Genomic DNA, 72,089 nt, shown 5'->3' on the forward strand with positions numbered 1-72,089 from the left:
ATAAGATTATGCAACTCCCGAATACTGGAGGAACACCTTGTGTGCTATCAAACATCACAACGTAACTGGGTGATTATAAAGATGCTCTACAGATGTCTCCGTAGGTGTTTGTTGGGTTGGCATAGATTGAGATTAGGATTTGTTACTCCGTGTATCGGAGAGGTATCTCTAGGCCCTCTCGGTAATGCACATCACTATAAGCCTTGCAAGCAATGTGACTAATGAGTTAGTCACTGGACGATGCATTACGGAACGAGTAAAGAGACTTGCCGGTAACGAGATTGAACTAGGTACGATTATACCAATGATCGAATCTCGGGCAAGTAACATACCGATGACAAAGGGAACAACGTATGTTGTTATGCGGTTCGACCGATAAAGACCTTCGTAGAATATGAAGGAGCCAATATGATCATCCAGGTTCCGCTATTGGTTATTGACCGGAGATGTGTCTTGGTCATGTCTACATAGTTCTCAAACCCGTAGAGGGTCCGCACGCTTAACGTTCGATGACGATTTGTATTATGAGTTATGTGATTTGATGACCGAAGTTTGTTCTGAGTCTCGAATAAGATCACAGACATGACGAGGATGTCTCGAAATGGTCGAGAGGTAAAGATTCATATATAGGACGATGGTATTTGGACACCGGAAGTGTTCCGGGTGATACCGGGTCACCGGAAGGGGTTCCGGGTAACCCCGGGCAAAGATATGGGCTTAATGGGCAAAGTAAGGGAACACACCAGCCCACAAGGGGCTGGGGCGCCCCCATAGGGCCAGCCACGTGGGGAGAAAGGGAAAGGAGAGGAGGAAAAGGAAAGTATGAAGTAGGACTCCTACTTCCTTCCCCTCCCCCTCCTTCCTTTCCCCCTTGTCCAAATATGGTAGAGGGGGGGGGGAATTGGACTAGGGGCCCAAGTAGGATTCCTCCTACTTGGGCGCGCCCTAGGCTACCTCCCTCCCTCTCCCTCCTTTATATACATGGGGTGGGCACCCCTAGAACACATCAATTGTTCCTAGCCGTGTGCGGCGCCCCCTCCACAGTTAACACCTCGGTCATATCGTCATAGTGCTTAGGCGAAGCGCTGCACGGGTAACTTCATCATCACCGTCGCCACGTCGTCGTGCTGACAGAACTCTCCCTCGTCCTCAACTGGATCAAGAGCTCGAGGGACGTCATCGTGCTGAATGTGTGCTGAACACGGAGGTGCCGTACGTTCGGTACTTGGATCGGTTGGATCGTGAAGACGTTCGACTACATCAACCACGTTACTAAATGCTTCCGCTTTCAGTCTATGAGGGTACGTGGACATACTCTCCCTACTCGTTGCTATGCTTCTCCTAGATAGATCTTGCGTGATCATAGGAAAATTTTGAAATACTACGTTCCCCAACACTTTGTTGTCTCCCAGCTGACGGCAAAGAAACCATATAGGCCAGCCAAGTGCCCCCCAGGTTGCACAGGTAGCTGCCACGTGGCAGCTTTGCCGTTGGCTGGCTGATGGAAAGCTCTGTGTCGTCTGCCAGCAGACGGCAAAGTGCTTGTATAGCCCCTGTTTTTTCTTAAATTCATTCAATTTGACAGAATTTCACACACACACACACACATATATACATACACACACACATTTCAAATAAATGTCAATAAGCATACCAACAATAAGTTTCCAACAACATAAGAAACATACAAGTTTCCTACAACATATCCAACATACAATGATTTCCAACTAGAAGTTTCCAACAACATATCCATACATACATATCCAAAAGAAGTTTCCAACAACATATCCATATATACATACATATGCAAAAGAAGTTTCCAACAAGTTTCTATTAACAAAAAGGAAGCAGAAGGAGAAGAGTACACTCCATCAATGCAAGCTTCCTCATCTAAAGCAAATCTGCAAATTGGGAAAGATGAAAGTTAGAAGAAGAAGAAGAGGAAGACTAGCTAGAAGAAAAAGAAGAAAAGGAAGAAGAAAAAGAACAAGAATTTATCTTCTCTTTCTTTTTCTCCTCTCCTCTTCTTTATCTTCTTCTTCTTCTAAATAATCTAGGTAAAAATGCTAAGTGTGTAGGTCATTTTAGAGCTAAGCTACGTAAATAGGTCATTTTGGAGCTAACCTAGGTAAAATGGATCATATTGGAGCTAACCTAGGTAAACTTGGTCATTTGGGAGCTAACCTAGGTAAAATGGATCATATTGGAGTTAACCGAGGTAAAATTGGTCATTTTGGAGATAACCTAGCTAATTATGCCATTTTTGAGTTAACTAAGCATATTATACCATTTTTGACATAAGTAAGCTAAGTATAGGTCTTTCTTGAGCTAACCCAGGTAACTAAGCATATTAGAGCTAATTTAGCATTTTAGAGCTAACTTAGGTCATTTTGGAGCTAACTTAGGTGAAATTGATCATTTTGGAGCTAATTAGGCTTATTATGTCATTTTCGAGGAAAATAAGCTAACTATATGACATATATGAGGTTACCAAGATTGTTATGCCATTTCAAACCTAAGTATAATGATGCCATTTTTACATAAGTAAGCTAAGTGTATGTCATTATTGAGAAAACCTAGGTAACTAAGCATATTAGAGATAACTTAGCATATTAGAGCTAACTTAGGTCATTTCGAAGGAGACAAAGCTAAGTATAGATCATTTTGGAGATCTGACATACCTGACATACTGCACTCCTCCTTCTTCTCCTTCTCCTTCATCATCCTGATGCGCTTAGAGCGGCGAGGCAGTGGGATGTACTCTTCTACCACAATTGGCATGGTCATGTCGCCTGGCTGTGGGATCGCCGGTGCCACCACCATCGCGAAGTCATTGTTAGGAACCACCACCATCGCGAGTCCATCTTCATGCAGCACCATCGCTAGGTCATCCTCAGCCACCACCATCTCTTGCCCATCGTCAGCCACCACCATCACTTGGCCATCGTCAGCCACCACCATCGCGAGGTCATGGTCAGCCACCACCATCGCGAGGTCATCGTTAGATAGAAAAGGCTGCACCTCCTCATCCCCACTCTGCTCCTCTTCTTCCCCACTCCATTCCGGATCATCCTCGCTGCTGCTTTCACTGTAGGCAGACTCGCTACTGCTTTTGCTGTAGCCAGAGTCACCGCTGCTGCTTGCATTGCCTGACCAAATGCAACAAAGTTTTTTTAACAATTAGTGTGAGGCAAAACCAAATGGAGAGGAAGAAGAGGCAGAGCGTACTGGCATCGTCATCGTCCTGGTAGCGCATGCGGCACATAGTCGTGTTGAACACCTTCACGGTGAGCGTGGCATTGCCGTCGTACCTGAGGACAAGGAAGTACCCGTGCCGCAGGTCATAGGCACGAAACGAACTGCTCCCAGCCATGACACAAGTACATGTGGTCATACCTGAACACCACCTCCATGTCCCACAGCCTACGAAGCCCACTGCCGGTCTGTCATAGCTTCACATTCTTTGGCCGATGGCCGTCCAACATCTTCATAAAAGTGTCAGGAAGCCTCTGCAGCGTGGGTCAAGCAGTGATGTAGCAAATAGCAGAGTTGTGATAAAGAGATGGGTGAAGGGGAGATCTCTCCTTTTATATACCTGCCTCTTGGAGGAATTTTCGAGTATGATCGTGAAGAACTCGAAACCTTCCAAGTCGTACTCCGGTGTGGCAGAGCGCAGCTTGCGGCGGCGACCTCCCCCCATCTCTGATAAGCTAGATAGAACCATATCTATCAACTGTATCATATTAATTTGTTAAATGGACATAGTTGGAGCAGAGCCAAGTTTTTAGACATGAAAGAAAACTGAGAAAAAAAGCATTGCACTTGTGCTCAACAACATCAATAACACTTAATTCATTTGGTAGGTTAGTTGGCAATGGCAATTGGCACCCTTCAAACCTAGGGATTTCTTTAGACATGAAAGAAAACTTAAAATGTTGAAAAACAGAGCATAGTAATCTAAAAATAGGGAAAAATACACTTCTTGTTCCTCCTCTTTATCTTCTTCTTCTTCTTCTTCTTCTTCTTATTTTTTTCATCTTTCTTCTTAACCAAAACTAAACCTAAAGTTCCTTGTGGTGTGATCACATTGGAATACTTGTGGCAACAATCATAGTTGCACCATATTTTAGGTGGCTCTAGGTTGACATACTAGAGCTGAGCAAAATATTTATCCTTGGTATGTGGATTTAGGTGGCTCTAGGTTGACATACAGGTGACCTATCCTCAAATTTGACACACACCAAGCAAACAAACATACCTCAAATCCGAAAGTAAGGGGAGTGTCCTAAAATCAATTTACTTTGTATGCAAATCAGAACAAGTACCATGTCACATTACCATATGATCTTATTAAGGGAGTCCTGGACTAAGGGGTCCTCGGCGTCCGGCCTGTTAGCCATGGGCCAGACTGATGGGCTGTGAAGAACACGAAGACCGAAGACTGCACCCGTGTCCGGATGGGACTCTCCTTGGCGTGGAACGCAAGCTTGGCGACCAAATATGTAGATTCCTTTCTTTGTAACCGACCCTGTGTAACCCTAGATCCTCCCGGTGTCTATATAAACCGGAGGGCTTAGTCCGGAGAAGGGACTTTCATTACCATAGTCATACAGGCTAGGCTTTAGGGCTTAGTCATTACGATCTCGTGGTAGATCAACTCTTGTAATACTCATATTCATCAAGATCAATCAAGTAGGAAGTAGGGTATTACCTCCATAGAGAGGGCCCGAACCTGGGTAAACATTGTGTCCCCAGTCTCCTGTTACCATCGACCTTAGACGCACAGTTCGGGACCCCTTACCCGAGATCCGCCGGTTTTGACACCGACATTGGTGCTTTTATTGAGAGTTCCACTATGCCGTCCCCAAAAGGTTTGATGGCCTCGACAAACGTCAACGACAATGCTGTCGAAGGAGAAACCTTCCTCCCCGGACAGATCTTCGTGTTCGGCGTCTTCGCACTGCGGGCCAACTCGCTTGGCCATCTGGAGCAGATCGATAGCTACGCCCCTGGACATCAGGTCAGATTCGGAAGCTTGAACTACATCGCGGACATCCGTGGAGACTTGATCTTCGATGGATTTGAGACCGTGGCGACCGCTCCCTGTCGCCCCGATGAACATGACTTACATCTGACATTAGACCGCATCTAGGAGATGGCTTCCGTAACTGCTCTGGCTTTAGATCCGGACCAGACCGCACCCTCCGAGGACGGGAGGCTCAACCCCGCCACGGAGGTCGCAGATTCCGCGACGTTGGAGCCGCGCGTAGTCTTAACATCACCCGATATCTGTGTCACCGGAATTCCGGACTCGTCTCCGGCTATAAGCTCCGAACCATGTGAGTCCGCGGACACCGAACTTGATCGATTACCGATCTTCGAATTCAGCACCGCAGACGTCTTCCAGCATTCGCCCTTGGGCGATGTGCTAAATTCATTAAGAAATCTGTCCTTGGCGGGGGACTCACAGCCGAATTATGTCCGGTTTGAACTGGAGGCTGATGATGGGGGAGAATTTCGCTTCCCACCCGTCACCCACTTCATAGCCACTGTCGAAGACTTAACCGACACACTTGACTATGACTCCGAAGACATCGACGGTATGGACGACAATGCCGGAGACGAGGAGGCCCAAAACCCGCCGTTCACTAGACGATGGACAGCCACTTCCTCATATGACGTATACATGGTAGATACGCCGAAAAATAATAGTGGCGATGACAAGGAAAACCCAGCGAAGGAGGACCCTCCTAAGACACAACCAAAGTGCCAGCGTCAGCGGCGCCGCTCTAAATCGCGCCACAGTAGAGACAGCAACACCGGCACAGGAAACGACAACACTCCGGATGGTGCCGAAGACACAGGAACCCGATGAACAAACTGCCGAACGAGACAATCGGGAAGATGGGCAAGTCAGCCCTGACGAACAGGCCATAGAAGAAGACTCGGAGGACGGTAGTTACCATCCGCTCTCCGAGGAGGAGGTGAGCCTTGGCAACGAAGACTTCATCATGCCTGAGGAACCTCTCGAGCAGCAACGCTTTAAGCTTCAGCTAATAGCCACTACGAGGAGCTTGAAAAAGAAGCAGCAACAGCTTCAAGCTGATCAATACCTGCTCAATGACAGATGGACCGATGTCCTGACAGCCAAGGAATACGGCCTTAAACGCCTAGCCAAAAGTTACCCGAAGCGCAAATTGCTACCTCAGCTCGATGATGAGGCGCCAGAGCCCGCACCAGCGTCACGCAATGCGGTTGATCGGCCACCGCGCGGTCGGGATAAAACGGCAACCCGAGCCGAAAACCAGACTGTCCCACCTCGCCGTAAAGGCAGGGATAAGACAGCTCAGGGCTATACATATGACCTTTGTCAAGACCTGGACAGTAGAGTAGGACATACAAGATCGATCCACGGATCGCGAGGACGTGCCTTGACACGCGAGGACGGCTGCCTATTCGGACGTGACAAACCTAGTCACGCCCGGGCCGAAAACCGCAGACGGACTCCATCAGAGCTACGTCGCGATGCGTCCCGTTATAGAGGCGCCGCACACCCTCTTTGCTTCACTGACGAAGTAATGGATCATGAATTCCCAGAAGGATCCAAACCCGTAAACATCGAATCATACGTTGGAACAACCGATCCCGCGGTATGGATCGAGGATTTAATTCTCCACATCCACATGGCCCGCGGGGATGACCTTCACGCCATCAAATACCTCCCACTAAAACTCAAAGGGCCAGCTCGACACTGGCTAAACAGTCTGCCTGAAAATTCCATTGGCAGCTGGGAGGACTTGGAAGAAGCTTTCCTTGACAACTTCCAAGGTACTTATGTCCGGCCACCAGACGCCAATGACTTAAGTCACATAATCCAGCAACCTGGGGAGTCCGCCAGGAAATTCTGGACTAGGTTCCTAACTAAAAAGAACCAGATCGTCGACTGTCCGGATGCCGAAGCCCTAGCGGCCTTTAAACATAGCATTCGTGACGAATGGCTCGCCCGCCACCTCGGTCAGGAAAAGCCAAAATCCATGGCAGCTCTTACGGCACTCATGACCCGCTTCTGTGCGGGGGAGGATAGTTGGCTGGCCCGTAGCAAAAATACAGCAAGTGACACGGGCACCCCCGAGGCAAAAATAGCAACGGCAAGTTCCGACGCAGCAGACACAAACGCCGAAGTAATGGTGACAACACCGATGACACGACAGTCAATGCCGGATTCAGTGGTTCCAAGTCCGGTCAGCGGAAGAAGCCATATAAAAGAAACAATCAGGGACCATCAAGCTTGGATCGCATACTCGATCGTCCATGCCAAATCCATGGCACCTCTGATAAACCAGCCAATCATACCAACAGAGATTGTTGGGTTTTTAAAGAGGCCGGCAAGTTAAATGCCGAGAACAAAGAAAAGGGATCGCAAAGCGAGGACGATGACGAGGAGCCCCGGCAACCGAACATAGGGGGACAAAATAAGTCCCCCCCAGGTCAAATCGGTGAACACAATATATGTTACACACATCCCCAAGAGGGAGCGCAAGCGCACACTCAGGGACGTCTATGCGATAGAGCCAGTCGCCCCAAAATTTAATCCATGGTCGTCGTGCCCGATCACTTTTGATCGACAGGACCATCTGACAAGTGTCCATGATGGCGGTTCAGCCATATTGGTCCTCGACCCAATAATTGACGGATTCCACCTAACGCGAGTCCTTATGGACGGCGGCAGCAGCCTGAACCTGCTCTATCAGGATACAGTGAGCAAAATGGGCATTAACCCATCACAGATCAAGCCCACAAGACCAACTTTAAAGGATTCATACCAGGTGTAGAGGCTCGCTGTATGAGCTCAATTACGCTAGAGGTTGTGTTCGGATCCCCGGACAACTTCAGAAGCGAGGAGTTAATCTTCGACATCGTCCCTTTTCGCAGCGGCTATCACGCACTGCTCGGATGAACCGCATTTGCTCGATTCAATGTGGTGCCTCATTATGCCTACCTCAAGCTCAAGATGCCCGGGCCATGCGGCATCATAACAGTTAATGGAAACACGGAACGCTCCCTCCGTACAGAAGAGCACACTGCTGCCTTAGCAGCAGAAGTACAGAGCGGCCTTCTTAAGCAGAACCTTAATTCGGCGGCCAAGCTCCCCGACACAGTCAAGACAGTCCGGACAATCCTGCAGCATGACAACTCGGCTCGTCAGGAGCTTGATTAGCAATTCGGCCTCTGTCCCAGTCCCGATCAGGTGGCGGCACTAGTACCGCGCGTACATAACTACGCACTCAAAATACCATGGGCATAGGCGGAGGCATAACTAGCCGGTGACCCACAATACGGCTCGACCGCTCCCGGAAACATATACCTTAATCGTTTCCTTTTTTCAGGTTTCTTTTCCGCAGACCTTCCCTGATGGCTAGATCACCGGTCCTCTCGAGGGACAAATACGCCAATATGGCAAGAAGCACAAGCGTATTTGGGAATTTCAAGGTGGTTTCGTTAACAATCACTCTACCTGTTTTTAGGACCCACATGCATCTCTCCCTTGGTCGTGGCATGTCAAATTGCCCGTTGCTTATCGCACTATTTGTAACAATGCGCTTTGACGTATTAATAAAATTGCAATGAAAACAGTTTGCGGCCCAAATTATGCGGCCCTAGCTCATTACCTTTGCTCCTTTTCTGTTTTCCTTTATTTTCTGGTAATAACCTTATCAAGTACCACCCATACACTTTGGTACGTTCCCATTTGCCAGGGGCTTCATAGCGCCCCACACTACGGCAACAAAGTCCGAACACTTTTTTACAGTACGGTTCGGCACCCCGAATTTAGCATATATGCATTGGCTCCGAATCATGTCTTTGGTCAATAGTTGGGTTGCCCGGCTCTTGTGCTTGCTACCTTACGTTCCGCTATATCAGCTAAGGTGGTAAAGGGAGAACTACTGCGATTGTGCCCCGGGTCACCTGATGGAGCACCTCAGTAGAGAAAGCCGAAAACTGACTGTCATGATGCGGCGAGAGCTGGTCAGCTCTTCAGAGGTTTCAAATCACTAGAGGTTTTTTCCGCATTACACGATGAATCGGTTTTTATCCGATCAGGTGTTTACAGAATCCCCTAATTCGGACTTCCGAATACCAGGGGCTGTGCCTAAAACTTTATTATCGAACTCCTATGGCCAAGTGAGGGTGATAAAGCATTATAGTCCGATTGCCTTGTTCATTGCGCTAAACACTTCCTTCGAGGACCAAATAATTGGATCAAGAGTGTTTAGATTCCATCCCGAACACCCCCGTATTTCCTACGTGGGGGCTGAAGCCGACGACTGGCCAACTCTCAGATTTAATACAAACGGCCACACAGGAGGTAGAAATCTAACACAAAGCATTATATTACATAAACTGTCTTTGTTTTCATAATACAGGGCGAGACAAAATATGAATGCATTCATTCAAAGATCACGTCTTTCGCACACTGCTCCGCAACAATGCGGGACCCCTCCAGGACGTCTCCAAAATATCGCTCGGGTGTGCGGTGCTCCTTGCCCTTGGGCGGCCCTTCGGTCGCTAGCTTGGCGGCATCCATCTTCGCCCACCACACCTTGACATAGGAGAAGGCCAGGCGCGCGCCCTCGATGCAGACGGACCGCTTGACAGTGTCCAACCGAGGACATGCATCCACCAGCCACATCACGAGGCCGAAGTAACTGCTGGGTATAGCTTCGGCTGGCCACAGCCGGATTATCAAATCCTTCATGGCCAGTTCTGCCACCCTGTGCAGCTCGACCAACTGTTTTAGCTGGTCGCTGAAGGGCACCGGATGCTCTGGCGCAAGATATTGCGACCAGAACAACTTCTCTGTAGAACTCCCTTCTTTGGCTTGGAAGAACTCCGCGGCGTCGGACACACTATATGGCACATCAGCAAAAGCCCCTGGAGAACTCCAAATCCGGGTTAGTAAAAGATACTTCCTCTTCACATACTTGCTTTGCAAACTAAATGCCTTACCCGCCGCGATCGTCCTGGCCTCCTGGATCTCTCGGAGGGCACCCTGGGCTTCACTCCGGGCCATCTCCGCACTCTGACGAGCCTTGGCGAGTTCGGTCTCTTGAGCCGACGCATCACGCTCCAAGGTCTCACACTTCCTCACCGCGTCCTGGACCTCCTGTTGGACCTCGTTGACCCGGGCCTTGAGCTTCTTACAGGCGGCCTGCTCCTTGACAGCCTTCCCCTCGGCTTCGGCCAGGGCCTTTTTCAGGGCCTCGACCTCGGTCGTCGCTTCTATAAATATCATGACACTTCAGTCAATGCATATCATTTTACTTTTTTCGAATATATAACAAGTTATTACATACCTTGTTTTTCTTGGAGCTGCCTCCTCACATGGCCGAGCTCCTCCTCGGCCTGCTCCAGTCTCTGCTTCAATCCGGAGACTTCAGCAGTATGCGAGGCTGCGGCCAACAGCGACGCCTGCGTGTTCATTTTAGACAAATTTAGTTAGTTTCCTGCAATAAGGGGTTGATCCTCTGTCTGGCATTTTCTTTCCGAACACCGGACAGTGTCTCAGGGTCTACTATCTATATTGGGATTTTCTCTTTTCGTGTCGCTTACCTCAAAACCTGTCAGCAGGCTGCTGCAGGCTTTGGTTAGTCCGCTTTTGGTGGAATGAACCCTTTCAATTACCGTGCCAATAAGAACAAGGTGCTCATCCACAATGGAAGCGCCTTGCAGCGCTTCCAGCAGATTATCCGGTGCGCCTGGTTGGATAGGGGTCACCGGCAGAATAGGTGTACCCCTTCTTTCGAAAGAGGTTGCGCGCCGGATTCCGGAGCCGTATCAGTCTCTGGAATCGAATTCGGTGGAGGGCCGAACTGAGTACGGCCCTCATCGCTAGTCTCCATGGGGATCGGCTCCCCCTGGTGTCCGGCGGCAGAGGCTTCGCCTCCCGGCGCCTCCCGAGCCTCTCCCCGGCCTGGGAAAGTCCTTCGAGACATCACCTCTGCGTCGTCCTTGGCCTTGGGGGAGTGAGCGGGCGGTGGTGACTTGCTGGCCATTGCCTTTGAATCCAACGAACCTCGTGACGTGGATCGCGGGGAGCTGTCGTGGGCCGGACCGCAATAGCATAACTAATCATGTCAATACAACGAAGAGGAGAGGCTAGATTTATGGGCATGTATGAGTCCTAGCTCTTACGATGCAGCCCGAGGCTTAGTGCGGGGGCGTTGCTCCGGACTACTGTCGACGTCCCACGCGGAGTTATCCGTGAGGGAGCCCTTCCCCTTCTTGGATGTCTCCGCCTCCAGCTTCGTGGAGGCCGCCCTCTTCTTCTTTCCCTCATCAGGGGGAGGGTTTTTCTCCTCCTCCTCCTCTTCCTCCTCGTCATCCTCGGCGGTGGAGGAAAGGGTCACTTCGTCTTCGGACGTCATGTCCGAAGCACCCTTGCGACGGGGGCCACCTTTGGCCCCCTTGGCCTTCTTCTTGGCCTTCTTTTCCGGCGGCCTATAGGGCGCCGGAACCAGCATCTTCGCCAGGAGTGGGATGACTGGCTCTTCGGGCAGCCGAGCCGGACTATGGATCCGCTTTCCTCTCTCCGTCCATGCCTAAAAAAATAAAGCAAGAGTTGGGCATCATGCTTGAACAAACAAGTGGAAGGAACGCTTTAAAAGAACTTACCTCATCGGCGGGATGGGTGTGATCGTGCCCACGGTCCGAATCTAGGGCCGGCGGCTTCTCGTTGCCCTTGAAGAGCATCTTCCAGCCATCTTCGTGAGTAGTTCCGAAGAGCCCTCGCAGGGTTTGGTGCTTCTCCAGATCGAATTCCCATAAAGGGAAGCTTCGACGTTGGCAGGGGAGAATCCGGCGAACCAGCATCACCTGGATCACGTCGACGAGCTTGATGTTTTTATCCACCATGCTCTAAATGCGCGTTTGCAGCACTGTCAGCTCGTCTGACGCAGACCAGTTGGGTCCCTTCTCCGTCCAGGAGGTGAGCCGCATTGGAGCTCCGGCCTTAAACTCGGGAGCCAACGCCCAAGTGGCGCCGCGTGGCTCTGTGATGTAGAACCACTGCTTCTGCCACTCCTTGACAGTCTCCACGAAAGTGCCTGTGGGCCAAGTGACGTTGGGCATCTTGCTCACCATGGTGCCTCCGCACTCCGCGTGTTGACCATCCACCACCTTCGGCTTCACGTTGAAAACCTTGAGCCATAGGCCGTAGTGGGGATGGATGCGGAGGAAGGCCTCGCACACGACAATGAATGCCGAGATGTTGAGGAAGGAGTTCGGGGCTAGATCATGGAAATCTAGCCTGTAATAGTACATCAGTCCGCGGACAAAAGGGTGAAGTGGAAACCCCAATCCGCGGACAAAAGGGTGAAGTGGAAACCCCAATCTGCGGACGAAGTGAGGGAGGAAAACTACCCTCTTAGTAGACTTCGGGGTGGGGATGACTTGCCCCTTGGTGGGCAGACGGTGGGCGATTCCTTTCGCCAGGTACCCCGCCGCCCGGAGCTGGGTGATGTCCTTCTCCTTGACGGAGGAGACCATCCATTTGCCTTGGCCTCCGGATCCGGACATGATTGAGTGCTTCCTTGAGATGGAGAAGATGGGAACTTGGGCGCTGGAGCTCGAGAATGGAAGGATAGAGAGGAAGAGAAGGCATGGGTGAAGGAGGGGAATCCTTATCTCCTTATAAAGGCCATGAATATTGAACGCCTCCCCACTCGCCTTAAAACTCGCCCATTCTCAAGGGTTGTGTAAACAACACGGTTGGGTTACCCACGCCCGTATTGATGAGAATCCCTCAATAAGGGGACACGATCTATGCTTTGACAAGACGTGCCAATAGCAACTGCGTCTCGAAACGTGGAGCGGCAGAGGAAAAACGGTTCGAAATTATGTCCGGGCAGACATAATGTCATGTTACAAAAAGTTGTCAGCGGATTGGACTCGTGGAATATTATATTCTCTCTGCGGTTGTGAGTGGTGTGTGTGTTACAGGTCCAGACACAGTTCAATACGTCCTAAGACTATCTCGGAGTTCGGAAGGAGGAACCCGCCTTGCAATGCCGAAGACAGATCTACGCACCGGATACCTTGTCATTGAAGCCAGGTTCAGGGGCTACTGAGGGAGTCCTGGACTAAGGGGTCCTCGAGCATCCGACCTGTTAGCCATGGGCCGGACTGATGGGCTGTGAAGAACACGAAGACCAAAGATTGCACCCGTGTCCGGATGGGACTCTCCTTGGCGTGGAACGCAAGCTTGGCGACCAAATATGTAGATTCCTTTCTTTGTAACCGACCCTGTGTAACCCTAGATCCTCCCGGTGTCTATATAAACCGGAGGACGTAGTCCGGAGAAGGGACTTTTATTACCATAGTCATACAGGCTAGGGTTTTAGGGCTTAGTCATTACGATCTCGTGGTAGATTAACTCTTGTAATACTCATATTCATCAAGATCAATCAAGCAGGAAGTAGGGTATTACCTCCATAGAGAGGGCCCGAACCTGGGTAAACATCGTGTCCCCAGTCTCCTGTTACCATCAACCTTAGACGCACAGTTCTGGACCCCCTACCCGACATCCGCCGGTTTTGACACTGACACCTATTACAGAAAGGGTATGGAAATGCAAGCTGGGGGTAAGACATTATATCCATACTGCAATCTTATACTTGCTCAACTATGATCACATGAGATGCAACTAACATAGGAGAATAGGTCCTATTTTAACTTGAGGTCTAACATAGGAGAATAGCTCATGGAAAGCATGGCAAAATAGAAAATTCCTATCTTCAAAGAAATCATCAGGACCAAGAACACTGCAGCATGCACCTATCATGGTTTGAGAAACAATTGATGCCCAGCAGATGACATTTTTAAGAGGTAAAACCAGTTGCCGGTCCATAAATGCCCACATGATAGATTCCATAAACTGACACGGTTAACCTTGTTTGACCTCCTTGGAGGAAGAAGATCGTTGTCCTGGAGGACAGACAACATCAATACTACATAATGTAGGTCAAAGAACATTGTTGGCCCAGAAAACAAAGGCCCTAGTGATCTATACATCATATGCTAGTATTAGTAGCTCTTCATTAACCTAATCAAGTAATCTCTTTTTGTTTACCAGCACGAAAAGAAGGAAGACAAAAGAACAGTTCATTGTCAGATAGAAATGCATCACGTCACTTTGCTAATAGCAAAGTTTTTGAAATGCCGGGGGCTATCATTTGCTGGTTACAAGTGCAAAGTGGTGGCCCTGCTTCCATGCTGGCCCTGCCTGAACCTGCCTATTGGCTGTTGCCACAATCATGCTGACTGGATCCGGGTGGACACGAAAATTTACTTCCGGAGTGGTACTGGCACAATCACTAGGCCTACTAATCACTTCAACTAAACCTAAAGTAAACCTAAACTAAACCAAACCTAAATTAAACTTAAAAAATAGAAACAAAAACAAAAATATATAGAAGAGGTCTCATCGGAGCCGGGGGAACCGGAGTGGCGGGACGGCCACGGGGGTGGAGGAGAGGGGCGCTGGGGCGGCCGGGTGGAGGAGGGGGCGCCGGAGCGGCGGGGTTGCCACGGTGTTGGAGGAGAGGGGCGCCGGGGCCGCCCGGGTGGAGGAGGGGGCACCGCTGCGACGGGGTGGCGTGGGGCGGCGGCGGCTCGGGCATGGGGGCGGGGCGGGGTGGCGCGACACGGGGATGGGGATGGCGCGGGGCGGAGGAGGGGTCGCCGGGGCGGGGGGCACGGCGACGAGGGTGGCGCGGGGCGGCGGCGGCACGGGGGCGGGGTGGCGCGGGGCGGTGGCGGCGGCTCGGGCGCGGGCGGAGAGAGAGAGGGGACAGAGTGATGGGGCACGGGCGGGCGTCGTTGGCATTTTAGTTAGGGCACGGTTCTTTGTCGTCTGCTAGCAGACAACAAAGAGCCTAGCTAACGGCCGTTAGTTTGGCCACTTTCTTTGCTGACGGCTAGCGCACGGCAAAGAAGCTTTGTCGTCCGCTAGCGCATGGCAAAGAAAGTGGCCATTAGGTGGCTCTCTCTAGTGGGCCACCCTCCCTCTTTGTCGTCTGCTAGCTGACGGCAACGCTTCTATGTCGGTCGCTAGCAGATGGCAAAGAGATGGCTAACGGCAAACGATATCTTTGCCGTCCGCTTCTTCTTTGTCGTCAGTTTTCTTTAACCTTATGGCAAAGACCTTCTTTGCCATCAGCTCGCTGATGGCAAAGAGCCAGCTGATGGCAAAGATCATGATTCCAGTAGTATATATGTAGATCATTTTCATGGTCTAGCAAATATTGTTCCGGAGGATCAATAGGAGGCACAGCAATAGAAGCAAGACCAATTATTTCATCCTTACTAGGTAATTATTTTTCATGAAGCTTTCTACTAAACTTGGAAAAATTAAACTCATGAGACTCATCACCAAAACTAACACCGACAGTCATCTTGTGTGGAACCAAGAACAAGAAAATCAGTAGGGTATTTTATTTTCCTGGACAAGACTTCAACATCTCTAACAATCCCAATTGGTGATATAGTATCTCTATTAGCAAGTTTAATAGTAACATCTATTTCTTCTATCTCTCCGGGCACTATATCATTCATAATTTCTTGATATAAGGAATAAGGAATAGCACTCACGCTAGCACCTATGTCACATAAACCATGATAACAGTGATCTCCTATTTTAACTGAGATAACGGGCATGCCAACAACAAGTTTATGTTTATCTGTTTTATCAGGTTTGGCAATTCTAGTAGCTTCTTCACAGAAGTAAATAACATGCCCATCTACATTTTCTTCGAGGAGATCTTTAACCATAGCAACACTAGGTTCTACTTTAATTTTTTCATTAGGTTTAGGTGTTCTAATATAACTTTTGTTGACCACAGTTGAAACTTTAGCATGTTCCTTTATCCTAACAAGGAAAGGTGGTTTCTCAATATAAGCAGTAGGAACAACTGGATCAACATTATAAAGTATAGTTTCCACTTTAGCTAGTACCAGTTCTTTAATTTCTTCTTTAATAGGTGGGTGATATTTAAACCACTTCTCTTTAGGGATATCAACATGAGTAGCAAATGATTCACAAAAGTAGGCTACTATCTCAAAGTCAAGGCCATATTTAGTGCTAAACTTTTGAAAAGCATCGGTATTCATAAAAGATTTAACACAATCATACTTAAGCATAATACGTGACTCTTTACCTTCGGCAAGTTCCCAATATTCAGAGATGCATTTAATACTTTCCAAAATATCCCACCGGAATTCAATAGTCTTCTTAATAAAAGAACCAGCACAAGAAGTATCAAGCATGGATCGATCATTATGAGAAAGACGAGCATAAAAATTCTGGATAATCATTTCTCTTGAGAGCTCATGGTTGGGGCATGAATATAACATTGACTTAAGCCCCCCCAAGCTAGAGCGATACTTTCTCCTTCACGAGGCCAAAAATTATATATGTAATTCCGATCACGATGAACTAGATGCATGGGATACATATTTTTGTGGAACTCCAATTTCAATCGATTCCAATTCCAAGATCCAATATCATCGCATAGCCTATACCATGTTAATGCTTTTACCTTCAAAGATAAAGGGAAAACCTTCTTCTTAACTTCATCTCCAGGTAAACCTGCAAGCTTAAACAATCCACAAATATGTTCCACATATATCAAGTGCATATCAGGATGTTCGGTTCCATCTCCTGCATAAGGATTAGCTAGCAATTGTTCTATCATACCCGAAGGAATTTCATATTCAATATTTTGAGTAAGTGCAGTAGGTTGAGGGGTAGCTAATTGTGGTTCCGGTCGAGTTGATGATACCCCGAACAAACCCGTCAAAAAGGATTGTTTTCCATAGTAACAAGTGACAGTAAATTTCAGCACACTATATAAATGTTTCTGATGACTCACAAGTATAGGGGATCTATCGTAGTCCTTTCGGTAAGTAAGAGTGTCGAACCCAATGAGAAGCAAAAGGAAATGACAAGTGGTTTTCAGCAAGGTATTCTCTGCAAGCACTGAAATTATCAGTAACAGATAGTTTTGTGATAAGATAAATCGTAACGGGTAAAAAGTAATAGAAGTAAACAAGGTGCAGCAAGGTGGCCCAATCTTTTTTGTAGCAAAGGACAAGCCTGGACGAACTCTTATATAAAGAAAAGCACTCCCAAGGACACATGGGAATTGTTCTCAAGTTAGTTTTCATCATGCTCATGTGATTCGCGTTCGTTACTTTGATAATTTGATATGTGGGTGAACCGGTGCTTGGGTGCTGCCCTTCCTTGGACAAGCCTCCCATTTATGATTAACCACTCTCGCAAGCATCCGCAACTATGAAATAAGAATTAAGGTAAACCTAACCATAGCATGAAACATATGGATCCAAATTAGCCCCTTACGAAGCAACGCATAAACTAGGGTTTAAGCTTCTGTCACTCTAGCAACCCATCATCTACTTATTACTTCCCAATGCCTCCCCCTAGGCCCAAATAATGATGAAGTGTTATGTAGTTGACGTTCACATAACACCACTAGAGGAAAGACAACATACATCTCATCAAAATATCGAACGAATACCAAATTCACATGATTACTTATAACAAGATTTCTCCCATGTGCTCAGGAACAAACGTAACTACTCACAAAGCACATTCATAATCATAATCATAGGAGTATTAATTATCATTAAGGATCTGAACATATGATCTTCCACCGGATAAACCAACTAGCATCAACTACAAGGAGTAATCAACACTACTAGCAACCCACACGTACCATGAGGTTTTGGGACCAAGATCGAATACAAGAGATGAATGAGGGTCTAAGAGGAGATGGTGCTGGTGAAGATGTTGATGGAGATTGAGCCCCTCTCGATGAGAGGATCGATGGTGATGACGATAGCAATGATTTCCCCCTCCTGGAGGGATGTTTCCCCGGCAGAACAGCTCCACCAGAGCCCTAGATTGGTTCTGCCCAGGTTCAGCCTCGAGACGGCGGCGCTTCGTCCCGAAAGCTTCCTCCTAATTTTTTCTAGGGTAAAAGACACCATATAGCAGAAGATGGGCACCGGAGGCCTGCCAGGGGGCCCACAAGGTCGGGGGGGCGCCTAGGGGGTAGGGCGCACCCTCCATCCTTGTGGCTGGCTGGTGGCCCCCCTCTCGTACTTTCTTCGCCCAATATTTTTTATATATTCCAAAAACATGCTCCGTGAAGTTTCATGACTTTTGGAGTTGTGCAAAATAGGTCTCTAATATTTGCTCCTTTTCCAGCAAAAGAGTTCCAACTGCCGTCATTCTCCCTCTTCATGTAAACCTTGTAAAATAAGAGAGAATAGGCATAAGTATTGTGATATAATGTGTAATAACAACCCATAATGCAATAAATATCAACATAAAAGCATGATGCAAAATGGATGTATCAGTTTCCTTACCAAATTCCACTTACCAAAGGCGCTTCACTCCCGGGCAGCGGCACCAGAAAATAGCCTTGATGACCCACAAGTATAGGGGATCAATTGTAGCTCTTTTCGATAAATAAGAGTGTCGAACCCAACGAGGAGCAGAAGGAAATGACAAGTGGTTTTCAGCAAGGTAATGTCTGCAAGTGCTGAAATTGTAAGTCACAGAGTAGTTTGATAGCAAGATAATTTGTAACAAGCAAGTAACGATAGTAGTAGAAAAAGTGCAGCAAGGTAGCCCAATCCTTTTGAGGCAAAGGACAGACCAAAACGGTCTCTTATAATAGGCAAAGCGTTCTTGAGGGTACACGGGAATTTCATCTAGTCACTTTCATCATGGTTATTCGATTCGTGTTCGCTACTTTGATAATTTGATATGTGGGTGGACCAGTGCTTAGGTGTTGTTATTACTTGAACAAACCTCCTACTTATGTTTAACCCTCTCGCATGCATATGCAACTATGAGAAAAGTATTAAGAATAAATTCTAACCATAGCATTGAACTTTTGGATCCAATCGGTCCCTTACGGAATAGCGCATAAACTAGGGTTTAAGTTTCTGTCCCTCTCGCAACCCATCATCTAATTACTACTCCACAATTCATTCCCTTAGGCCCAAATATGGTGAAGTGTCATGTAGTCGACGTTCACATGGCACCACTAAGGGAATCACAACATACATACTATCAAAATATCGAACACATATCAAGTTCACATGATTACTTGCAACATGATTTCTCCCGTGACCTCAAGAACAAAAGTAACCACTCACAAATGATAATCATGCTCAAGATCAGAGGGGTATTAAATAGCATATTGGATCTGAACATATAATCTTCCACCAAATAAACCATATAGTAATCAACTACAAGATGTAATCAACACTACTAGTCACCCACAAGCACCAATCTATGGTTCCGGTAACAAGATTGAACATAAGAGATGAACTAGGGTTTGAGATGAGATGGTGCTGTTGAAGATGTTGATGGAGATTGCCCTCCCCAAGATGAGAGAGTTGTTGGTGATGATGATGACGATGATTTCCCCCTCCGGGATCGCTTCGCCGGAGGGCAAAAGTGCTCCTGCCCAAGTCCCGCCTCGAGACGGCGGTGCTCCGTCCCGAAAGTACTCTCCTTATTTTTTTCTAGGTCAAAATGATCTATATACCAGAAGATGGGCACCGGAGGTGGGCCTGGGTGAGCACAACCCACCAGGGCGCGCCTGGGGGCCCAGGCGTCTTGTGCTCACCAGGGTGCCCCCCTCTGGTACTTATTTGCTCCAATATTCTTCATATACTCCATAAAAATTCTCCATAAAGTTTTAGCTTGTTTGGAGTTGTGCAGAATAGGTAGCCTGACGTAGCTTTTGCAGGTCCATATTTCCAGCTGCCGGAATTCTCCCTCTTTGTGTGTACCTTGCATATTATGAGAGAAAAGGCATTAGAATTACTCCAAAAGGCATTATTATGCATAAAAACATCATAAATAATAGTAGGAAAACATAATGCAAAATGGACGTATCACCATGCTGTTTAAAGACTTTCAAAATAATATAAGTGATGCATGAGAGTTCATTAATTTCTATAAAATAAAACCACCACCGTGCTCTAAAAAGATATAAGTGAAGCACTAGAGCAAAATTGCCTAGCTCAAAGATATAAGTGAAGCACATATAGTATTCTAATAAATCACGATTCATGCGTGTCCCTCTCAAAAGGTGTGTACAGCAAGGATGATTGTGGCAAACTAAAAAGCGAAGACTCAAATCATACAAGACGCTCCAAGCAAAACCCATATCATGTGGTGAATAAAAATATAGCCTCAAGTAAAGTTACCCATAGACGAAGACGAAAGCGGGGATGCCTTTTAGGGCATCCCCAAGCTTAGGCTCTTGGTTGTCCTTGAATATTACTTTGGGGTGCCTTGGTCATCCCCAAGCTTAGGCTATTGCCACTCCTTATTCCATAGTCCATCAAATCCTTACCCAAAACTTGAAAACTTCACAACACAAAACTCAACAGAAAATCTCATAAGCTCCATTAGTATAAGAAAATAAATCACCACTTTTATTACTGTTGTGAACTCATTCTTTATTTATATTGGTGTAATATATACTGTATCCTAACTTTTCCGTGGTTCATACCCCCTGATACTACCCATAAAATCATCAAAATAAGCAAACAACACATAGAAAACAGAATCTGTCAAAAATAGAACAGTCTGTATAATCTGGATATTTAGAATATACTTCTGTAACTTCAAAAATTCTGAAAAATTAGGACAACCTAAGAAATTTGTTTCTTTATCTTCTGCAAAAAGAATCAACTCAAAATCACGCTTATCTGAGTTTTAAAAATTCTTGGATTGGGCGCAAAAGTTTCTATTTTTCAGCAAGATCAAATCAACTATCACCGTAAGCCATCCAAAAGGTCTTACTTGGCAGAAACACTAACTAAAACACAAAACCACATCTAACCAGAGGCTAGATGAATTAATTATTGCAAAACAGAACCTAAAAAGAAAAAAGAAAAAATAAATTGGGTTGCCTCCCAACAAGCGCTATTGTTGAACGCCCTTAGCTAGGCATAAAACACGAATAGATCTAGGTATTGTCATCTTTGGTATGCAATCCGTAAGTAGCTCTTATAATAATTTCATAAGGCAATTCAATTTTCTTTCTTGGAAAGTGTTCCATGCCCTTCCTTAACGGAAATTGAAATCTAATCTTTCCTTCTTTCATATCAATAATTGCACCAATCGTTCTAAGGAAAGGTCTACCAAGAATAATCGGACATGTAGGATTGCAATCTATATCAAGAACAATGAAATCTACGGGCACATAATTCCTTTTGGCAACCATAAGTACATCATTAATCCTTCCCATAGGTTTCTTAATAGTGGAATCCGCAAGATGCAAATTTAAAGAACAATCATCAAATTCACGGAAACCTAACACATAACATAAAGTTTTTGGAATCGTGGAAACGCTAGCACCCAAATCACACAAAGCATGGCATCTTTAATATTAATCTTTAATAGTAGGTTCCCACTCATCATAAAGTTTTCTAGGGATAGAAACTTCCAATTCAAGATTTTGTTCAAAAGATTGCATCATAGCATCAACGATATGTTTTGTAAAAGCTTTGTTTTGATTATAAGCATGAGGATAATTCAACATGGATTGCAACAAGGAAATACAATCTATTAAAGAACAATTATCATAATTAAATTTCTTGAAATCCAAAAGTGTGGGTTCATTGCTACCTCAAGTTTTGACCTCTCTAATCCCAATTTTATCAACTTTTGCATCAAGATCTAAAAACTCCTAATCATTGTGACACCTTTTAACTAAAGTTGACTCATCTCCAGTCCCATATTTATCAAGATTTATATTGGAAAACAAAGATTCAATAGGAGTCACATCAATCACTTTAAGATGTTCATCATTATTTTCACGGAAACTAGAAGAACACATTTTTACAAACCAATCTCTCTTAGCACGCATCTTAGCGGTTCTTTCTTTGCACTCATCAATGGAAATTCTCATAGCTTTGAGAGACTCATTGATATCATGCTTGGGTGAAATAGATCTAAGTTTGAAAGAATCAACATCAATAGAAATTCTATCCACGTTCCTAGCCAAATCATCAATCTTAAGCAAATTTTCTTCAATCAAAGCATTGAAATTCTTTTGCGAACTAATAAATTCTTTAACACTATTCTCAAAATCAGAGGGCATCTTATTATAATTTCCATAAGAATTGTTGTAGGAATTACCATAATTATTAGAGGAACTACTAGGAAACGGCCTAGGATTAAAATTGCCTCTATACGTGTTATCTATAATACCTAAATAGTTCATCCCCACTAACCTATTTCTCTTGACATACAGACTATCCACCTCAGCAGGTCTGCCACATCATTGTTTTATTACCGGCTTACAATGGGCCCAACCACCACCTCTGCCGGCCACGTCAGGTTCCATTTACCGCTTAAGCAGCGAATTGAACGGTCCTCCTTTCGCATATCTATCCAACCCACAAATCCTGTCCTGGCTACATCTCCTACATCACGATGGTTTGGATCCATCTATGCGCCACCGCCGGTTCGGCTAGCGTCCGCGGCTCACCGGGATTCTCTCAGGCTATATTTACCTTGCCGGAGATATTATTACTTCCCGGTGTTGACATTTGCGCTCGCCGTTTTTCGGGAGAGGTGATGCCAATCCCCACCACCTCCAGACCTAGAATCTAAAATCACAAATCCAATTCGCAGCATCGAAATCTGTTGCCATCCCACATCTCCAGTTGAATCCCCTCGTGGTCCCGCGGGGCCGAACTCCGATCGATCGAGGTGGGAACCAAGGCCCTACGGATCGGGCGCGGCGATGGAGTGTGGGGTGGCTACGGCGGCGACTACGGTGGCGCCTCCGAGGGCTGCGACTGGGGCACCACCACCGTTCCCGGTGAAGACGTTTAACATGGTGGACGACCCGGCGACGAACGCGGTGGTGTCCTAGGGCCCCGCCAACAACAACGACTGAGTTCGCCAGGGACCTCCCCCAAGTACTTGAAGCACAACAACTTTTCCTCCTTTGTCAGGCATACATGCGTACTATCCCTCTCCCTTGCTCTCTTTTTATTTGGGGATAACCTCCCTCTGTGCTATCTACCATGCTGGAATTTAAGGGGCGTTTGGTGTGCAGGAGTTGGGATGAATGATGATGGCATGGCTGTAGTGTACCCGTCACCCGTGTATGCTTGAGATGATCTGATCCCGAACGCCACCCACCACCGGTAGATTTGGGTACCTTGCTGATTTAGAACTTCAACTAGAACGACATAACTGCCCTCTTTTAATTTATATATACTCCATGTACAATAAAAGTGTAGGCAGTCAGTCAGGGAGACCCGAAAGTGTATGATTGGGTCACCATGATGGAGTTCTTTCTATGGAATACTGCTTTCTTGACTTAAAAAACAAAGACATGAGTTTGTCAGGTTTATCACCGCTGCTTTCTTGACTTGAAGAACATGGAGACTACTGTTGTCCTATTGTTGTGTGATTGTGACAGAAAGTCAGGAGAGGACGGGCTGAGGTGGCAGACCGCGATAGTAGGTGAAGGTTGGCATGGATCCGAAGGAGGCGCTGCACTAGCCCCATGCGACTCCAGTCGTGCAACAGTCATCAGAAAGACGATGCCCAGGTGCCCTGGTTCTCGGAGGGTCGCTCTCTGTGGCAACGCCAAGCAGGGCCTCCATTCAGAGCCACAACTTGGAGGAGCGCTGGATTCAACTCCCCCCACAGGTGTCCCCTGGTTTATTTAGAGACCAGATTATAATGCGGCAATAGTGTCCTTTTTATGTTGGTGATGGGTTTGCGGGCAACAACGGACAGCTTCAGACTATGCTGTTCAAGGTTCTCCTATCAATACGATCATTTCAGTAAACTTAGAGTACAACAATGACATCTGAATAATCATCCGTAATCTGGTGCCTGCAAGGAGAGACCGCCGAGGACACCTTGACGCCCAAGTCAAGGAGGCAGATGGTGAATTCCCATAGCCTAGATTTAATTTGGCATGCCTCGCAATATGGGATTTCTAACATGTCACTTTACATTTTGGGGTTGGACATTTTCATGCAGGGATTTACTTCCTATGCCTTTTATCGACTGGGTCCATCCAAAACTGCTATCTTATCCGTGCTGGTAAGTTCCAGTGATGCTGCAAAAATTTATTTGCTTGCAGTCTTCTCCTGCCGCTGTTGCTATGTGTCTTCATCTTTTGTGTTGCTTTTCAGGTCCTCCATATCCTTGGTTTGCTCATGAATGTTACAATGATGCATGAGAAATCAATTGGTTTTACTATACTTATTGTATGTGACTCCAGACTATTATTTGTTCTGAATTACTAATGACATGTACGCCATGGTTTAGGAACTTGAAGGTTATTCTTTCATCTATGATTCAGTTCAGCTTTCTTGTTGAAAAGAAAAGGCTCAGGATCACTTAGGTTCTAAGATCTGTTTTTCCTATTGATATTTTTAATGTCCTACTATTTTTCAATGTAAATCAAGCACCAAAACTTAGTTAATGATTCAGACTGAAATTTCGATATTCATATGCATAGATTGTCCTTAAAGTGTTTCTAGAATATTATAACTTCTTATTTTTATACATATATTACAATAGAAATTGGTGTCCAAATTACATCTTGAAAACCGCATATTGGTCGTTCTCTTATTTGTGATGTGAAAGTAGTAGTAGTATCTGAATTATCCGGTTTCAAATGTTGCACATTGCTTGTGTTCGTCAAACTCTTGCATATTGACTGGGAAACACAAATGTGGCAGTCTAGCTGTCAATGGCGACGGCAGCAACAGTGACTATCACGTTCTCTCTTGGTTTATTTTCTTCATCATATTCTTCCATTCATTGTGGTTGAAGTCCTCCAAAGGCTAGATTTTGAAGTGAGACCTCATCCCTTTTCTTCTATGTTGTTAAAATACCATGAGCTGAGGTAAGTAGCTTTTTTGTATGAGATATCTTGGTAAAGTTCCATGACTGATTTCAAGGTGTTGTACTCAAAAGGCTTTTCCAGCTTCTTATGTTGCTATAATTTCTGAAATATTGAACTCCACTATCTTGCAATTTGTCCTTTTCACAATTGCTTAGTGATTACTATCTGACCTCCCATTTTTTATATCTAATTATCCAGTAAACTTCTCCAATCTATCAATGATTTGAGTACTAGAATATGAGACAGAGAGCACGTGGTCATGACAATTTCATGAATAATGAGTGAGAATATTCTGAGGTGTTAATATCTTAATAGTACACAACTACTGAACATGCAGTAACTTAGTATCTTGATTGTTCTTTTCATTAACGGATGTCTGGATATTGTGGTTTACATTACAGAGCAAGTAAACCCTTCATCTCAGATTGTGTACTACATCATGATGAAATGATTATGTGTAAGCCTCTAAGACAGGGTCCAAATGATCATTTTTTATGAAAAATAAATATTTTCTCTCATGCACTAGCATTCCGTTTACTTAACATTTCAGTGAAGATTAACTAAGCATAAGAGTTATTGGTATTTCTCCAAAGCCTATGCTCATATGTGTTGTTTAAATAATATAACCTTTTTCCTTTTAGTTTTCTTTCGTCTTGTGCTCATATGTATGTAACATCTTATTTTTCATAAATTCCCGCAGCAACGCGCGGGGAATCATCTAGTTACCAAAATTGTTCCTACCAACAAAATTGACATCCATAGATTCATTATTATTTCAATAAAAGTAGACAAAGACATATCATTAGGATTAATAGAAGAACTCTTGCTAGAAAATAATTTCATAAGCTCATCCATCTTTCCACTCAAAACATTAATCTTTTCAATCGCATGCCCTTTTTTATTAGTGGAAGATCTTTCGGTATGCCATTGAGAATAATTAACCATAATATTATCTAGGAGTTTAGTAGGTTCTCTTAAAGTAATTTCCACAAAAGTACCTCCCGCGGCCGAATCTAAAATATTTCTAGAGGCAAAATTCAATCCAGCATAATTTTTTTGTATGATCATCCATAAATTTAACCATGAGTAGGGCAATTTCGTAGCATCAATTTCATCCTCTCCCAAGATTGTGCAACATGTTCATGATCAAGTTGCTTAAAATTCATAATCTCATTCCTAAGGGAGATGATCTTTGCGGGAGAAAAATATTTAGAAATAAAAGCATCTTTACACTTATTCCATGGATCAGTACTATTTTTAGGCAAAGATGAAAACCAAGTTTTAGCACGATCTTGAAGCGAGAACGGAAATAGCTTTAATTTAACAATATCATTATCCACATCTTTTTTCTTTTGCATATCACACAAATCAACAAAATTGTTTAGATTGGAAGCGGCATCTTCACTAGGAAGGCCAGAAAATTGATCTTTCATAACAAGATTTAGCAAAGCGGCATTTATTTCACACAATTGCGCATTAGTAGCGGGAGCAATCGGAGTACTAATAAAATCATTATTATTAGTGTTGGAAAAGTCACATAATTTGGTATTCTCTTGAGCCATTGTGAAAAAGCAAGCAATCCAACACACGAGCACACAAAAGGCAAACAAAGAAGATGAACGGAAGAGGGGCGAAGAAAAGGCAAATCTTTTCGAAAATAGTTTTAGAAGTGGGGGAGAGGAAAACGAGAGGCGAATGGCGAATAATGTAATGCAAGAGATGAGAGTTTATGATGGGTACTTGGTATGTCTTGACTTGGCGTAGATCTCCCCGGCAACAGCGCCAGAAATACTTCCTACTACTTCTTGAGCTTGCGTTGGTTTTTCCCTTGAAGAGGAAAGGGTGATGCAGCAATGTAGAGATAAGTATTTCCCTCAGTTTGAGAACCAAGGTATCGATCCAGTAGGAGACAACGCATAAATCACCGAATACCCGCACAAACAATCAAACAACTTGCTCCCAACGCAATAAAGGGGTTGTCAATCCCTTCACGGTTACTCGCAAAAGTGAGATCTGATAGAGATAGATAAACGATAAAGTAAATATTTTTGGTATTTTTGGTTTATAGATCGTAAAGTAAAAGGTTGCAAAAAGAGTAGATCGGGGGCTAATATTGTAGATCGGAAACTTATATGATGGAAATAGACCCAGGGGTCATAGGTTTCTCTAGAGGCTTCTCTCAAGATAGAAAATAATATGGTGGGTGAACAAATTACTGCCGAGCAATTGATAGAAAAGCCCAAGTTATGACGATATCTAAGGCAATGATCATGAATATAGGCATCACGTCCATGTCAAGTAGACCGAAACAATTCTGCATCTACTACTATTACTCCACACATCGACCGCTATCCAGCATGTATCTAGAGTATTAAGTTCACAAAGAACGGAGTAACGCATTAAGTAAGATGACATGACGTAGAGGAATTAACTCAAGCAATATGATGAAAACCCCATCTTTTTATCCTTGATGGCAACAATAAATACATGCCTTGCTGTCCCTACTGTCACTGGGAAAGGACACCGCAAGATTGAACCCAAAGCTAAGCACTTCTCCCATTGCAAGAAAAACCAATCTAGTTGGCCAAACCAAACCGATAGTTCGAAGAGAATTACAAAGATATCAAATCATGCATAAAAGAATTCAGAGAAGATTAAAATAATATTCATAGATAAGCTGATCATAAAACCAAAATTCATCGGATCTCGGCAAACACACCGCAAAAAAGTATTACATCGAATAGATCTCCAAGAAATCAAGGAGAACATGGTATTGAGAATCAAAGAGAGAGAAGAAGCCATCTAGCTACTAGCTACGGACCTGTAAGTCTGTGGTAAACTACTCACGCTTCATCGAAAGGGCAATAGGGTTTATGTAGAAGCACTCCGTGATCGAATCCCCCTCCGGCAGGGTGCCGGAAAAGGTCCCTAGATGGGATCTCATGGGTACAGAAGGTTGCGGCGGTGGAAAAGTATTTTCCTGGATGCCGCTGGTGGTTTGGGGATATATGGGAATCTATTGGTGAAAGAATTAGGTCAGGAGGTGCATGAGGGGCCCACAAGGGTGGGGGCGCGCCCTACCCCCCTGGGCGCGCCCACCGTCCTTGTGTCCGCCTCGTGGCTCCTCTGACTTCATCTCCAAGTCTCCTGGTTGTCTTCTGGTCCAAGAAAAATCATCGCGAAGGTTTTATTCCGTTGGGACTCTATTTGGTATTCCTTTTCGGTGAAACTCAAAAACAGGGAAAAAACAGGAACTGGCATTGGGCTCTAGGTTAATAGGTTAGTCCCAAAAATAATATAAAATAGCATATTAATGCATATAAAATATCCAAAATAGATAATATATAGAATGGAAAGATAAAAAATTATAGATACGTTGGAGACGTATCATGTCTTCCTCAGGAAACTGGAAGACTAAGGGCAGACCATCGTGATGCGGCATGGTGTACGGTTAGGTCAGGCTAGTTGGAGGTAGACGACAGGAGAATTGGATTGGAAGAGAGAAGATTATAGCGATACCGGGTAGTGCGGGGATGATTTTAAACTGCGACGCCGATGCCATTAAAAGTGGGGGCAGTTGGAACGAAGGTGGGCGGCGGAGCCTGCTCAAAGGGCTCGCCTCCCGGTGAGCATGCGCAGTGGTCTGCTTGCATGCCTCCCGGTCAGCCGGTGTAGCGGTCTGCTCGCACGCCTCCCGTCGACTCACATGCTTGTTCGGACATCACCTGTCGATGAGAAGCGGGACTCGTGGCGGCACGTAAATGCCCATGGTTTGAATAGTGAAAGCGTTCACGTTAACGTGACAGGTCTTTTTTTTCAAAATACCTTGGCTCTTCATTTGTGCAAATTTTCATAAGCAGCTTGTCTCAAATTGAAAAAAAATTACGCGCATATTTGTGCCATATCACGATACCTTGGCTCAGTTTCATGAATTTCAGGTCACTTTTGGATTTTCTGAAATTTAAAATCCAGGATTGGAAACAATATCATAACCTGCATCATGCTAAATTTTCAAGCCATACACCTTTACTGTTGTAAATGTTAATATTTCTTAAGAAAGGATTTGGTCAAACATTTTGCTTAGTTCGACTTCAGACAAGTTATATATGCAGAGTAAAAGGATAATCCCTCTGTACCAGTGCATTGCCTCATATATTAACTGAAGTACTAGGCATGAACAAACGAGACTCAATTATGTGCTCGTCCTGGTGTAGTACTCCTATTAGTACTAGACAATGGAGTTGACGGGTGACCTTGCACTGCAAAAAAAAGACACATCCGTGACATTTTGGGCCGAACGAAAATCTTTTCTGTCATACTTATGACACTTCTATGACGATAATTGTGACAAAACCCGGTATCATCATAGATGTGGTGGGGTCCTACTTCTATGACAAAAAATCATGACAGAAAATGGGATTTTCATCCTAGGCGGGCCGGAGACGCAGCTGCATGACATTCTTTGAGCCGTCCATGACGAAAAAAACCGTGGTAGAACTGAGGGCGCGGAAAATATCGGGGAGTCCCCCGTTACGGTGGGTGGTTGGGGGCCGAGCGATGCGCGTTTCTCTCGTATGTACGCGCGTGTGTGCGAGGCGTTGGGCTCTAACTGAACCCGAGCGAGGCGTTGGGCTCTAACTGAACCCGAGCGATTGCACTAAAGGCTACGCGTTACTGAACCCGAGCGATCGATCGATGGCTGTTAACTGAACCCGATCGAGCGATTCCTTCGCTACTGCTGCTAACTGAAGCCGATCGATGCTGCCTCTGGATGAACAGTGAGCGTTGCGGGTGGGGGGGGGGTGGATGAACAGTTCCCGGTGGGGGTGGATGAATAGGACCCCGTGGCGTTGCCTCTGGATGAACAGTGAGCGTTGCTAGGGGGTTTGGATGAACAGTTCCCGGTGGGGGTGGATGAACAGGATCCCGATCGTTCGAGCCGCTTGGGGCTGGATGAACAGGACCCCGTGGAGGGCAGGATGAACAGGACCACCCCGTGGAGGGCAAGATGAACAGTAGACGGTGGAGGGCAGGATGAACAGTAGCCCGTGGAGGGGTGGTTGAACAGGAGCCCGTGGAGAGGGCTGGTTGAACAGTAGCCGGTGGAGTAGCGCGCGGTGGAGGCTGGATGAACAGGAGCCCGTGGATGAACAGTTGCAGGTGGATGCTGGAGAAGGTCGACGGTGGATGAACAGTAGCCCATGGAGGCTAGAGGGGGTCGACGGTGGAGATGAACAGTATCCCGTGGAGTCCCGTTTTGCGGTACGCCACACCCCTCCCAATGAACAGGACCCCCGTTTCGACCATAGCGCTCCAACACAAGTCTGTTTCCTCCGTTTTGCGGTACGCCACACCCCTCCCGTTCAACAGGACCCCCGTATCGACCGTAGGAGGTTTGTTTCCTCCATTTTGCGGTACGCCAGACCCCTCCCGATGAACAGGATCCCGTTTCGAACGTGGCCGGTCGAACACAAGCCCGTTTCCTCCGTTCTGCGGTACGCCATGCCTTGTTTCCATCGGCTATTCCATCCAAGCCCTCCCGATGAACACGACGACGCATTCCGTTCCGACCCAGCCGGTTGGCTCCCCATGAACACGACGACGACGCTGTTTCTCCGTTCCGACCCAGCCATGTACACGAGCCCTGGCCGTACGTATGCGCGAGTAGGCGTTCGAGACCCTGCCCGTATGTACGTACGTGGCCGTATTTTCTTTCTTGCACCCTGGCCGCTGTACGTACGTGTACATGCTACGTGCGCGCCTCTACTACGACACGTGTGCGCCTCTACAACGACCAGTATGTACGTACACGTTCGCGACCAGAATGACAACACTACGTACGCTTCAACCAGGTGGGTCCTGACTGTCAGGCACTTCCTTGCGTGCGAAGATCTAGCTGGTGGGTCCCAGCAGTCAGGGGGGCGAATCGTTTTTTTTGCCCGAACGCACTTCCTTGCGTGAGAAGATGTAGTTGGTAGGTCCCAGCAGTCAGGGGGAAATGTTTTTTTTGCGAAATACAGTTGCCCGTCTGGTGGGTCCGTGCTGTCAGGTGGAGGAATAATTATTTTCCGCGTAATAAGGAGGCACTTCCTTGTGGCTGCCGTGGACCCAGCTGTCAGCCTCTCCACGACAGTACTCATCCAATGGAAGTCGTTCCTTGACCACGTTGACCACGCCGCGCCGAGAGCACCAGCGCGGTGGACGACGGCAAGGCCTAGGAAGGGGACGACGTGAAGCCGGGGAAGACGTGGCAGTGGATGCCGACGCGGAGAGGAGTACGAGGGTTCACTGTTTCGGCTGCGGTGTGAGGCTGCCGCCGCCGCAGAATAAGAGGGGACGTGGGTGAGTAGAGGGATGCCCTGGCCAGCAGTGGAAGTAGTAGGGGGCGGTGAGGCCTGCACGGGAGGCGGGAGTAGGCGGTCCCGCCGGCGCTGGATTTGGCGGCTGTAGCAAGAAGATCAGAGATTGAAGAAACACGAGGGCTGTTGGATTGACATCCAACGGTTACGTCTGCTAGAATCGTTTGTTGACGTATATAATAACTAAAAAAATCTTGCATACGCGTCAACTTAATAGGCCCATAAGTCAGACCATTCCCTCTTTTTTTATTAATTTATATATAGCTCATTGTGACTTCTTATGCAATTTATTGCAGTCCTTTTTTTGGTTGGCCAGGGCCAATTTCGCATATTTTTGTGGGTTACAAACTATTTTTAATACCGAAATGTCGAGCTAGATTTAAAGTACTTTGAAGATATATTTAAATTAGGTTAATGCCCAGTGAAATAGGAATCTGAAAATGTGAAAAAATTCAGAAAATATAAAGTAATTGCCAATTTGTCATATGTTTTCATATTTACAACCCATTTCATATTACTTTCAAGATTTGCAGGCGTCTTGAAAGAGTTGCAGCCCATCAGGGCGTAGAAAAATAAGTAGGCCTGGATTGGGTATTCTTCAGGAAAAATAAACTGGGCTCATTTTCACAAAGAAAAAATAGCTGGGCTGGTCACATGGTGAACATAAAATATAAACCTGGCCTAGACGGGCCACAGCCCAGTTCAAACCCTGCTCCGTCTCAACAATAACAAAAAAATACTGCTCGAGCTGCTACATCCCAGATGTCAGCCGATCTTGTGCTGTTCTCTTGTCTATTGACTATATACGCTCACAATGTCGTGGGTCCCAGATGTCAGGAAAACACTAGGAGGAAGCATTTTATTTTTCCATACGCTAACATGGTGGGCCCTAATGTCATCCTCTCCACGTACTTCTACCGATTCCTGTTGTTTGTTGACCATGTTGACAACGCGAGAGGGCGGCGCCGCGGTGAGCACACCAAAGCGCGCGGAGGATGACGGCGAGGCCTCGGACGTCGGCGTTAACGATTTAGGAGACGGTGGGGCGGCGATGCGTGCACTGAGGCGCAGCCAGCCGTGGGAGGCGGAAGCAGGCGGCCCCGCCGGCGCTGGTTTGGTTTTGGCGGCTGGAGGAAGACAGGACAGAAGAAACCCGACAGACTGTAATAGCAGCAGGAGTACTTAACAACCTTAACTGAAACCAGTAGGGGCACTTAACAACCATAGCTGAAAGCAGTATGAGTACTTATACAGGTTCAACCGTACAAAGCACGCCTCGAACAGTGCTACTTTGCCTATAGTTAACCAAGGGTGAGGTCGCCAAGCCCCAGGCGCCACCCCGCGCATCCACAACCTTCTGAAAGCGGCTTCATCTCGCAATGTGGTCAATAAACATGATATTCGCTTTAGATCCATGGAAAAGCAGGAACATAATCTTCTGTCCTATTCTCCAAGATGGACGAGCCTTCATTATTTGAGACCACCCATCAATAAGTATCTTTTCACCTCCAAGGGGAATGGAGTAGGTCGACATAAACATCATGTTGTGACCAAGCGCAAGTCTAACCCGACCATGGTCAGGCATCTGTATAGGAACAATAGAACTGGGAAGTTTCTGTTTCAAGAAGATCACAGCTGTAAAACTGTGTATAAGCAATAGTTTATGAACAACATATATAACAGAAAATAGCTCGTACCATAAGTTTCTCGACAAAGTTGGACCTATTCAACGAGTGCAGCAGTGGCACACATATCCCACATGGCGTTCCACCATTGGAACAACCCACAACGACCTCAAGACGATCAATAAAGTGTAGGAACTTGTGGATGTCGTCCCTGTCAACTTCAGTGCCATCAGTAACAGCCGAGTTGTTACAGAATAACAAACAAGCAGCCTGCTTAACTTTGACAAAACCTACACGTGCCACCAATTATAAGAAAATATTAGTTAGAAGTAGCATCTTCGTGAGAGATTCATTGCTACTTCTAAAGTTAAATTGTGATCAGTTAGACAGAATAGGTGGATTAAGAAGTAATCGAGGCAACAAGCAAGAACCAGATGCAAAACTAACATGGATGAACAATTGGAACGACGTCAGGGTGGAAGATCGCAGTGAAGATGAGACCAGGTTCTATTTCGATCAACATTCGTGCGCCAACTTTCAGACCGTAACATTTGAGAAAGTTTATCCAAGTTCGGCCATAAAAAAAGCAGCGATCTTCTTGGTTCATGAACCCAACTCGAAACTTATGTCCATGGCTTGTCTTCACTGTTACCATAAACTGGTGTATTCAGTTATGGCAAGGCCGAGCATCTTGAGTACATGTGTTCTGGCAGAGCAAGGAATGCACTGCAGGAAAAATAATATGAGAACACAATGTATTCCCTATATCCAAATCTATAAATACATTCCTCCTTCACGTCAGTGTTGACCATGGTACGTACCTTTTATCCAAATATAGCAATCCAAATTTCCAAATTAGTCGACATCATGTTCAAAAAACCCCACCCTCCCGGATAGAAAAGAGGATTCTAGGAACATACTGTGCCTGTTTTAAAATCCTGTGTTAGGATGAGAAGGAACAAGTGTGGCGTCTCGCCGAGCGCGCAGAAACCCGTAGGGTCCTCGCACTTTGGGCACTGCAAATGAAACACACTAGATTCAGTAGGAAGAAAAATGCATCAACGGCGGCGGCTGCCATCCTAGGAGTACCCGCGACCAAGGGACTTGGATTTATCGGGGATGGATGAAGAATTCGTACCAGGTTCTCCATGAGAAAACCCTATGCAATCGCCGAGCGGGGGTTTTCTCTGAACAAGCAGACAAGGGAGAAGGGATTCAGGCCGAGTGAAATATTGCCGCTTCGTCCGTCCAGCTTACTGCTAAAGCTGGAAAGGTGGGGTTTTTTTTTGTGATTTGACGGCTCATTGGGCATTAATGCGGCGCTACGACCGGGGTGTGTCTACCGTGCTGTTGTGCACTCTAATTTGGTGCATATGGCATGTGGACCCCGCTGCCGGATGCCCCACATATCAGCGCAAGGAAGGATAAAGACAGGAGTAACTAGTTATTACACACAATTATAAAAAACAGAGTTTTTTAACACGGTATAGACGAGTTGGTGATGATGGTGTGCCTGTCATCCTGCAATATAGGCCATCCGATTTATATCTGACGGATAGGAAGGAAACTATGGCAATTTTGCAAAAAGGTACCCACACACCTCTCCGCATTTGCAAATAAGGCCTTCCCTCGTTCATCCTTTTCTCTCACAAGATAAAATACTCATACAAATGCATCTTGATGTTACGTGCAACGCACGGGCATTATGGGGGTTCAGCTGAGAAATACTCAGACAGGCTCACGGTTCTGGACTTTGGGCCATAGGCCGGTGGGGCCTGCATGTTTGGGGGCCCATGTGTTCTACCTCAGCGCTTTTCATATTGCAAGCGGTCGGTACGGCGCTGGTTTTAGATGCTGTCGCAAGGCGAATACACAAAATTGAATAAAGCACATCGGCTGTTGGAATGAAATCAAACGACAGTTCCTAACCAGCAATCAGAGTTGCAATTCTATCAATGATACTGTCGTACTACTTATACACACAGGACACTTGTTTCACCATGCCAGAGTACTACATCAAAATCTCTCGGTGGATAGATCAGTTCGGCAGTACTGAAGAATTTCAAAGTTGATTTGGACCAGCTCTCCTTGCCGAGAAAGTTCGATTTTGACATCATCCCCTACCGCAAGATATGATTTAGAATTGAACCTTGACCATCCTTTAGCACCAATCATCATGCAACCATCCTTTGTACTTACGGTATATTGAGCAGGTTCATTCACACCAAGGCTGCGCATGGTAAGAGAAACTTGGCCGCTGTCGCCCGGATTGTTGAACGACTCCCTCGTTGATCTAGGAATTCTCTGTCTGCAAACAAGAAGACATACCCAAACAGTTAGATCAACAAAGTGAATCATGCGAAACAACATGGAAATAAAAAAGAATGAAACACTTGGGCGGCCAATGCTTACCAAGAAGGTGGACATGTCGGTTTTTGTAAGGACTTTGGTATATGAAGTGCGAACTGCAACCCAGTCTGTTGCCGGTGCAACTGCTCGTTCGGTTGCCGCTGCACGGGCCGGAGCAGATGCAAGTGCAAGTGTTGGTGCAGGTGCCGAAGCCGCTGCTGCTGCCGGAGATGGCGCTCCTTGTAGAGCTGGTGCTGGTGTCGGAGCAGGTGCCGGTGTCGATGCCCGATCCTCCGGTAGATCAGCCTGATCCACTGACACGGTCGGTGCCCAATCCTCAGTTGGATCAGAATGAGCTGCTGCCGCTGTCAGTGCTAGAGCAACTGCCGGTGCTCGATCCGTTGCTGAAGGTGGTACCGATGTGCGAGACAGCGGCGATCGTGTCTGGTCTGGTATTATCAGCTTTCTAACTTGACTAGGCTTCGTGACCGTGATCCAGTTTTTTTCTTATTTCTTTTAAACGCGAGAAGGACTAATTGTGGCGTTTTTGCTAAACCAAACTGCAGTTCATCATAGGGATTCATCTTGTACTCAGACAACAGACTGATCCAATTTTTTCCAGTAATATAAGTGATGGACAGTGCCTTTGTTACTGACACGACATAAGAAGTGAAACCTGCAAAAATAGCCACCGTAGAGCAAACCAAACGGTTTACTCTGTGATGAATGTCACATGGCAAAATCCTGCATCATAAAATTGCAAGAAAAGAAAGAAAACATGACATTAAATCCATAAGATTTAGATAGTAAATCAATAAGATTTACTTGATGTGACACGAGTGAATCCTTACCAGGAAATCACTATGTTTAAGTACTAAACAGAAGATTGATCGTCCAACTACGGGTGGCATGCAGGGGCTCCGCCTACTCCCACAAGCAGGACAGTCCAAAGGTCGTGACAAATCGTATGGACCGAACATCCATGGGACTGGAAATCCTGGTGGGTGCGATAAAACCCGCAATGCATACAGATATTGGAGTGTAACCATAATTGATAAACCGTCCTCACAAAAAAGATGATCTGGATACTTCAAAATATACAGACTGAATTGAGTGGACAGACATTAACATAGACCGTTCTCAGGACTGACCACACACCAAAAGTGGCAGTACTAATAAACAATACAGGGTTCACAAACAGAAATCAAGTACTGAACAATAGTACTTACTACAGACAAGCAAAGTTGCACTAATTAAACTCTGCAGACTATTCTTGCCACCGACCTACGGGATGAACCCCGCATAACTGACTAGGCCATGGACTTCGTGAGAGATGTCTACATGCACCATCACCATCTTGTCAACCTTGGAGAACCTAACAGAGTGGTCTTTCCACTCATAAACATGATCATGAAGACAGGCCGCATCAGATTTGTTGGGAAGATTTACAAGAACCACACCCTTCGTAATTGAAGGCACAACCAGGAAATTGTTGTGGTCAAGTACAGAGTCGAGAACACGCCTGGCAACAATGCTACGGGAAAACACTAGTTCAGGACACGTGGCGACAAGGACACAGCAGCTAGATAGTTTAGCAGTAGAACTCATCCTCAGGTCTTCCAGTTCACATGGCATGACTTTGAGAACTTCATCTCCATCGCGGACCTGGTTCTAATTCAAACAGAAACCATATTTTATTACTACCTTAATTCAGAAATATAAGATGATTTTTGATATTATACTCCATATATGACTACATATACGCACAGAAATGAGTGAACAAAGACACTAGAACATGTCTTCAAAGGCATGAGAGCAGAGGGATTACTTGCAATATCCATAACACAAGTTACTGAGGCAAATATGCCCTCTTCAAAGGTAGCATTGATGTTCATAAAGTACTCCCTCCATCCCAAAATTCTTGTCTTAGATTTGTCTAGATACGGATGTATCAAGTCACATTTTAGTATTCGATACATCCATATCTAGACAAATCTAAGACAAGAAATTTGGGACAGAGGGAGTAGTTGAAAGTAATCTATAAGAAATCAGTGTCAACCTCTCGCATGTTTTGGTCAAAAGAGGAATTTAGAACCGTCATTTGGCACACAAAAATCACATGCAAGATCACCCAGAAAGTTGTACTACTAGTACTAGTACTGCGTGTTAGATGAAAAAACACGAGGGATCCCGGACTTGCTTAATGAGGGATCCCGGAGAAGGGGGGGCTTGGACGGGGCGATGGCTTTGAGCTTGTCTGCGGTAGTCTCGACGGGGTGCTTGCGCTTCTTCGTACCATGAGCCTCGACGGTTTTGGCCAGAGCCATAGACATCACTTCGGCCGGTGCTCCAGCGTCCATCAAGAAACTGTCAAATAGAAATAAAAGAAAAGAAACCATAATCACAAACCAAAAATAAGAAAAGAGAGGGAGTTATAGGATCAGTCTCGGCGTTGCAAGACCGGGCCTTGGCCAGAATCAACACCATTGATGCGCTCACCTTTCCTTCTTTGGGAGAGAAGAACAATGGCAGAAGCAGGTCGGGGTTTTCTTGAAGAAATGAGGAACAAGATGAGGGAGAAGCGAGGGTTGGGTAGAGAGGAAGATGAGAGAGAAGAGTGAAATGATGGTTGCTTCGTCCGTCCAACTTACTGCTAGAAAGGAGGGGCTTTTGTGATTTGATGGCTCATTGGGCATTACTGTGGCGCTTCGATCGGGGTAGTCTACCGTCACTCTACTACGGAGTAATTTAGTGCATGGCTGGTGGACCCCGATGCTGGATCTCCCACACGTCGGCGAAAGTGAGTAATTTAGTGCATGGCTGGAGGAGGATCCGCACAGTAGAGCGTGTCCACTGTTTTTCTGAAGAAAAAAATGATTACAACAAGCGTTTCCACTCTTACGACAGAGGAGTGCGAAACATGGCAGCCACTTGAACATACACAGTGCTCCTACTACTAGGCATGTGCAGTGGTTCATACGTCAGTACTACATAATCTTGTTGCTAGTGTAGTAAGATATGAGACGACAAATGATGTTGTGCGCATGTCAACTATATGAACAGTAATGTAGTAACATAGTACCGCTTTCTCGACTGTCCGGTCGAGAATGAACGGTGAGATCAATGTTAACAGAACTAGGTCTACAGCACACGGAGAGTACGGTGCTACAGTGCTCCACGAAACATGAACCAGATGAAGCACGAATAGTGTTAGGCAGGGTGTATGAATTGTGCACGGGATGGGAGCAAAAGTTCCCTTCTCGACCCACTTTTGGGTGTTTGGCAGAGTGCATGAAGGGTGCATGAGTCCACACTAGTAGGTTAACACAAATACACGAAGAGGAAACAACTACTCCGTCTAGGTGTGTAAGTCATCTTACGTTGTGCACTGCGACATAGGCGGAGAGGAAAACAAGAAAACTTAATGTCTTTTTGGTAATTAATAGCATTGCATGCAATGAACTAACCACTGCATGTCATGTTTATTAGTCTCAAGTCATTGAAAGCATGCACGGCCCACGTCTCTTATTGGTTGATATGTCACAAAACAAGAAACAGGGAGGGAGTTAATGTACCGTGCCTAAGTGTTTTGGGATTATTTGGTTTTCGTAAGGTGACATACACACTATATTGAGATGAGAATGCAACCAAACACACCCACACGCTTTGTGCTACAGTGACTGATCTGCACCGTCTGAGTTTGATCCAACGGTCATGTTGCGGCGCGACATGGACATGCCCATGCAGAGGGCGCCTAAACACCACCGAAGTCCACTACAAGAAATATGTCAACTAGTGACCTTCTGTCAGTGACCCTGAAAGAATTGGTCATAGATCTATGACCATTTCAGACCAATTGGTCAAAAGCTGTTCGGGGGTCTCCAAACCCTAAACTATAACGACCATTTTGGTCAGAAAGGTCGTAATTTCCTTACATGAAATGGTCATAAAGCAGATAGCACTAGTCCGCTGCCTTATTTCTAGCTGATCACGACCAATATAGATGGTCATAACCTTGTAAATTGTGGTGGGTTGCTATGACTAGGCGCCACCTCATCAGTTTTGCCTATGTGTCATGTCCATGTGGCAATTTTTGCCCTAGGTTGTGAAGCAACCTATATTTCTGTCATTCCCAAAATTCCCAAAAAAATCTCATAAATTCTTTGGGTCATATCTTCATCAAATATGTAAAAAACCTTCATTACCTTGTTAAATAATAATTCAACAATATTCATTTTCCTATTCTGTTCAGAACAACACTTTGTGAAGGAAGTACCACTTTGGCATGTCCAAATAGTATCCATTTTCTACGGTGCTTTCCTATGCCCAAATAACCATCCTCCACCAAATGACAGCTCAATCCATTCATTATTTTGAGCCCAGCTTCAACATTCGTATTTATGTCCAGTGTGGTACTTTGCAAAGCAAGTACCACCTAGGTTCCTCCTTTTGAGCTGAAAATTTGTGAAGACGGTCTTCTTAGTAACTGATCAACCTCAGCCAAAACTCACGCCCATTAGCCATGTACATTTCTCGTACCTCTAATCAAACACTTGGCTGCTAATTCATGTTTGAGCAGCGATCGGTCTCCTCGTGAGAATATTATGTTGTAATTTTCTTCCTAGCACCTACCTGGGGAGTGCCCAACCCACTAGACATGCCTACGCCGCCCAGAACACATGGCAACACCACGGTCACACGGTGACCATGCGGCGGGCATGCGAGTTTACGCGCTCTACAGTTGGGGCCCTCGGCCACCGCCCAAACCTCGACGTATCGCCACCAAACCATGTATTTATGATTAAATAGGTACTTATGTAACTAGAAATGATTTTTGGAAAAAATAAATAGCAAACTATGAGGCATCTGCAGTTCAAATTTGACCCGCTTCTAACTGAATCGGCGGAAATTTGTCTTTTTCACGAGAGGTGGATCAAAACTTTTTACACCCAACCATTTTGTCAATTGTGCATTAAATATGTCCTAGCATTTTAGAAAATTGATTTGGTCCAATTGTGTAACAATTATTTGGGAGGTCCTTCACAAAAAAACCTACTTTTAGGCACTCAAAAAATGGAAAATGGTTTTTTCGTCCAAAGAAAATGAAAACTTCCTTAGGCAACATTGTTTGCCATTCCAATATGCACCCTTGTGCACAATATGAGATCATTTGAACAAACTATGCCATGAATGTGGCCATAAGATTGATCATTTGGCTTGAAAGCCATTGATCTCCACACGTGATAGCTCGTTTCTGAGAACACTTTTTTAAAATAATTGCCGTATTACAAGTTTGTTATTTTTCCTGGGAACTTGGCCACATATAATGACACAATGCGAAGGTTTCCTAATTTTTTGATTTTTTTTGAATTTTTTATGCCCGTTTCAAAATGCGGTCAAAACGGCGGGAATGACCGTTCCTGGCTAGTGGTTGGATCTTGGAATTTTTTTGGTGTTTCTCTGATTAAATAGATACTTTCATACCTAGAAATGATTTTTGGAAAAAATAAAGAGCAAACTACAAGGCAGCTACAGTTCAAATTTGACCCGCTTCCAACTGAATCGGCAGAAAGTTGTCTTTTTCATGAGAGGTGGATCAAAATTTTTTACACCCAACCATTTGGTCAATTGTGCATTAAATATGGTCTAGTATTTTAGAAAAATGATTTGGTCCAATTTTGCAACAATTATTTGGGAGGTCCTTCACAAAAAAACTTCCTTTTGGGCACTCGAAAAATGGAAAATGGTTTTTTCCTCCAAAGAAAATGGAAAATTCCTTAGGCAACATTGTTTGCCATTCCAATATGCACTCTTGTGCACAATATGAGATCATTTGAACAAACTATTCCATGAATGTGGCCATAAGATTGATCATTTGGCTTGAAAGCCATTGATCTCCACACGTGATAGCTCGTTTCTAAGAATACTTTTTTAAAATAATTTCCGTATTACAAGTTTGTTATTTTTCCTGGGAACTTGGCCAGATATAATGACACAATGCGAAGGTTTCCCAATTTTTTGATTTTTTTGAATTTTTTATGCCCGTCTCAAAATGCGATCAAAATGGCGGGAATGACCGTTCCTAGCTAGTTGTTCAATCTTGGAATTTTTTGGTGTTTATCTGATTAAATAGATACTTATGTACCTAGAAATGATTTTGGAAAAAATAAAGAGCGGACTGCAAGGCAGCTACAGTTCAAATTTGACCCGCTTCCATCTGAATGGGCGGAAATTTGTCTTTTTCACGAGAGGTGGATCAAAACTTTTTACACCCAACCATTTGGTCAATTGTGCATTAAATATGGCCTAGTATTTTAGAAAAATGATTTGGTCCAATTTTGCAACAATTATTTGGTAGGTTCTTCACAAAAAAAACCTCCTTTTGGGCACTCGAAAAATGGAAAATGGTTTTTTCGTCCAAAGAAAATGAAAACTTCCTTATGCAACATTGTTTGCCATTCCAATATGCACCCTTGTGCACAATATGAGATCATTTGAACAAACTATGCCATGAATGAGGCCATAAGATTGATCATTTGGCTTGAAAGCTGTTGATCTCCACACGTGATAGCTCGTTTCTGAGAACATTTTTTTAAAAATAATTGCCGTATTACAAGTTTGTTATTTTCCTGGGAACTTGGCCACATATAATGACACAATGCGAAGGTTTCCCGATTTTTTGATTTTTTTGAATTTTTTATGCCCGTTTCAAAATGCGGTCAAAACGGCGGGAATGACCGTTCCTAGCTAGTGGTTGAATCTTGGAATTTTTTTGGTGTTTATATGATCAAATAGATACTTATGTACCTAGAAATTATTTTTGGAAAAAATAAAGAGCAAACTACAAGGCAACTACAGTTCAAATTTGAGCCGCTTCCAACTGAATCGGCGGAAATTTGTCTTTTTCACGAGAGGTGGATCAAAACTTTTTACACCCAACCATTTGGTCAATTGTGCATTAAATATGGCCTAGTATTTTAGAAAAATGATTTGGTCCAATTTTGCAACAAATATTTGGTAGGCCCTTCACAATTAAACCCATTTTGGGTACTCAGAAAAATGGAAAATTGAGTTTTTGTTCAAAGAAAATGAAAACTTCCTTAGGTAACATTGTTTGGCATTCGAAGATGCACTCTTGTGCACAATATGAGATCAATATTTGATATTTTCATGTGAAAAAGTAGAATAAAAACAAAAGAAAAAACACAATTATATGTGCTCTATTCCCATTTCTAGAATTCGTTGTCACACGGATCGATGACATGGCGCCCATCCATCCATCCATCTCTTCATACCACATCCATCCATCCATTTATGTACAGAAAAAAAGAAAATGAAAAAGAAAACCCCACCCGCATCCACCTACCCAAACCCTACCCAGATCCCATCGATCCCCTCCTCCCATCGCACCCCTCCTCCCCCCATCTCCTCGCCGCCGCCATCGACGGTGCTCCCCTCGATCCCTCCCACCGCCTCTCCCTCCCTCAGATCGAGATCCCCCTCCCCTCTCCCTCCCACCTCTCGAAGCTCCCGCGTCCCACCGCCGCGCACCGTGCTCCTCTGCAGCTTCTGCGGCGACGCAGCCGCCGCTGACTACTCTCCTTCCTCCTTCCTCCAGCACTACTCTCCAACCTCGCCTCTCGCTTAGCCGCCCCGCGCCCCGCGCTCGCCGGGGCCCCGTAGCACCGCTCAATCCCTCACGCTCAGGCCCAACGAGGTCGCGCACGCGCTCACCGGCACACCCGTCTTCACCGTCTGCAACTCCAGCAACGCGTTCGTGTTCGTCTCCGCTCCCTTGGCCTCCTCTGCTTCCGTTCCGAGGACGCCGATGCCCTCCTCTTTGTCCGAGGTCGCCGGAACCACGACGGCCGGCGCGCCCGTGCGTGAGGAGACGACGATGATGACCCCGACAAGCCGTTCAGGGCCAGCAAGAAGGCCACCGCCCCAGCACCAGCAGCAGCAGTACCCTCAAGGTATCGCGCACGCACGCGCCCTGATCCCATCCCCTCCCGATTTGTAAATTGCTTGGTCCCAATCTGACTAATGCGTCGCTACAACGTTCCGTCAGTGACGAGACCACCGGCGCCCACCAGGATCTCCGCCGCTGCATCTTGGTAACGATCGCGTGAGAAAGCACCGCAGGTGGGCGGCTGCATCTGAGGCTGAGGAATTTGGTTTGGGGTGAGCGGGGGATGGCTCGAGCCTAGAAGGGATCTGATGCGCCACTGCAGACATACGAACACAGGAGGGGGTCCAGATTTGCCGTTTGCCAGATTCGCGCTCGTGCCGTAGGTTGCCGGCGAAGTACCTCAGCCTGTTCAGGTGCTGGATCGTAGTTCAGATCCCTTCCCCAATCTCCGTTTTGCCTCTTTGCTCAAAAGTGTTAAATGCTAATCATTGGCTTGCCGGGATAGACGCACTGCTCGTCCAAACCAATTATCATCTTCTACCTAGTACAAAAATTATAAGGAAATTTACTTAGTTACCGACTGCTATTCACCCAAATAACTACTTTAAAAGTAACTCTGTGCATGCAGTTGGTAACTGCTTAGACATTTTACTAGGAGGCAATAAGAAGATCGAATAGCTAGTACGGGGCTATCCCAACTCTGAATAGCTAGTACAGGGCTAACCCAACTCATAAAAAGGAGTAGCTGCAGAATAAAAATGCTCATCCCAACTCTGAATTAATAAAATGATATCCTATATTAATGTTTCTACAGAGTAAATATCACCATTTGGCATGAAATGTTGCTACAGAGTGAAGATGCAGAACTTCTGCTTGTTCAGGCAACTGCTTTATTATATCAAATGCACCAGATACTTATGATTTCTTTTATGATCTTGTGGCTGGTCTAGAGCAAAAACAGAGTTGCATATGATTTCTAGGTACTAGTAGTCTAATTGTATTCGCGACGGGATACACTGATGGTTAATTATACATATCCACACAACAAGTATACAGTATTGTACTATACATTTCACACGTGTGCTATCTTTGTAGCTCTACAATATTCATGTGTATACAATAATTTATCGAATGAGGCACTATGATTCTGAATTTTTAGATTGTTAGCTCTAGCTTCATAAGCAAACTTATGTGAATATACTTTGCAGAATCATTGTTCAGCCTCTTTGTTTATGTGGGGTTCTTATTCATTTGATTTCGTCCTCCTGGCAGGCATCTTTCGTACATTGAGCAATAATGGCGAACTCGAGTGGATGATGGAAGGCCTCAGTTTGGGGCCAAGAAAAGGTGTGGACGAGGCCATTTCTGCAAGGTCTTTCTCGATCAGTTGAAATATTTGGTTTTCCATGACTTGGACTATTGGGGCAGACTTATCAAGTCGTTGCTCTTTATGTTATGTTATACCACCTGCATATGCATGCTCTAGCTTCTAGGTAGTAGAAGAATTGACACGTGGGATGCAAGTCCAAGCTTGATACTGTAAATGTTACTCCCACCTATCAAGTTGGACTACTCGGGTGTCAAGTTGGTGCTGTACTGTAGTCTGTAGTATGCACCTGCATATGCACCTACATGTGTAGTCAGTAACTAGTGCTACTGCTTGAACTCAAAATTTCTTTTACAAAGAATAAAAAGATGAGCATTTCTCCAGCCAATGTCTGTAGTAGTTGCTGCTGGGTAATCATCGGCTGGACCTATGCATTTCATCAAAATTTGCAATGATGTTTGTTGCCTAAGAAACTAGCGGATATAGAGGCCTGAGATTCCTCTTTTTTTGTACTTGTACATGTAGCAGTGTTCTTGGCACTATGACCTAAAGCAATCAGTCAGCCAATTGCAGTCATGGCATGCTCTATTGCTATCCTAGTTGTTAACCTATGTGTAGTAGTACGTAGGAATAGAGGTATGCTAAATCTGGCATTTTCAAGTATGTTGTGTTGCTGTGACTGCTCTCAGTTTAATAATTTTAACTGTTCTGGCATTTTCAAGTATGCACAGTGTATTAGTGTATCATCATCTGTGTTATACGTTTCCGCCACGGAATCAATGAAATGTTCCTGCAATAAGATGTATTTATTTAGACGAAGTATCCGCTTTCCCTGACATAATATGTTCATGTTCACGACAGGCCGCCTGTAAATTGTTGGATGCAACATCAATGTAGCTCTGATCCAGAACCTGGTTCTTGGATGCAACACGCATTGTCCTGGACAGGTATAGCCCCGGTCATACCATAATATGTTAGTGCTCAGTCATGTATGCATCTCCATGTTGCAAGCCTGCCATACTTGATAGGATCAGTACTTATTAACTACTCATATGTGCTTGTAGAGAAGAATACAATTATTATTTAACCAGTCCTGATTTTTAACATTTGATGTGCTTCCAAGGGACACAGATCTCTACTCTTCTATATAATCCACACTTTGTTCTGGAAGCAAGTCAGTTGTACCATGCTGTTACATCACAACAAGGTGTCATTTATCACAACAAGGTGTCATTTGATGTACTGCTGCTGTTGATGCTCCCTAGAGTCTAGATGTAGATGTACTGTTGTTGTTGATGCTCTAGCTGTAGCCTGTACTATTGCTATTTTGCTACTGCAGTGTAAGTTTCGCTGCTGCTAGCTATTGGCTGCTACTAGTTAGTACTTAGTAGTTACTGCTAGCAGTGCTAAGTAGCTGCTGCTGCTTCTATTGCTTGTAAAATTGTGCTAGTAGCTGCTGCTGCTTCTATTGCTTGTGCAATTGTGCTAGTAGCCAGTAGATGTTCATTGCATGACCCGCACTAGTAGCTAGTAGATGTGCTGGTACCTGTATGCTAGTATTGTTGGTGTGTTGAATGTCTTAGTAGAACATCATCAGGTTGATGTGTTGTAGTCAAGTTTTGGAAGTTTTGCCATGCCATGCCTAGTGTTTACTAAACTGAGGTATTTGGGCATTTATGTGTAATTTTTATTCTCTTGAATGGATATTTTTTTATTGGCAATCATTTAACTTCCACTATATCTTACTTATAATTTATGCAGATCAGGATCTAATGTTGTTGAGGTGGCTGCTGTTGTGACCATGATCAGAAGAAGCCTGGAGATGTGCACAATAGTTTTAGTTGATGTTGCCACCATGTTTTGGTGCATGTGTATTTCTTTTTGATTGTAAGCACACTTGATGGATCGTGCAGACGTGTATGTGCTGTTGTGAGTTTCATTGAGTGATTTCTGGATTTGATCATTTAATTGTGAGAATTATTGATTGTTTGCTGTTGAAATGTGTAAAAGAAATCTGTGAATGAAAAGGCTGAATGTTCTATTGGATCGAATAATATTTGGTCTTTAAAAAGGCTATGGCCCAAACAACAGTGGACTGGAATATTGCGCATTTATGAAAAAAGGTATAAAAAGGCTTAATTAAATGGACTATGAAATGGATGAGGCCTGGAAATAAAAAGGCTGAATTTTTGGGCTTGGCCCATGAAGCTGATCAAAAATTGATAAAAAATTAATAAAAAGGCTGAATTAGTGGGCTCGGCCCATGTAAGGCGTCGAATTGGACCGGGCTGAATCTTATCAACAACCTTCTCAATTGGTCGCAATTTTGCCACGTCAGATTGCCACGTCGGATCCGACGTGGCTTGGGCAGAGAGCCAACGACCAAAATAGAAGGTCATAGAATCTATGACCTTTTGTTTTGGTCGTGGCCTTCCACGACCTTCTCACAAAGAAGGTCGTTAATTTCAGTTTACGACTGCAAGCTTTTGACCTTCTGTTTTTGGTCACAAAAAGGTCGCAAATGAAAAACTATGACCTTTCAGCAGCCAATAGTGAGGGTCACAAGTTGACATATTTCTTGTAGTGGTCCCTCTGCTTCTCGAGGCGCACGACGTTGGTGATGCAGGGGGCAAAACGGCTGAAAGGCAATGCAATCTACGGGAAGGCGAAGGGAGCCAGCCGAGGAGCGGGGAATCTTTTGGTTTTCACCATGGTAAAACACCAGTCGACGACTTCTCACATCAGGGAGCAGTGGGTTTTACAGGCGGAGTCATCGTGACTAATTGCTGCCGCGCCTGCTCCCGTCAATCAAAAAATTAAAAATCCTGCCGCGCCTGCTCCCGTCAATCAAAAAATTAAAAATCCTGCCGCACTCAAACACCAGAGCAATGCCGCGGTGGATGTTTAAATTTACCTGCCGGCAAGTAGATAAGAAAGGGGGTGAAAAAACAAATGTGGCGGCGGCCTAGCTAATCAGTCGAACTAGCCCAACTAGCTAGCCACCGTGCTTCACTGATGTACTCGGCGGGAAAAGTCGTCTTTCGTGATTTGACGACTCATTTATTTACTTGCTTCGGCGAAAACGCACGCTAGGGCGTCCCACGTCAGGAAGAATATATGCGTGCACCACCCAGGAGACCCCGAAACCGCGCGGTAGGGTGTGCCATGTCTCGGCACGGAGGAAAAATGTGCGTGTAAAAATTTACTGTATCAGACGTAGTACCTATGGTTCGACCTCGGGACCCAGCCAGTTGGTTGAAAACACCCCACTAGCCACACAGCTTCATCATGCTAACATGGCACGGAGGATAGGTGTGGTTAGATCTGTCTCGACCAGCCACAACGTCTCTTGTTCTAGGTGATTCTTCTATTTTCCAAGCTTTTTTTTAGTTGTAATAACACCACGGCAAGCTAGTGCCGCTCTTCGTGTGTGCCCGTGCAAAGGTTAGACGAAGGAGAGAAGAGAGAGATCGCACACCTGGGACCCACCAGTAAGTGAGTCAACGGTCATGCATGTGTAGAGGAGGCACTCCCTCTACTCTACTCAACGTAATACTGAATAAAATCAAGTTTTGGGACAAAGCCAACAACCGTTGTTGTTTCAGGCTATCGACTTACGCTTTGTCGTCCTGGTTGCCAGTTTGAATCTCGTCTTTCAGATTTGTTAGTTTTAGGTCCAAATTTAATTAATGACAAGTGGGACCCCCGTGTGTTGTTTCGATATTTCAGTGTAGGATGGTTTTTTTAACAAACACTTTGCGCGGTTAGACAAGTAACGGCACAAGTTACACGTATTTTGCAAGTTTACGAACAAAAATGACAGCGGCATAGAATATCACATCCACCCCGCAGCTTAGATGCTATGGTGATACGAGTTTTTACACCGTTGGAAGTGAGATCCAATGGCTTGGGAGTAGTCTTTGCAAATAAAACATTCAGGCCTCGTGTGTGCCGCTGCGTCTTGGATCCAACGGCTCCCCGTTGCTCATATTAGGTGCTCCCCGTAGCTTAATTACCCGCTACGGTGATATGAGCATCTAGGCCGTATGATCAGTGATCAGATGGCACATGCGTCGTACTTGTACTTTCTACGCAATTCCCAAACTCTCTCAGCCATATATTGCAAAAACATTCAAACCTCCTACTGTGGGCCGTTAGATCTCCGTGAACTCACATCACCATAGAATCTACGGTGCGGGAGCACCTCATATTCTCCCGTCCGAGAAAACATAAGGTGCTCTCGCAGCTTGGATGCTACGGTGATACGAGCTTCGAGGTCGTTTGATCTGAGATCCAATGGCATCTGAGCAGTCTTTGTGCTTGTAAGAAGTGGCCGAACTCTTTGGGGGCTTCTCTGCAAAAAACCATTCAAACCACCGAGGAGGCGTTGGGTCACAAATCCAACGGCTCCAAAGAGCTTGTATCACCAAAGCATGTAAGGTGTGGTAGCACATGATATTCTTACATACAGGAGAATATGATGTCCTCCTTCATCTTAGATGCTACGGTGATACGAGCTTCGAGGTCGTTTGATCTGAGATCCAATGGCATCTGAGTAGTCTTTGTGCTTGTAAGCAGTGGCCGAACTCTTTGGGGGCTTTCTGCAAAAAACCATTCGAACCACCGAGGAGGCGTTGGGTCACAAATCCAACGGCTCCGAAGAGCTTGTATCACCAAAGCATCTAAGGTGTGGTAGCACATGTTATTCTTACATACAGGAGAATATGATGTCCTCCTTCATCTTAGATGCTACGGTGATACTAGCTTCGAGGTCGTTGGATATGGGATCCAAGGGCATCTGAGTAGTTTTTTTTTACAAATTGTGTGCAATTCTCAAACTCATCAAGGTTTCCTGTAAAAATACCAAGACATCATGTGAGCTGCTATATCTCAGATCTACAAGCTCCAAGCAACTCGTATCGGCATATAGCATCTAAGCTATGGGGGCACATGATATTCTCCCGGAGAGGAGGGGTGGGGGTGCACAACCAATTGGTGGTTGGGAGGGTGGGGACAAATATAATCTAAACAACCCTAAACAGAGCTTCACAATTTTATCTAAGGTCGAGGGGGTGACCCCCGACAATCATAGGTCCGCCTAATTAAACACAACATTTGCATGTACTGTAGTACTAGACTTAATATTCATGTTTTAGTTTCATGTTCGTTTTAAATATTGAATTGAGGACCATGCATGTCTTACATTTTACTCCCTTTGTTCCTAAATATTAGTCTTTTTAGAGATTTCAAGTGGACTGGCACATACGGATGTATATAGACATATTTTAGAGTGTAGATTCACTCATTTTGCTCCGTATGTAGTCGCTTGTTTAAATCTCTAAAAGAGTAATATTTAGGAACAGAAGGAGTATTTTTGAATTCGTGTCATACATGCATGGTTTGGAAAAATAGATGCACTATACTTATTGGATTGTTGTTGTGTTCGTGTGTGGGTGTCATTTGCATTGAAAAACTTAGCAGGGATACCATGCAATATGAAATCCACATTGAGATCACTATATCACAAACTCACTCTAATTCAACGACTCATCATAAATCAACTACCACGTTGAGATTAGTATTTGCAAGGAAAATACGGGCATTGTAATACACATAGTTTCGTTCGGCAACTTAAAAGGTTCCTTTCGTATTCTCGAATGGTAGGACCCAACGGCGTACCAGCCAGACCTTGGCTCGTGTTGATCCTAAATAAAAAATAAAAAAAATCAGGCTCGTGTCCTTCTGGTGGCGTGCGTGGTACGCACATTAGGCAACCCCAACCCGTCGAGCCTCCGCGTTTCGAGTCGAAATATCTGGCGACCAGAATTCCAGCCCTAGGAAATTCCCCTCATGTCCCCGGTCCATAATGACTACCGATGAACAACGGAGGGATGCTTTAGTAACTAGACAACGTTGTGTTCAAAAAAAGTAACTAGACAACATTACCTACCGTGCCGAGCACGGTTCAGTTCCCTCGATCGCCGCTCGCCAAGGTCACCCGTCAACTGCATTGCCTAGTACTACTACTACTATTACTACACCAGGATGAGCACAGAATTGAGCCTGTTTGTTCGTGCCTAGTACTTGAGTTAATATATCAGGCAATGCACTGGTACGGAGGGATTATCCTTTTGCTCTGCATATATAACTTGTCTGAAGTCTAACTAAGAAAAATGTTTGACTAAATCCTTTCTTAAGAAATACAACAGGATAGATGTATGGCTTGAAAATTTATTGCATGATGCAGGTCCTGGATCTTAAATTTTAGAAAATCCAAAAGTGACCATAAATTCTTGAAACTGAGCATGGTCACGTGATATGGCACAAATATTACTTTGTAATTTTTTTATTCAATTTGAGACAAGCTACTTATGACAAGTTGCACAAATGAAGAGCCAAGGTATTTTGGAACAAAGACCTATCACGTTAAGGCGAACGCTTTCACTATTGAAACTGTGGGCATTTACGTGCCGCCACGAGTCCCGCTTCTCATCGGCAGGTGCCGTCCGAGCAAGCGTGTGAGTCGACGGGAGGCGTGCGAGCAGACCGATGCGCCGGCTGATAGGGAGGCGTGCGAGCAGACCGCTGTGCAGGCTCACCGGAAGGTGAACCCTTTGACCATGCTCCGCCACCTACCTTCGTCCCAACTGCTCCCACTTTTAATGTCACCGGCGCCGCAGTTTAAAATCAACCCCGCACTACCCGGTATCGCTACAATCTTCTCTCTTCCTCTCCGATTCTCCTGTCGTCTACCTCCAACCAGCCTGACCTAAACGTACGCCATGCCGCATCATGATGGTCTGCTCTTAGTCTTACAGTTTCCTGAGGAAGACACCCAGCCGGAGTCTCAAGAACATAAGGTGCTTTGGGACGAGCTTGAATTGGCCTTGCGGGAAGGCGCCGCGCCTGTCCCCGCTCCCGTCGCCCCGACTGCGCCAACGCCCATCCCCGTGGCATTGACGGGCTAGGAGCCGCACATTGTTGCCGAGCTTGATGCCACGGGGTTCCACGAGGTCCCCGCCGACTTTCACGCGCCCGTGCACCTGGCAGCGCATGCGCCTGCGCGTGCACTGACGCGCACGCCGATGCCAGTGCCTGTGCACCTGCCAGCGCATGCACCTGCGCGTGCACTGACGTGCGTGCCCGTGCCGGTGCCCGTGCACACGAATGTCTCCGCCGCGCCGTTGGCAGCGCATGTCCCCGCACGGGTGCCAGTGCCCCCCTCAGCGGCATGGATGGCCGCCGTCGACCGCTTCCTTGCCCCAACGCCAGTCGCCTCCCCCCGCCAGTTGACTCGCTCCTGGAGACCGAAGTCCAGAACATTGTGGCCTTCCTTGAAGCTAGGGCCAACGTCCACGAGTACGCCAACAACGGCGCAAGACGCCGCCGTTGCCGTCGGCCAGTGGGCCGACGACACACAGAGCACGACAGAGGAGCCGCTTCCCACCGCAAGACGCCCCCCCGCCGCCGCGTAATCTAAATTTGCCATGAAAAACGTTCGGATTGCCAAGCTTAAAATCCGAATGTTTTTCATTTCCGTTTATTTTAGATCGATCGTCGTATAATTTAAAGTTGGAGTCAGACTGAACGAAATCTATGGTTTGATCGATTGAATGTTCTGCTAGAGCCGTATCACATTAAATATAAAACGTCATCAAGCCACATGTATTCCTTGTCATCCAACGACCTAGACTGCTTCAATGTCGAGCGCTCAACACGTTTAGCGTGCATGTTAATTTCATGCCAAAAATAGTGCTAATCACATAATAACACGCAAATAATATCCAACTTAATATCCGCACGCACTTAATATACTTCCAAATTAACGTGCATTGCACGTACACACTGACTAGTGCTGCTAGCACGTGAAACTGGTACCGTAACTTATGAATGCATACAGATATGGTCAATGGCAACATCGCCCGCGAGTTCTTCGTGTATGCCCATGCGTCTAAACGCAGAAGGGGAGGAGAGAGAGAGAGAGAGCACATGGAACCCACCAGTAAGTGAAGGCGAATAGTACTAAAAATAATATTACATGTTATCAATTAAATAGGCTGTCGTAATATAAAAACATTATGTGAACAAAGGGAGGTACAACAAACATTGTTGTTCTACATATGTTGCCTATTGACGTGCGGCTTGAAGGCCCTGGTCGCATGTTCGATCCTCGTCCTTTATTTTTTAATTTGTATATGGGTCCAAATTTGTTTCATGACATGTGGGCCCCTCGATGTGTAGTTTGTAGCACTTTAATTTGTGGGTCCAAATTTGTTCCATTCCAAGTGGACTATCGGTGTGTAGTTTTGTATCTTATTTATAATAATTAAAGCGAACAACAGAATTTTTTGCAATAATACCATGGTGCGACGTTGAAGCCGAGAAAGGACGTGCAAGAGAGCGATGACCGAGCCAGAGGGAAATCAACTAGGGGAGTTGCGGGGGTTACAACGGTGTTTCGAGTAGTTGTGGGCCGAATGCTACGAAAATATAATCTAAACCGACCGGAATAAATGCCTACACAAATTAATCCAAGGTTGGAGTGCCCCTCGCAATGTAAATAGCTCCGGCTTTGCGAGGGATGGAGAGGTAGCTTCAATGTGTGGAAGATACGGCGTGAGAAAGCGAGGTCAATTGAGAGACATATAGATAGAGAGACAAAGTGAGTGTGGTCCGACATTCATGGAACAAATATATATGCTCTGGAGAGATATTGTCCGATTGAGCTTTTGGCAAGGGTAAGGGCTGTAAGATAGAGCTTGAGAGATGATCCAGTCACAGACGTGTAGATAAATTTTGTGCGTGGGAGGAAGCAAGGTTGATCGATCACATAGGGTCGTCGTGCGATCGAAAGAGTGAGACGGGTTGGAGAGAGTGACCTAGATAGACATGTGAATAAGTCGAATTGGGCTCAAACATGGTGATATATCATTTTTGTCCGAGAAAGAGCGAGGTCAATCGAGACATACAAACAGAGAGAGAGAGAGAGAGAGAGAGAGAGAGAGAGGGGAGAGAGAGAGCGAGCGTGGCCTGCCATGAGGTCGAAAGAGTGGGGGCGGCTTCGATGGACTGACCTAGATAGACAATCTGTGTGAGAGAGTATAGAGTGTGTCGATCGTGGCCCGAACAGGGAGATATATCATTTGTGTGTGAAAGAAAATGAGTTTAAACGAGACTCAGATAAAGAGAGCGAGATTGAGCGAGTGTGGCCCGCCGTGCGGAAGAAAGAGTGAGACAGTCTCGAGGGAGTGACCTAGATAGACAACGTGCGTGCGTGCGCACGAGAGGTTGGGGGCCAGATAGGCAATGCATGTATTTAGCGCGAGAGGGTGAGAGGGAGAGGGGGAGAGAGAGCTCGGCATGGGGTGCAATGGCGGGTGTGTGAGGTAAATACATTTCATAACAGAGTGGAAAAAGGGGGTTGTGTAGTTGAGAGAGTTAGAGATCGAAACATGGAGAGAAAGAATGGATGTGTGTTGGAAACCGATAGCTTCCTAAGGTGGTTAGGAGAGGAAGATTGACCGATACAGGAAGTATGTAGCCTGTGTGCGAGGGGGGGGGGCTAAAAACAACATTTGAATGTAGATGGTACGTGACTTAATATCGATGTTTCAATTCGGTGTACATTGTAAGATTTGAACTGAGGACCATGCATATGGGTAATTATTTCGAATTTGTGCCATACTAGGTTTCGAAAAGTTGGCATTGACTCGATTTGTTGTGCTATTTTGTAGGTCATATGTTTGAATCCATCCAACAGTTTTCTCACTACCATGGTGTTCATCATATACATATGAATTTGTATTAAAAAAGTAGCGTGGATACAGTGAAATGCGAAATCCACGTTAGAATTGGAGATCGCTATGTGACACACACTCTAATTCAAATAACTAATTATGTGACACACACTCTAATCCACGTTAGTGTGGATACCATTTCGATTTTTTTCAAATAACTCCTCATTAATTAATTTATAGTATCTCGTTTCGAATGATTAATTATTGCAAGGAAAACACGGGCATGGTAATACATACAGATTCGTTTGCAAATGAAAGAAGATTCGTTTGCATTCTCAAATGTAGGCGCACCAGGGTCGTGTCGTGGTGGTCGCGTGTGTCGGACGGATGCGTAGCACCCAGCCACCCACCTAAAAAAAAGACAACGACAAAATAAGTTTGCGCTTCCACGTTTCGGATTAAAATATCTGGCGGCCCCAATTCCAGCCCTGCAAAATCTCCCTTCTCCACCGTCCCCTTCCGCGCCCAGATTGCTCAAATCCCTAATTCGCCGCCAACCCAAGCAAAGTTCGAATCGCCCCTCGTCTCGTCTCTTTCCCCACCTCTGTGCCGCACGACGACGACGAAGACGACGGTCGCGCTTCACCACCGCACCGGAGCTACCTCATCTACGTCCTCGTCCACCGCACCGGGTGGTCCACCGACAAGGTCGGCCGCCGCAACCGACGTGCCTCACAGACATCAACTTCCACTGCACCAGGTGCGCTTCACGAATGCCGTCTCCCAGCTCACCGGGGCTACTTCACCGAGCACATCGTCGCGCCTCCGCCCCCCGAGGCCGCTGGGGCTTCACCAACGGTCTCGTCCACCGCATCGTAGCGCTCTGCTTCCACTCAAGATCTGCATCCGTGCACGGCCAGCCAACGCCAGCGCATCACCCTCAACGACTCTGAACTGACCCGCACTCTAGCTAGGCGAGCATGCCCAAACGCCGGACCGAACTAGGTATCCAGACATCACTCCCTTCACTGTTCCGACGATGTTTGGATATCCTTTCACTGCTGTCTTAGCTTACACGCCTATCCAACTCTGACTTTAACTCTTATTTCTTCTGGAGATATCATCTGAAACAAGCAAATCCATTTTTTAGCGAAGCATGACGGTGCTACGGGATCTGGTACACATCCTGCACACACGTATAACCTGGTAAGTATCTGTCCTCCGGTACAACAGCAAGGTCGATTCCTCTTATTTGATCGGCCATTCGCCATGTCAAAAATGCAGAGGGGGATGCAAGGAGCACAAGGCCTGCACATCCAAGCAAGTGGTAACATGGACTTGTACATGGAACATCCCAAGCGCAAGCAGAGCAGCAGTGAGCCTGTACAACGAGATAGCGTAAGTCCCTGCATTTCATTTAATTCGTACTAGCATTCGTGTATGATTTCTGTGCAGTGGCGGATCCACGAATTCAAGTTACCAGGGGTGAACATTTAACTTAAAAAATACGAAGGCGCTTGCACTCCGGAAATCAACATAACTTGAGAAATGTGAAGCTACATGCACTTTGAAAACCAGCTAAAGATCCAAAGTAGTTCAGATTATAAACACTAAATGATGCAAGCACCAAAAAACACAAAATGCAACATGGTGTAGAAGGACTACAAACATGGTCTGTACGTGCTTGAATTATTCGTTCTCTGGCTGAAAATATCGAAGTGTAATTGCACCTATAACCAGTGCGCAAACTGCATATCAATATATCTATCCTGCACAAGTATGCCAATAGTTTCAAACAACAGATTAGAAAAGTATTTATGCTACGTTGTCATGATACGGGGACTTTCTGGTAGATGGCCTCGACGTTTCCTCAAGCCATGAAAATGCACTATAATTTGCTTGTCATCAATGCGTGCAAATCTTTATGTCTCTCTCAACATAGCAGATCATCATTAGACACTAAATCCTTCAATGGGAGATTGCAAAATGCTTGCACTAGATGCCTCATTAGACACTATATGTTCATCACCAGGAGCATGTAAAATGTTTGCATCAAATCCTTCATTAGCAGTCTGTTCATTAGACAATTCAGGCTCAAGAACAACATGGGCTTGGATGTTTGCACTGGAAACTTGATTAGATACATCAGATTCAGTCAGTTCAGTATTGATTGGGGGAGTTATAAAATAAGTAGAATTTGTTTCATGTTCTCATAGATTCCCTACATACAAGCAGTTTTACAACACCGTCAGGTTTAACTATTGGCCAGAAATTGAAGAGTTGAATTAGATATAATCAGGGCTGTGATGTACCTGCTGGTTGCGCATGCTACTCTTGCAAGCTACGACTATCCGTTTGCGCAAGCTCGATGCCACGCCCGTGCTGCCGCCGCTGCCTCCCACGCAGGCTACACCCAGGGTTGGATCTTCATCTTCTTGTCCTTCCGTTCGCTTGAAGCCCGGCGACCGCCCTCCAACGAGGGCGCGAGGAAGTGCTGTGTCGGTCTGTCCAGCGGTGGGTAGGTTAGGAGCGAACCAGACTGGAGGCTAGAGCGGATGAATTGGGATTTTTCCTGCTGTCGATCGATATGGGAGGCGCTCGTTCGGGCCGCGAGCCTACTATAGGGCCTGCATTGCACTTATGTTATTGTCTTATCCAAATTGAAACATTTTTCTTCATTTTTTACATTGCCTGCTCGTGCGTTGGGACGAACAAAACTAGCCTGGGCCAACCTGGATGACTCAAACTAGGTGCACACTTTTGAGCCACCCGAGGCGGCCGCCCATACCAGCCCCTATGGTGGTGTCGCCCCCTTTTTGCGTGTATTATAGGGGTAGTGAAAAATATTGCAGTGGCGCTTTTGATTTACCCACAGAATGGTTGAATTGCTTGTTTCTATGAACTGAGTTCGCCAATAATGTGAAGGATGCCAGTCTTTTCATCCTATTGTAGATTGCTTAGATCTCGATATGCCAAAAGTAATCGCATGAAATATACAGTAAAAGCCAGTGTGATGTGTGTGGCTACAACTAGTCTGACTACACGTCCTCATATAACTTATCAAGGACGCACCATCTTACCAGATTAACCATTCGACTTATCAATGCAGTGTGGGAAGAAACAAGTATTGGGACTGCGTATCCAAGCAATTGATGCCATGGACACCTTCGTACAACCTTGTAAGCGAAAAAGAAGTTGCAGTGTGCCTGTACAAAGAACTAGCGTAAGTTCAGTTACCTGCTTCTCGGAATTTTAGTTAGCCACTTATTGCAAAATTGTTCAATTACGTTGCTTGGCTTAACTTAGTTTGCTACTGATTACATAATGCCACAGCCTGGTATCCTATTATAGATTGCACCTATCTATGTGTTTGATACTTACTGTTAAGAATTACCTATTTGCCTGAACTTAAATAGCTACTTGTTTGTTTAACTGCTTTGCTGCTGCAACAACGGGTTACAATGATGTTAATAACTACTTTTCAGCATCGAATTGAAACTCTTTAATTCCTTGTTTGTTTAACTGGTTTGCTGTTATAACTCCCAGTTGAGATGTTTTGCTAACTTCAACTTTTCTGAATCCAATCGGAACTTTAATGGCAAAACAGGTTAGCCCAAGATCAAAGAGCGAGGTCCCCATGGACGTTGTATCATCGCACAGCAGTGGCACCGGCCCAATCGTGCATTATGAATTGCCAACTGCTGATGCTCTAGAGGCTAAACTAGTGGTAGAAAGAGATTCTGCTTCTGCACTTAAATATGAAGTTGACATGTTGAGGAAGCAAACAGCACAATCAGTAGCAGTACTCAAGACAACCATTAAATATTTGGTGGATTTCAAAACGAAGCAAGCTGAGACTGACCACATTGTTAAGGTCCTGAAGGAAAAAAGGAAACTAAATTCCCACTTGGTAAATCATAGGTGAAATGTTCTTTCCATCGTTGAATAACCTTTGTGTTGTTTGTTCATGTAATCAATCAAACCATTTGTTTTAGAGATCATGTAATAATTGTTTTTTTGTTTTTTGTTTTCTGATTTGTAATTTTATTTGAGCACAAGTCTGTATTAATTGATAAGACTTGGAGACATTTCATTTTGATTGCTGTGCCAGACCTACAAATATGCCAATCGGGCTGAATGTGCATTCAGCAATAATAGTAGTATAGATGGCCATAAGTGGCACGCATCGAAAAGGGCCAAGATGCTGTAGTAGCTTGGCTAAAAAAAGGATGCTGTTGTAGCAAAGAAAAGTACAGTGGCCTGGCTTATGTATGTTAGTTGATATTATTGATCCATATACTCTATAAATGTTTATATGTCTATTAGTTCTGTACATTCTTGATTGATTCACTCGGTATTCGAATCTTGATACATCGCTTGTGTACATATCTAAATGGGAGTACACATTATGCTGCGTGTGACATTTGAGTTGGGCATGAAGTGTTCCAAATATTTGAATTCACCTTAAACTGGATTCTAGCTTCTGAATTTGAGTATCGCCATTTGTAAACCATATTCATATATGACAGTGGAATACATCTTTGTCGTCCTTTTCAAGATATATAAAAACACATAGAATGATTTATAAAGATTCGTATAGGAATACAAAATGGATTCGAATTTAGTTGCTAGGGTAAACTAGGATGCTTATTGTCCGAAAATTCGAAAGAAGCGGCAAAATGTCCACTCCGACGTCAGCTGCCCGAAGCCAAGTGTTTGGGAGATGGAAATTACTGTCTACCCAGTACACGGACAATCCAACGGCCCGATTTCCACTGCTCTAAATAGGGGTAGGATAGTAACTTCAATAAGACGTGACACGACCGCCTCTGAGCCCATTCCGACACGGTGGGCGCCAAACATGGGCGGAAAAACACATTTGATTCAAGCCCGTCCGAAAGACCTCTGTTTCTCCCTCCATTTCCCCATTCATACACTACTGGAATTTGCTTATTTGCCATCTGCTGGCGGACGGCAAAGAAGGTCTTTGCCGTCAGCTTGCAAAAAACGGACGGCAAAGAACTGGCTGATGGCAAAGAATGTCTTTGCCATCAGCCAATTGTTTGCCGTCTGCTAGCGGACGGCAAAGAGAGAGGTGGGCCCCACTAACAAGCTGTTTAGAAAAAAACCTAACGGCCCACCTCTTTGCCGTCTGCTAGCAGACGGCAAAGAAAGTGGCCAAGCTAACGCCCGTTAGCTAGGATCTTTGCCGTCTGCTGGCGGACGGCAAAGAACCGTGCCCTAACTAAAATCCATATCGACGGCCGCCCGCGCCCCACATCTGTCCCTCTCTCTCTCCGCCCGCGCCCGAGCCGCCGCCGCCCCGCAGCATCCCGCCCCCGTGCCGCCGCCGCCCCACGCCAACCCCGTCGCCGCGCCGCCCGAGCAGCCCCGGTGACCCCCTTCCCCGCCCTGCGCCATCCCCGTCGTCGCGCCACGCCGCCCGTGCCCGAGCCGCCGCCGCCCCACGCCACCCACGTCGCCGCGGCACCCCCTCCTCCACCCCGGCGGCCCCGGCGCCCCTCTGCTCCACCACCGTGGCCGCCCCGCCGCTCCGGCGCTCCCTCCTCCACCCGGCGGCCCCGGCGCCCCTCTGCTCCACCATCGTGGCCTCCCTGCCACTCCGGCGCCCCCTCCTCCACCCGGCCGCCCTGGCGCCCCTCTCCTCCACCACTGCGGCCGCCCCACCCCTCCGGTGCCCCCTCCTCCACCCGGTGAGACCTCGTGTTTTTTTTCTTTTTTTCTGTATTTTAAGTTTAGTTTAGGTTTATTTTAGGTTTGGTTTAGTTTAGGTTTAAAGCATAGATAGCATCTTCTCTACTATAATTGTGTATAATCTCAATTCTCACTAGTAGTCTTATTAGTTAGATCATCTTCTATACTATTATTGATCCACAGTGTTTAGTTATGCATGATCAATTTTTTGTACATTATGCTTTTTATGTGTCATTTAAATAATGTATTGCCAGATTTCTCAACTCATTGGCATATAATGAATTATTATTGTTATATTATTAATAGATGATGGAACAAAAACTATTTCCCTTCAAAGTGAAAAATCTTTCAGTGAAGTAAATATTAGTGCACGAGTTCTTTTATATACAAGAAAAAAAATTGGCATGTCTTGGTAGGTACGTGGCAACCGTATCATCAGAGTTAAACTTTAGAATTAGAATTTGTGATAAATGAATTCAAATGCATTTCCAATAGAAAATGTAATACACATATCTAGTGAACTGTAAACGAAAGTTATCCACAGACTCCTTGAAGGGGTTGTATAAAAGATTATGAAACTAATAGTGAGAAGAGCAAAAGCTTTCCTCAAATTCCTTTGCATATATTCAAATTCATCAATCAGCAACACTCGAATTAGTTTAATTTGAGAAAACAACAAGGCATGCATATTGCTTATGGAATCTGTCATAAGAGGCAAACTATACCCGTCTTTTCCTTTTCTTTTTTGCGGAAAGGCAAACTATACATTCTGATTTGCATACAAAGTAAATTGATTTTACGACACTATACCCTTAGTTTCTGATTCGAGGTTTGTTTGTTTGCTTGGTGTGTGGCACCTAGAGCCACCTAAAATATGGTGCAACTATGATTTGTTGCCACAAGTATTCCAATGTGATCACACCAGAAGGAACTTTAGGTTTAGTTTTGGTTAAGAAGAAAAAGAAAGATGAAAAAAAGAAGATAAAGAGGAGAAAGAAGAAGTGTATTTTTCCCCTATTTTTAGATTACTATGCTCTTTTTTTCAACATTTTCAGTTTTCTTTCACGTCTAAAGAAATCCCTAGTTTTGAAGGGTGCCAATTGCCATTGCCAACTAACCTACCAAATTAACTAAGTGTTGTTGATGTTGTTGAGCACAAGTGCATTGCTTTTTTTTCTTAGTTTTCTTTCATGTCTAGAAACTTGGCTCTATGTTTATAGATATGCTTCTAGCTAGATACTAATTGGTCTCTTCTGCTGCTTATTAGAGATGGGGGGAGGCCGTCACCGCAGGCTCCGTTCTACCACACCGAAGTACGAGTTGGATGCTTTCAAGTTCTTCAGTATCATACTTGGGACTTCCTCCAAGAGGCAGGTATATGAAAGGAGAGATCTCCCCTTCACCCATCTCATTATGATAACTCTCTTGTTTGCTACATCACTCCTTGTCCCAAACTACAGAGGCTGCCTGACACTTTTATGAACATGCTGGGTGAAGATCCGCCAAATAATGTGAAGCTGCGACAGGCCGGCAGCGGGTTTCGCAGGCTGTGGGACATGGAGTTGGTGGTCAAGGAGGGCCACATGTACCTGTGTCATGGCTGGGAGAAGTTCTACCGTGCCTACGACCAGCGGCTGGGGTACTTCCTTCTCTTCAGGTACGACGACGCCACCATGCTCATCGTGAAGGTGTTCAACGCGACTATGTGTCGCATGCGCTATGCTGACGACGATGATGCCGGTACGTCCTGCCTCTTCTTATTCCTCTACATTTGGCTTTGTCTCACATCGATTGTTAATGGTCATTAATTGTTGCATTTGGACAGGCAATGGGAGCAGCAGCAGCGACACTGGCTACAGCCAAAGCAGCAGTGATTCTGGCTGTAGCAAAAGCAGCAGCGATTCGGGCTGCAGCAAAGACAGCAAGGAAGATGATCCGGACTGGAGTGGGGAAGAAGAGGAGCAGAGTGGGCATCGCGATGGTGGTGGCGCCGGCGATCCCACAGCTAGGCGACATGACCACGCCAATTGTGGTAGAAGACTACATCCCACTGCCTCCACCGCCTCGCCGCTCTTGGCGCATCAGGCTGAGGAAGGAGAAGGAGAAGAACAATGAGAACTGAACTATGTCAGGTATGTCAGATCTCCAAAATGATCTATATATAGTTAGCTCTAATATGCTTAGTTACCTATGTTAGCTCTAATATGCTTAGTTACATATGTTAGCTCTAATATGCTAAGTTATCTCTACTATGCTTAGTTTCCTATAGGTTAGCTCCAAAATTACTTATGTTAGCACAAAATGACCAAGTTTACATAATAAGCTTATAGTCTTCTTCTTCTTCTTCTTCCAAAATGACATAAGTTAGCTATAAGTTAGCTCTAATATGATTAGTTCACTCAAAGATGGCATAATTAGCTAGGTTGGCTCCATTTTACCTAAGTTGGCTCTAATATGCTAAGTTATCTCTAATATGCTTAGTTTCCTATAGGTTAACTCCAAAATTACTTATGTTAGCACAAAATGACCAAGTTTACATAATAAGCTTAATTATAGTCTTCTTCTTCTTCTTATTATTATTATTATTATTATTATTATTATTATTATTATTATTATTACTATTCTTCTTCTTCTTCTAGTATTCTTCTAGTATTCTTCTAGTCTTCTTCTTCTTCTTCTTCTTCTTCATTTTCTTCTAGGTTAGCTCCATTTTACTTAAGTATGCTTATTTCTGATAGTCTTCTTCTTCTTCTTCTTCTTCATTTTCTTCTTCTTTTTCTCACATCTTGTTTATCATTTTGCAGATTTGATTTAATTCACGGAAGCTTGCATGGATGGAGTGCTTCTTTTCCATTTGTGCTTTTATTTTGTATCAATGAACTTTCATGGTTGGAACTTGTTATATGGATGGATAACGGTGTAGGATGAACAATGTGAAACTTTTGTAATATGTAAGGATGGAACTATATATGTGTTGGTTATGTATGTATATATGATGAAACTTGTGTGTTGGATATGCTTGTTGTGTATATATGTGAATTGCTATGTATATCTATGAATTTCTGTCAAATTGAATGAATTAAATTAAAAACAGGGTTGTACAGGCTCTTTGCCGTCAGCTAGCTGACGGCAAACATGCCACGTGGCAGCTACCTGTGCTTCCTGGGACTGGCATGTTTGAGCACTTTGCCTATAGTGGCAGACGGCAAGGCCGGATGCTCTTTGCCGTCAGCGGTGGACGGCAAAGGATGCCGTTAGCCGCCTAACGGACTAACAGCACATATTGCCGTCGGCTTTCTTTGCCGTCAGCCGCTAATGGCAAAGTCCCCTTTGCCGTCCGCTTCAGAAAGCAGACGGCAAAGAAGCTCTTTACCGTAGCCTACTTTGCCGGAGCCTTTTGCCGTCCGCCATCCTTGCCTTTGCCGTCTGCCATGGCCGACGGCAAAGTAGCTGATTCCTATGGAGATACATGGTGGGCGGCAAAACAAACTCGACTCAGCCGAAATCGATGTAGGCAAATATTTGCAATAGGGGCAGGTTTGTAACTTCACTCAGACGTGACACAACCGCCCTACCTGTCAGCCCCGTTCATACACCGTGGGCGCCAACCATGGGCGCCACCCACCCTCTCCTCGCCCAAAATCGCTCTGGGCAAATATTGGCGAGATGCGAGATTACCGTCGTATCCCCAACCGACGAGACGTCCAAATTTTAAACGGGGGCTAAGTTCGTAACTTCCCCATATTTCAGACAGGCGCGTCCCAAAAACATGGTTCCCCGTACCGCTCCCTCCATTTTCCCATTCATACACCGTCCGCGCTAGAACACCATCCCCACACTAGCCTCCGTCCGCCACCCCATCCATCGCCGCCGTCCTCCACCACATCCATCGCCGCCATCCTCCACCACATCCATCGCCACCGTCCTCCACCATGCCGGAGCGCCTACCAAGACCGCGTCGTCCACTGCTAGAGATGGACGTTTCTCATCCACGGCGACGTACCAAGAGCCTTGCATCACATCCTCTCGCTTCATCGGCGTCGTCGTCCTCTTTACCGGGGCCGTCACACGACCTTCTCTTCCACCGCAATGGGACTTATCCCCCGATGCACCCGTCTACCATCGCAGATCTGCTTCAACGCCACCGACAGCCATCGCACCCCTGATGCCTACACGGCGCCGCAAGAGAGGTGGTACTTCATATCTCCTCAACTTTTTGATCTCAACCAGAAAATAGATCTTAACTTGGTTACTCTACTTTCTTTTCAGCTCTTAGAATTTAGTTCTTAGTTCGAAGCAAACAATGGCTGCTAAATATCATTTCTCTGGTTTCCCCCTTTTATGATCACTATACGATCAGAATACGTGCTTTGTGTCATAATAGCACTGCTCGACCCATCAAGCTAAACAAGCTTAGTTGTTCAAATATGAATATGATATTATTAAAACAGATTCGTTTAATTGGTCAGCTAAATGTTCCTAAATTAGTTTCGAAAATGCATGTTCGCTGCTCGGGTGTGTATCTCTACAGGGTGCCCACGGTGGGCCGGCCCACCGTGTGATTTTGGGTCGTCCCAGGCCCCGATTCCCCTCTGTTCTACTGCGCGCTTCTGATCTCTACTCGCCCCTAGCCGCCTGCCTCGCCGGCGACTTGCCGTCCCCGGACGGCATGACTCTAGGAGGAGACGCCGAACTAACAGGAGGTCAGGAGCCGCTCGCCCAACAGCGTCACCGCTGCCGGGCGTGCCGTCGTGCCAACCTTCCTAGTCCGTTCAGGGCTCAGGCGTGCAGCACCCACTAAGCCAACCCGATTTATCCTGAGATAAGTCCTCAACACTCAGCAGCCACTCCTCATCACCCATTTTCTAATTGATTCATTGCTCATTAGGGAGGACTATCATTAGGGTTTGTTGTGTGCTCAGTGCTACCTACACTTAATGGTTCAGATGTATTTCGGTAATCTTTAGTACCTGTAAAGTTCACAGGGTTTTCAAAATTCCGGCCCTAGGAACAGACACTAGTCATTTTGGATTGTTGGTCGTAGTGATATTGACCCAGATTACTACTACAAGCCAGGTTTGTTGAAAATTTTACTTGTCTTTCTTACTCATTCGATATAATATCCGATTATTCACGTCGATTAGTTGCAAACAATAAGTGCTAGACAAATTTCTTGATTCAGATTTTGGACGGTCTCTTACTGTAGTTACAATTCTGCATACTTGTCCTAGTGAGCTCACAAGTAAATGATTGATTCACTACATCTATGCTTGCCTTGTCATATTTGTTGTCAATATTCTTTTAGGGTGGACCACCCTGTTTCTAAATACTGCAACCGTAGACATGAGTGAATAGTATTTCTCTATGTGATCTCTTCCATCATGTGTGGGCAAGGAAGACTGCATTGTATAGAAAGAAAGTGTCATTTCCAGCTTTTACATAGGCTTCGATCTTTTACAAGGAATACAATCTGCCTACTTGCTTTGTGTCGCACTACCAACACTCCACCCTTGAAGCTAAACATTATGCCACTCATAATTCCTTAGTTTATTTGTTCAAATACGAATTTCATGTAATTCTAATGTTCCTACTTCAGTTATGAAACGTGTGTCTGCCTGTTATAGAGACATAAGGGGTTTGTATTTCTGTGTGTGGTCTGGTCAGCACGGTTGCGGGGTGAACTTTGCATATGCAGGGGTTTATAGGGAGACACTCTTCGAGTTGAATCCACAATGCATTCCATAGATAATCTGACTACTTTTTATGTTTTCATGAATCTCAGATCCTGAACAGCATCATAATGATTATGAGCTTGCGTGCATGAAAAGAATAAAGCAGAACAATGCCATGGTTGTCAAACTTGGCATTAAGGGACTGAAATCAAGTCTGGATGCAATGCAATGCAAATGCTCTCCACCTACAGATTCATGATCAGAATATGATCCGAACAATGATTCTGAGCTAGAGGGAGACCTAAGTCAATGTAGCTCCCTAGTGGAGGAGTCAGAGGAAGATGCCCTATCTTATTCACCTATCAAGGTGCTTGCTCTAACTTTCCAAGGTTATATTTGTCGCACATATCTTGCAACTGATGCTTTGAATTGCTTCTACTTTGTTGAACTGCCATTAGCTTAGTTTACAGATCGTGTATGTGAATACGACCTGCCTATCCATTTTCAGTACATATTCCATCTGTCATCATACCATATTTATCCATTCAAATGATGTTCTTGTGTATCAGACGTTCTAAAGGAAGAGGGCGATTGCTGATCGTGGAGGAGCGCAAGCAAAGTATTTGGAAAAGGTAGTGGCACCTGATAAATCAAATAGCCCATTAGGTGTAGTTGCAATATCACCTGACCCACAAAACACCCCAACTCTAGCAGACTCTAGACCTACTACACTGGTCATTTCTGATGCCCCAACTCAGCACACCCCAACTGCAGCAAACATTATGATTATGCCAGTTGACATAGCACCATCTCTACGACGCAAAACCCCCATTCCAGCAAAGAGTACACCAATTCCAGTTGCCAAATCCCTTTTCACACCAGAGAGAGCCCCAATTGCAGCAAATAGGACCCCTATTCCATTTCTTCCCAGTTTAGAAGACAAAGCTTATATTGTTGTCAGGAACTTTGTGCGCATCTTTCCTTCATGGAAAGATTATACCGCAGACACAGAACAATTTCCAGTCTTCCTCCGCAACTTACGCGTAAGTAATGTACTAATGTTATACATGGTCATTACTGCATATGTTTCTGCTGACAGAAGACACAAGATTTCATTCTTTTAAATAGGCGAGGACCAAATTGGATTGTGAAGACGAGCAAGGGTTGGTTGCACTTTTCAAGCACTCGTTGATGAAGTATCGTTCCTACCTGAGGCAAGCGCACTTCGATGGCAAGCCTCTAAACGAAATTTCTGTAAAGTCTCCGGTGCTACATTTATTCGACGGTGACCGGAATAATCTTGTTACACATTGGTCTCGGCTGCAGCGTAAGGTACTATCTATGATATCACATCACAATTTGAACTACATTTATGCATTTGCCTTAACGTCTCACTTGTACGAAAACTGTTAGCAGGAGAACATTCGTTCTCAAGGGACCACAGAATCTCGCAACTATACTGCACACTGCATTGCTCTTGTGAATACCTCTTGCCCTGTATAACCATACTTAATTTCATAGTTGTTTGATTATGTAGCATCACTGCACATGTTAGCCTCGTTACCATCCATTTGGTGGACATTATAAGATCCGTATGGACTCTTACATAAATTTAGAATCAACCCAATGCTTTTGAAGATGTTTAGCTCTACAGTCCTTTTGTAAGGACTGAACGTCGTCTATGACTGTACTTACATTATCAGCTACTCCCTCCGTCCCATAATATAAGAACGTTTTGTACAGTACAACAGTGTTCAAAACACTCTCGTATTATGGGAAGAGGGATTGGTTCATTGTGTAGCATTCTGCATCTTATCTCCCTCACCCACCATTTACTAAAAAAGATCAGATCTATATTTAATCTTACCAAAAAGTAGAATACACAGACAATGCCAGTGCACAAGTGTAGCCCATTGCTCTTGTCAGTACATTTTGTCCTGTAATGTTTGTACTTCCAGGGATTGGTAGTTGATTATGTAGCATCAATCTGCATCTTATCTTCATTATCCTATATCCCTTCCAGTATTATCATATCTATAATTACTCTCTACAAAATGTAGAGTACAGGCAATGCTTATGAAGAAGATTCTGTGCTGAAATTCTTGAGTTATCCTTCCCTTGGTATGGAGAAGGGCATTATAAAGCCGGTGTTAACTGTTAATGTAAGTCAGTCCTTCAAAAGCCTTTATCCTCAACTGCTGTTTAATTTGCTCATACTCCCTATCGTTTACTGTTGTTTAGTTTGCTATTTCTACCAAAATGCATGTTCGCAAGAACCGTAAGTTCTAAATTTTACTTGTAAAACCAAATTCCTTATTCATACCATGCACATTACTCAATACTCCCTATATGTATGCTTGTTTTTGTGGATCTATAATCCAGTGTGTGGTGAAGCAGCCCACGTTTGCACCTTGTCATCTCCTGTTTTATCTTACTGATGTGGCTGATGATATGAACAACATGCCATGCACATTAACCAAAATAGATACAATGATTTTCTTTGCCCTTCATCTATGCTTGTTATGTTGACATGGTAATCCAGTAGTGTGGTGAAGCTCCCCGCATTATGAACAATGCCAAATTATGCTATTGATATTTTGAACTTACTCTTTATTTTCTAATTTGAAATTGGATGGAATTGACAGCACAGTTATCATCTTTGTTTATACACGTGCAAAACTTGTCATCTCTCTGCTTTGTTTCAGGGTGATATGCCTGATGGCATGCACAAGTCTGCTGAAGGCTGTGCGACAAACCCAACATATATTGCAGCAAAGAAGGCAAAACATCTTGAAGATAGCGAGACAACCCCAAAGTCTTGTCTTGATGCAGTGTTCAAGTTACTTGAGACTAGCAGTCAGACAAGCTCACAGAATTCGTTGTCTGAATCAGTTCGACTTCTTCAGTCCCAAGTTCTAGCAGAAAGGCATTCTGCAACTCAACTTTGACTTGAAGTCCTATCTCTAAGAAAGATTGCGGAGAACACCAATGAGAATCTCATCACTAAACAGCTACACCTGGAAGCTATGACCGACATCATCACTAAACAGCTACACCTGGAACCTCATCACTAAACAGCTACACTTGGAACCTCATCACTAAACAGCTACACCTGGAACCTCATCACTAAAATAGGCCGGTCTCACAGCCTTGCTCAGCAGCTTGCGCAGCAGTTCCCGTGCAAGGCTAACCTTTCTTGAACTGTCTTGGAAGTGGTCTCGGTTCAGTATTATTTTGTTACGCTGCAATGGTGCCCAGTTTTTGTAATCTGCTTCTTCGTTGCGCTTTATGATCACTGGTGGTGAACTTCGATGCCCAGTGGATGTAATATACCATAAATCCTTTATTGTATAGTGTAGGTTTATTCTTAGTTACTATGCCGTAATTTCTTTATTGTATCCAGTAGGTTTGTTCTTAATTCCTACTAGTTACTACCATCATTCGCTATCTGAAAAAAAATCAGATGTAGTCGACCGGGCCGAAACATTCGCCTCTAACGGGCCTGGTGTTTAGTGGGCCACAATTGGGCCGGCCTACATCATTCTTGGGCCCGAATGATTGGGGCCTTCACACTTTGCGCGAGGCCCACAACTTACACCGGCCTATATTTTAGTTGGGCCTTTTGTGGACCCAGCGCTTAGTTTGGCCCAGGTAGCGTTGGGACCTTAACAGGCTGAATATTGTACTGGCCTGTTACGGCCCAGATGAAACCATGGGCCATTAGCAGGCCGAAATGCATATTGGGGCTCAATTTTCACTAGTCGTCGACGGGCCTTCAGCAGGCTGAAATGTAAACCGGGCCGTTTTGGGCCCAGTTATATCACGGGCAATTACCAGGCTGAAAAATATCTCTGGCCTTAGTTGGCCCACTGATATCATGGGCCTTTAAGAGGCCGAAAGCTTAGTATAGACATCAACGGGCCGAATTATGCGACAGGCCTTTAACAGGCCCAAAGTCATGTTGGGCTTAACTGTTGCCACCTTTATCACGGGCCGTTAGTGGGCCCAATGTCCCGTCGGACCATATATGGCCCATGGGCAGCACGGGCCATTCCCAGGCCGAAAGTCACACCGGGCTGAAATGGGCCCATGTCTACATCGGGCCTCTAACAGGCTGAAAGTCACTAGGCTGTAATTGGGCCCAAATATTCGGCGAACAATTAATGGGCCAGATCCGGCTTTGGGCCATAAATGGGCCCAAATATTCGGCGAACAATTAACGGGCCAGATCTAGCTTCGGGCCGTAAATGGGCCTTTATTAAGCAGGCCGTTATTGGGCTGGCCCACTAGTACCTGAGCAAGTACTACGGGCCTTTGACTGGGCTGACCTTTTTAACCTATATGGGCCTCTGTTAGGCCGTGCCATGTGTCGACGTGTCATAGGCGCTTTGGGTCCAATGAGTGGATGACATCTGTCCCAACGGTGAGCCGACACGTGTTTCCTCCAGCCAATGATGATTTTACACGTGGAAAATCCCCATTGGTCGGGGCTGTTAACAGGTTATCGGATCCAAAACCGGATCCGATAGCTTAACGGTGTTCCGTAACGGTGGATGCCACGTGTCGGTCACCCTTTGACGAAAGCACTTCTGTGACGCGCGATTTATCGTCATGGAAGTGGACACTTCCGTGATGATAATTTTCGTAATGTCATGTGATATGTCTCCAACGTATCTATAATTTATGAAGTATTCATTTTATTATACTATCCTTCTAGGATGTTTTATATGCATTTATATGATATTTTATATGATTTTTGGGACTAACCTATTAACCTACAGCCCAGTGCCAGTTTCTGTTTTCTCCTTGTTTTAGAGTATCGCAGAAAAGGAAAACTAAACGGAATCCAATTGACGTGCCACTTGACGGAGATCATTTTTGGACCAGAAGAAGCCCACGGGGTACCAGAAGCAGGCCAGAAGAGTCCCGGGCTGCCCACGAGGGTGGGGGGCGCGCCCACCCCCCTAGGGCGCGCCCCCTGCCTCATGGACAGCCCGGAGACCCCCCTGACGTGAAATCAACGCAAAACTCTACTATATATACCCAAACTTCCAAAAAGAAACCTAGATCGGAAGTTCCGCCGCCGCAAGCCTCTGTAGCCACGAGAAGTCAATCTAGGCCCTCTCCGGCACCCTGCCGGAGGGGGCCATCATCACCGGTGGCCATGGAGGAGTATCCCGGAGGGGCCATCATCACCATGAAGGCCAAGGACCAGAGGGTGGAGGCCATGGAGGAGGAAGCACAAGGGGGAGAACCTCTCCTCCTCTCTTCCGGTGGCGCCGGAGTGCCATCGGGAGGGGAATCATCGCCATGGTGATCATCTTCATCAACATCACCATCATCATCACCATCCTCATCTCTTTTACGCGGTCCACTCTCCCGCACCCCGCCGTAATCCCTACTTGAACATGGTGCTTTAAGCCACATATTATGATCCAATGATGTGTTGCCATCTTATGATGTTTTGAGTAGATATCTTTTGTCCTTGGGTTGATTGATGATCTAGATTGGTATGAGTTGTATGTTTTATTTTGGTGCTGTCCTATGGTGCCCTCCGTGTCGCGCAAGCGTGAGGAACTCCCACTGTAGGGTGTTGCAATACGTTCATGATTCGCTTATAGTGGGTTGGTGAGTGACTGAAACACAAACCCGAGTAAGAGGGATTGTTGCGTATGGGAATAAAGAGGACTTGATGCTTTAATGCTATGGTTGGGTTTTACCTTAATGATCTTTAGTAGTTGCGGATGCTTGCTAGAGTTCCAATCATAAGAGCATATGATCCAAGTAGAGAAAGTATGTTAGCTTATGCCTCTCCCTCATATGAAACTGCAATAGTGATTACCGGTCTTGTTAACGATTGCCTAGGACAATTCCACACACCGATCCACCATTATTCCACACTCGCTATTTATAATATTTAGTAATATATTCTGACTTTATGATAACAGCACCTACTTTTATATTTTAGCTCTCCGATATCATACAAAGTTATCCTCTTCATACCCACAACATAGTTTTATTTCTCGTTGCTAGTTGGAAGCAAACGTTCGGTTTACGTAGAGTCGTAACAGTGGCAGATAGGGCTTGAGAGAATATTGATCTTACCTTTAGCTCCTTGTGGGTTCGACACTCCATACTTATCACTTCCACCTTTGGAAATTGCTACGATGATTCCTTGCACTTGGGGATTATCAAGCTCTTTTCAGGCGCCGTTGTCGGGGAGCAATAGCGTGGGGTTGATATTCTCGTGCGTGCTTGTTTGCTTTCTTCACTAAGTAGATTTTGTTTTTCCTTTTTGTTTCTGTTTAGTTGTGGGTGAAACATACAATTTTTTTTAAATAATGAAAATACAAAAAAAATTACTTGCCTTTCATGCCTAAAAAGTTTTTCAAAAAGAGAAGTGA

The 72,089-nt window shown here is 45.2% G+C and overlaps 2 long non-coding RNA genes across 2 annotated transcripts; both read left to right on the forward strand.

Moving 5' to 3' along the window:
- The first annotated feature begins 22,494 nt into the window (after positions 1 to 22,494).
- On the forward strand, positions 22,495 to 25,113 carry LOC109780658 (uncharacterized). Its single transcript, XR_002237096.4, has 4 exons — positions 22,495 to 23,083; positions 23,178 to 24,022; positions 24,119 to 24,181; positions 24,274 to 25,113. It is a non-coding gene; the product is annotated as an uncharacterized lncRNA (long non-coding RNA).
- Positions 25,114 to 43,386: 18,273 nt separating this feature from the next.
- LOC109780659 (uncharacterized) lies at positions 43,387 to 46,632 on the forward strand. The gene is made up of 4 exons (XR_005757843.3): positions 43,387 to 43,647; positions 44,507 to 44,606; positions 45,423 to 45,508; positions 46,323 to 46,632. It is a non-coding gene; the product is annotated as an uncharacterized lncRNA (long non-coding RNA).
- The last annotated feature ends 25,457 nt before the right edge of the window (positions 46,633 to 72,089 follow it).

Source organism: Aegilops tauschii, chromosome 5, assembly GCF_002575655.3.
Source record: "Aegilops tauschii subsp. strangulata cultivar AL8/78 chromosome 5, Aet v6.0, whole genome shotgun sequence".
Lineage (NCBI taxonomy): Eukaryota > Viridiplantae > Streptophyta > Magnoliopsida > Poales > Poaceae > Aegilops > Aegilops tauschii.